The 72089-nt window shown below is 35.6% G+C and overlaps 4 protein-coding genes across 5 annotated transcripts; 1 reads left to right on the forward strand and 3 right to left on the reverse strand.

Moving 5' to 3' along the window:
* Nucleotides 1-11938: 11938 nt before the first annotated feature.
* Nucleotides 11939-21989, reverse strand: LOC104896739 (uncharacterized). Its single transcript, XM_010683529.2, has 3 exons — nt 21909-21989; nt 21308-21804; nt 11939-12383 (listed from the first exon to the last, which is right to left on the reverse strand). Exons 1-3 carry the CDS (start codon nt 21987-21989, stop codon nt 11939-11941), a joined length of 1023 nt encoding a protein of 340 aa, XP_010681831.2.
* A 9822-nt stretch (nt 21990-31811) lies between these two features.
* Nucleotides 31812-51210, forward strand: LOC125498607 (uncharacterized). The gene is made up of 2 exons (XM_048646841.1): nt 31812-32067; nt 49973-51210. Exons 1-2 carry the CDS (start codon nt 31812-31814, stop codon nt 50035-50037), a joined length of 321 nt encoding a protein of 106 aa, XP_048502798.1. The 3' UTR covers nt 50038-51210.
* LOC104903051 (uncharacterized) lies at nt 33419-37600 on the reverse strand. Of its 2 annotated transcripts, none has more exons than XM_048646613.2 (3): nt 36537-37600; nt 34327-34683; nt 33419-34186 (listed from the first exon to the last, which is right to left on the reverse strand). In XM_048646613.2, the coding sequence occupies exons 1-3, from the start codon at nt 36906-36908 to the stop codon at nt 33620-33622; spliced, it is 1296 nt and encodes a 431-aa protein (XP_048502570.1). In that variant the 5' UTR covers nt 36909-37600; the 3' UTR covers nt 33419-33619. The 2 variants fall into 2 exon arrangements, 1 of the variants encoding a protein (XP_048502570.1); XR_008969850.1 differs by lacking the exons at nt 33419-34186; nt 34327-34683 and adding exons at nt 35464-35669; nt 35771-36294 and having other exon boundaries at nt 36537-36674.
* A 3223-nt stretch (nt 51211-54433) lies between the features above and the next one.
* On the reverse strand, nt 54434-55047 carry LOC125498606 (uncharacterized). The gene is made up of 2 exons (XM_048646840.1): nt 54786-55047; nt 54434-54702 (listed from the first exon to the last, which is right to left on the reverse strand). Exons 1-2 carry the CDS (start codon nt 55045-55047, stop codon nt 54434-54436), a joined length of 531 nt encoding a protein of 176 aa, XP_048502797.1.
* Between the last annotated feature and the right edge of the window lie 17042 nt (nt 55048-72089).

The following is a 72089-nucleotide window of genomic DNA, read 5'->3' on the forward strand; positions in this document are numbered from 1 at the left end:
TCTTTCAGTTGGTGTGTAAATTCTTTCATCTTGTGTTGTTTTTCTTTCATTTGGTCTTCTGTGTTCTTTCAGTTGGTGTGTAAATTCTTTCATCTTGTGTTGTTTTTCTTTCATTTGGTCTTCTGTGTTCTTTCAGTTGGTGTGTAAATTCTTTCAGCTTGTGTTTTTTTTTTCTTTCATTTGGTCTTCTGAACAAAAATTGAAACCAACTGAAAGTCGTCCGACCAAAGATTATCGTCGGACGGAATGACACAATACCTTCTTTTCTAATTATCAATAAGAAAAAATTACAAAAGGTTGATATTATGAAAATTCTCTCTTGAGACGAATCTAACAAGATCCCACATGACTATATTTTTTCTTATGTAAAAATCACAAAAGATGTCAAAGTTACACATGTGAATAGTGTCAAAAGTCAAAACGAGTCATCTAAAAACAAATGGAGGAAGTATGTAGCAGCAATATGCAAGTTCAATCACTTGTAGGTGTTGTAACGCCACTATGTGTGCTGAAGTCTACTAATAAAATAGAATATTGAACTTAATTATAATGGCTATCATTGATTCATTTCATTACAACAAAATGCTTCATTTACGACCAAAAATTATGACCACACGCGTTTCTGGTCGTAAATAATAAGCAATAACGACCAGATTTGCTAATTGGTCGTAAATAGAATAAGTTATCTACGGCGAGGCGGAATGATGGTCGTAAAAGTGAATATCTCGTCGCAAAAAATGAACAATTACAACCAGACCTATTTCTCGTCGTAAATAATGAGCATTTACGACCAAATCTGCTAAACTGGTCGTAAATATAACACATTATCTGCGACGAGTTGCAAATTTGGTCGTAAAATGCTAAATTTTAAAATTTTAACAAAAATAACAGCGGGATTTAATGGCGCGTTGTATCGAAAATTTCACCGACATTATTTCTTATTAATCTACGCGTTTCTGATTTTCTCATTTTCTTACCTCCAAAACTCTCTCTCCTCTTCTTACTCTCAGTCTTCTACTCTCACGTTTTTCATTTTTTTTCTCTAAAATTTTCTCATCTTCTTATCTTTACTCTCATAGTAGGTCAAGAATTAACATACCACTTCAAATATTTTGCTCGAATTCAATCATAAATACAAGATTTTGGTTTTGGGGGTAGGTTTCCAGATCTGTTTTTTTTTTTTTTGTTTTGGCGTTTTGGTTTTCTGCATTTGTGTTTTTGGGTTTGGGTGGGTTATCTGTTTGAAATTTTGGGTTTTTTGGATCTGGATTACGGTTTGGGTGGGTTTTCGATTTGGGTTTTTCGGATCTAGGTTTGGGTTTGGGCGGGTTTTGGTTTTTCGAATCTGGTTTGGGTTTGGGTGGGTTTTGGGTTTTTCAAATTTGGGTTTGGGGTTGGGTGGGTTTTTCAGATCTTGGTTCTTGGTGGTTGTGGGTTGGTTTTTTTGGATCTCGAGTTAGGTTCGAAGAGGGGGTTGGGGGAGTTGAGGGGGTGGGTGTGAAGGGCGGGGATCAGTGGGGGTGGGTTCGAAGAGGGGGTTGGGGGGGGGGGGTTCAGTTGGTGGGTTTGAAATGGGGGGGTTTCAGTGGGGGTGGTTGGGGGTGGGTTCGAAGAGGGTTTGGGGGGGTTCAGTTGGTGGGTTTGAAATGGGGGGGGGGGGTTTCAGTGGGGGTGGTTGGGGGTGGGTTCGAAGAGGGGGTTTTGAGGGGAGGAGGGGCTGGGTTCGAAGAGGGGGGTTTGAGGTTTAGCCAAAATTTTTTTAATTAATTTTCATTTTGTTTGATTTTTTTTGCAACTGATTTGATGATGATGAATGCTGATTCATGATGCGGTGTAGTGGTGGCGGCGGTGCAGTTGTGGCGGCAGTGCAGTGGTGGAGGCGGTGCTATGTTGCAATGGTAGTTTTGCTACAGTTTAGGAACAAAATTAGTGATAGATTGTAATGTAAATTGTATTAACTTGTACTTGCTTTCATTATAAATAAAAAAATTCTTTTGGTTGGTTAAATTCTCATAGTGTTTAACTAAATTTTAATTCTTTTTGTTTAAATTAAATTGAAATAAAAAGCAAATAAATTATAATATTCAATTGATTGGATGCTTTGGAAGAAAATTAGCAACTATAAATAGTTGCCAATTTCTTTTTTCTTTAATATTTTCATGAAGCATTTACGACCAGATTTCTGGTTGTAAATGATAACTAATTGCAACTAGAAACAAATCTGGTCGCAAAAAAGGAATTGCGACGAGAGACTAAGTATGGTCGTAAAGTTATTTACGACCAAGCCTTTTACGACCACCAACGACCACACGCGTTTCTGGTCGTAAAAGACTTTTTGCGACCAGTTTTGAGCTTTTTACAACCAGAAATCTGGTTGTAATGGGCACATTTTCTTGTAGTGTTTCGAACTAATTAAAATTTTTGAAGAGTGTTGGAGTTTAGTTTGGGCTGCTTCGGTGCAACAACACATTCGAGCGTTTGTTTGGATATCATGTCATGACCAGATTCTTGGAAATCCAGCTCGCTTCAAACGTGGGTTGGTGGAGGATCCTAAATGCTATGTGTGTGGGGGGATTGAAGAATCAACTCATCAGATTTTGAGAGATTGTCCCAAGGCACGTATGATATGGCGAAAGTTAGGGGGGTCCTGCAGACACACGCGACTTTTAACATCAAAGCTTGAAGCAATGGTTTTGTAGTAATCTCCAGCATAAATATGAAGAAGCTAAGCGTTTCCGGTTTGGGCTACTCTCTTTTGCATCTCTCTTTGGTGGATTTGGCGTTGGCGTAATTGCATTATGTTTGGTAGGAGCCATGAAGTGTCAAGTGACGTTTGGGGTTTTATATATGTTGGATACAACGAAATCCGTCGAAGCATTGAGAGGGAGAGTGCTTTGCTGGGCGTTGCGTCGGTGAGAAGAAATGAAACAATTAACGTGGCCTGGAAGCATCCCCCGATGGACTGGTACGCTTTAAACTCGGATGGTGCGGCTAAAAGAGCACCAGGGGAAGCTGGTGGAGGTGTGATAATTCGGGATCACCATGGAGTCTTAGTGTCTGCTATTTCGGCTAACTTTGGCCGATGTAGCGCTTTCAAGCTGAGGTTTTGGCATTGACTAATAAAGACCTTGAACTTGCAAGGGAATTGCAAATCAACAAGCTGGTAGTTTGTTGTAGACTTGGAGTAACACTAGAAGTATACAAGTTTCGAAATGCGGATACAAATTCGAACATAAAATAGCACTGTCTTGCACATAAAATGACACTGTGCCTTGACGGTTTGTCCGGGGATAATTTAGCTATCTTTAATTTTCTAAGGATACAGTCACACCACCTTAGTTAATTAAAGTTCCCTAAGATCACAAATTAGTCTAGCTAGGACTAATTAAGCAAAGGATAAATCACTCTAAGTTTCCAAATCCAAGAAACAAGAATAATTCGAAATTGAGATAAACTCGGTAGATTAGGCATAAAAACTTGATTGTCTTTCATTGATAATTCCGTAAATATTTATACAAGAATTCATGTCCTAATTTTTTGATTTTCTAAAATAAAATAAAAGAAATAAAAATGCATTAAATCCACTAAGTGTTGATCATGGACGATAATGGTTGCTAACTTCTTTTCGGACAAGGAAGTGGCATCAAGGATGGCGCACATCTTCAGCAAGTCGCCCTTGATTTGTGGAACCAAATCCCACGTTCTTTGGTGGCTGATCATGGGTTTGAATATCCACCACATAACTTCTATTTCCACGTACCACTTTCTCCAACAACTTCAGCTTTGCAACGACCATAATCTCCACATGACTCGCACATGATCTGCAGCAATTAAATCCTTCTAACACTAAGACTTTTATGCATTCGCTGGCACTTGCAATGGCACAATGAATGGCACAGTCCTAAGGACATACACTAAAACTCTTTTAGTAGGAACCTAAGTTTATCACAACTCAATGACACTTAGTAGTACAAGTTTAGGGCATTAAAATTACAACTCAAAACAAACCTAACACAAGATTTAAAGAAACTAAATGAATCAAAGGGAAATACATTCGATTTTAAGTAGAAACTACACTAACAATAGTATCTAACTCCTTCGAATAATTCATGGACATGGACTTGTACTCGAACATAGCTTCACTTACCAATGCAATGAGTTCATGAGCTTTGTTGATTAGCAATAATGGAGCTGTGTTGCCATCATCCTCCCTTTGTTGAGAAGAGTTTACCCTCAAACTTGGAATAGCACCAAAATCCTCATGAAAAGGACTAAGATCCGCAACATTAAACGTAGCTGAAACTCCATAATCTCTTGGAAGCTCGATCTTATATGCATTAGGATTGATTTGTTCAAGTACCTTGAATGGTCCATCTGACCTTGGACTCAACTTATAACGCCTCTTGGAAGGGAAACGTTCCTTCCTCAAATGGATCCATACTAGATCACCCGATGCAAATTGAACATCTCTTTTCTTTTTGTCGAGGTGTATCTTGAGTTTTTCATTAGCTTTCATGATCCTAGCTCGAACAAGTTCATGTATTTTCTTGATCTCTCGTGCTCTTTCATCAGCTTCCATACTAAACTTGTTGTGAATTGGAAGGGGTGCAAGATCAAGAGGGGTACAAGGATTGAGACCATAGACAATCTCGAAAGGACTTAGACCAGTTACCTTATGAGGGACACGCTTGTAGGTGAACTCAGCACGGGGAAGCATCTCTTCCCATTGTCTTGGACCCTTAGTGACTAGAGCTCTAAGCAAGGTGCCTAAAGTCCTATTCACAACTTCATTTTAGCCGTCGATTTGTGGATGGCTAGAAGTGCTAAATTTCAGCTTTATTCCCATTTTCTTCCACAGAGTGAGCCAAAAATGACTCAAGAACTTAGAATCTCGATCACTTACCATGGACCTTGGAACACCATGCAACTTGACTACCTCTTTGAAATACAATAATGCACTTTGGATGACATCATGAGTGGTGTTGCTTGCAATGAAGTGAGCCATTTTCGAAAATCGATCAACAACAACCATTATGGCATCCTTATGGTGTTATGAGCGTGGTAATCCAGTGATGAAATCTAGACTCACATCCTCCCATGGGGCATGGGGTGTAGGCAAAGGCATGTGAAGGCCTTGAGGTTAGAGTGGCCTTTAGCCCTTTGGCACACATTGCAGCGCTTAATCAAATACTCCACATCTCTCTTCAATTTCGGCCAATAAAAGTAGTCACTTACCATGCTTGTAGTTTTCTCTATCCCAAAATGACCAACTAATCCTCCTTCATGAAATTCTTTGATTAGGGACTCTCGCACACTGTGCCTAGGAACACATAGTTGATTTCTTTTGAAAAGGAAACCATCGAAGAGATGATATTCCCATTGAGCATGAGTATGGCACTATTCGAACAATTCACCAAAATTCGGATCATCTTTGTAGTTTTCCTTCAATATTTTAAGTCCAATGAATTGACTCCTCAATGAGTTCAGCAATACATACTTCCCTGATAAGGCATCTGCCCCTTTATTCATTTTGCCAGATTTGTGCTTGATAACAAAGTGAAAAGCTTGTAGGAATTCAACCCACTTAGCATGCCTCGATTGCAACTTTTGTTGGCTTTGCAAATACTTCAAAGCCTCATGGTCAAAATGTAGGATAAACTCCTTAGCAATGAGATAATGGCGCCAATGATCCAATGAACAAACCAAAGCATGAAATTCTTTGTCATAGGTTGAATACTTATGCTTAGCTTCATTGAGCTTCTCACTGAAATAGGCCTAGAGACGTCCATTTTGAGAAAGGACCGCACCTATTACTACACCAGATGCATCACACTCTACCTCAAATACTTCTTCAAAGCTAGGTAGGGCTAGGATGGGGGCTGTGGTTAGTCTCCTTTTCACTTCTTCGAAGGCTAATTGGGCTTGAAGGTTCCATTAAAAGTGTTTAAGCTTGGTGAGTTCAGTTAGGGGTGCCATGAGAGTGCTAAAATCTCTCACAAAACGCCTATAGAATGAAGCTAGGCCATGAAAACTTCGGATCTGTTGGATGGATGTAGGGGTAGGCCAATCTCTTATAGCTTGCACTTTCTTATCATCAACCTTGATTCCTTCATTAGAAATTAGGAATCCGAGAAAAATCACTTGATTAGAGAAGAAGTGACATTTTTCAAGGTTGCCATAGAGCATTTCCTTCTCCAATACTTCGAACACTTGCTCCAAATGTGAAGCATGTTCCTCCTCATTCTTGCTATAAACAAGAATGTCATCAAAATAAACCACAACAAATCTTCCAAGGAAGGGTCGAAGTGTTTGGTTCATAAGCCTCATGAATGTGCTAGGTGCATTCGACAAACCAAATGGCATGACAAGCCATTCATACAATCCTTCCTTTGTCTTGAAGGCAGTCTTCCACTCATCCCCTTTATGGATTCTAATTTGGTGATAGCCACTTCTGAGGTCAATCTTAGAGAAGACTTTAGAACCATGAAGATCATCAAGAAGATCATTCAATCTAGGGATGGGAAATCGTTATTTTATGGTGATTTTGTTTATGGCTCTACTATCAACACACATACACCATTCACCATTTTTTTGGGCACCAAAATTGTAGGCACAACAAGGACTTAGAGACTCTCTAATCAATCCTTTAGACTTCAACTCCTCAACTTGCCTCCTTATCTCTTCAGTTTCTCTTGGATTGGTACGATAGGCAGGTTTGTTTGGTAGACTAGCTCCAGGTATGAGGTCTATCTTGTGTTGTATATCACGCTTAGGGGGTAAGCCAGGTGGTATTTCTTGTGGAAATGCGTGGCTATACTTCTCAAGTAGAGGGGTGAGTAAAGGATGTTGGGTGTCTTGTGGAGGTGGGGAATCATCAAGGCCACTAAGAATTAGTTCCTTGATAGGTGTATACTCATGGTATTCTGACTTCATCAATGTGGTTAAGGCTATATTCTTTTTGGATTGAAGGTTTTGGCTTTCTTTCGACTTAGGTACAAGGGGGGCAAGGATAATCTTTTTGTGGTTCTTCTGAAAGTGTAGGTATTTTTTATCCATCATGGATTACTCCTATCAAACATCCAAGGTCTCCCAAGCAACACATGGCACGCATCCATGAGAATTACATCACACCAAATCTCCTCTTCATATGCTTTCCCAATGCTAAAGTTAAGTAATACACGATTAGAGACATGTATTCCTTTACCTTGATTTAACCATTGAATGACATAAGGGTTAGGGTGTGGGGTTGTGTTTAGATTAAGCTTGGTTATGAGGGTTTGAGAGGCGACATTAGTACAACTTCCACCATCAATTATCAAAGTACATACCTTTCCTCCAATAGTACAACGTGTGTGAAAGATGGATTCCCTTTGCAGTTGTTCCTCTTGGACAACCATATCACTAAGAGTTATTCGAACAATCAAGCACTCCCCTTCATCAGGGCCGAGTACTTTTTCCTCCTCCTCTCCTTCTTCATATTCTTCCATCTCATGTTCTTCTCCTAAAGCTTCATACTCCATTAGGGTCACTACTTTCGTATTAGGACACTCAGATGCAAAGTGGCCCAATCCTTGGCACCTAAAACATCTCCTAGGAGCCTTGGTTTGTATGGGGCTGCTCTCGGGCTTTTTGAAGGGTGGCTTAGAAATGTTGGTTGGGTTAGGCTTAGGGGTGGATGTGTTTGGCTTAGTATAGGGTGTAGTGTTAGCAAAGGGCCGAGATGAATCCCATTTGCCTTTGGTCTTTTGTTGTTTATCCACCTTGTGAGCCAAGATGACCAGTTCTTCGAGAGTTGAGTAATGGTAAAGTTCCACTAGCAATCTTAGAATCCAATCCTCCTAAGAACCTAACAAGAGTTTGAGGCTCATCCTCTTGTAATTCACATTTCATCAAGAAAGATTCAAACTCCCTTGCATACTCTTCAACACTCCTTGAGCCTTGTTGAATGTTATGAAGCTTAGCAAAGTTTTCTTGCACATAGTAGGTTGGCAAGAACTTCTGCTTAAGTAACTTATTCATCTTCTCCCAAGTACGCACCTTTTCTTTTCCAGCTCTCTCCCTTTTGGCACATACACTAGTCTACCAAGTAGAGGCATACTTCCTTAACTTTAGAGCTACTAATTTCACTCGTTTGTCCTCGGGTATTTGCTTGTAATCAAACACTCTCTCGACTGTTCTCATCCATTCTATGAATTCATCAGCATCCAACTTACCATCATAGTCAGGGATATCAACCCTAATATAATTGTTATGGCGTTGGGTTTGCTGTGGAGGCCTTCAAAAAGCCATGAAGGTCTCGTCACTCTCTTGATCAGACTGATCGTCTCCTTCTCTATCTCCTCTTTGTGCTTGCAACCTTAGTGTTAATTGTCTCACTTGCTCTTGTAAGAGTTGCATTCTAGCCTCATTTTCCTTCCTTTCATCCTCCAGCAACTTTATGGTTGCTCTCCAATCGCTTGGTGGATTAGAAGGCTCACCAAAATCCCTATTTAAGCGGTTTTGGTTTGTGGTTTTGGGGTGGGTTCTGTATTGTATTTTGGGGTGTGTGTTTGGGGGTTTGAGGATTGGTTAAAGGTATCTTCTTCAATCTCCAGCTCTGATACCAAGATGTTGTAGACTTGGAGTAACACTCGAAGTATACAAGTTTCGAAATGCGGATACAAATTCGAACAGAAAATAGCACTGTCTTGCACAGAGAATGGCACTGTGCCTTGACGGTTTGTCCAGGGATGATTTAGCTATCTTTAATTTTCTAAGGATATAGTCACACCACCTTAATTAATTAAAGTTATCTAAGATCACAAATTAGTCTAGCTAGGACTAATTAAGCAAAGGATAAATCACTCTAAGTTTCCAAATCCAAGAAACAAGTATAGTTCGAAATTGAGATAAACTCGGTAGATTAGGCATAAAAACTTGATTGTCTTTCATTGATAATTCCGTAAATATTTATACAAGAATTAATGTCCTAATTTTCTGATTTTCTAAAATAAAATAAAGGAAATAAAAATGCATTAAATCCACCAAGTGTTGATCATGGACGAACATGGTTGTTAACTTCTTTTCGGACAAGGAAGTGGCATCAAGGATGGCGCACATCTTCAGCAAGTCGCCCTTGATTTGTGGAACCAACTCCCACATTCTTTGGTGGCTGATCATGGGTTTGAATATCCACCACATAATTTCTATTTCCACGCACCACTTTCTCCAACAACTTCAGCTTTGCAACGGCCATAATCTCCACATGATTCGCACATGATTTGCAGCAATTAAATCCTTCTGCTATATAATTTTCTAATTATGCATTCGCTGGCAATTGTAATGGCACAGTGAATGACACAGTCCTAAGGATACTAAAACTCTTTCGCTATTGGAAAAAACTGCTTTTGCTACTTATCAAATGCTCCGATTGACTAATCAACCCGAGCATTTGTGAATTTTTGAAATTAAAATTTTCACAAATGCTCGGGTTGATCAGTCAACTCGAGCATTTGGACCCTCTCTCAATTCATGAAACCTCACATTGAACGTGCTAAAATAATTTTCGTCTAACAACTTTCTTTCTCTCCATTGTTTTCCCTCCCTCCCAAGTCCCCAGACTCTCTCAATTGGACCCTCTCTTAATTGAAACCTCCATCGTCCCTCCCTATCCGACATCATAGTTCAGCTTGATAATCTAGAATGTGTGCAAATGCTTCAAAACCAAGACAGTGGACGTAATGAATGTTTGCATATGTTCAAGAGTTGTATTGAGATGATCAAGCAAGAGGATTAGGAAGTGAATGTCATTCATGTTTACGAAAAAAAAATAGAGTTGCAGGTTGGCTTGCCAATCATGGAGTAACTCAACTCCTCCCTATCATTATTTATTCTTTTTCTCCAGTAGGTCTTCACAGTATAGTTTATGAGGATTTAAGAGGGATTTTTGTCCCTCGTGTAATTCCTCCTTACGTGTGTTTGTTTGGTAGTTTTTTGTTTTTGCAGTTTGTTTTTCCCTTTCTCTTGGTTTTGTACCTCTTTTGGATAAAAAAAAAATTTCCGAACACCTTAGTACATTTAATGGTTACCAACATCAGCCCGCTAAAACCACCCAACTAACCCGAATTTTAAGATAATCATGGTATTTATCCTAATCATGTGGATTAGCATTTGTTTATGTAAAGCTTCTTTTTGATCGTTTCTTTATGTAAGGTTTAAGCCAAAGAATTTTATCCTAAAATATAACAAATGTTGAGTTAATCACTTTTAATTATATTTGTAGTGTCGAGATAAGGCTTCTAATTTTGTCTCTCACATTCCTTTATTGTAACTACTTTTTAGGTCCGGGCAATACCCTGACTAATTATAATATTCATTTATTAACATTTTACTTTATAAATATAACACCAAACATTACTTGGTCTTATAGTTAATAATTTAGTGTATAAGCTTGAGGTCATGAGATCAAATCTTATAAGATTCATTTTCTATTTATTTTTTTTATTGTATGCGTGTGTATATAAAATAAACACCTCAAGGGATAGCGCTACGTGGCGTAGTTGCTTGCTTAGGAACGCCTTTTAATATTTTAGTATAGATGTTTTATTATTTAAGTTATTCAAATAGAACAAGTAAATCAAATTGTGAACAACCATTTTCTTAGAAAAAATATTAAATATAATTACCAAATGCTTAGCCACTTTTAGTTTGTATGTCAAAGGCTTAAATTGTTCCCCTTTACCAAACTAGATAAAAGTGTTGGATAAAACAACATAATAGTTGGGGTAATCAATTGGTTGAGTTTCTTATCTATTTTTCTAACGCTACCTTTTGTTAATCTCTATTATATAAGAGAAGGGAAGGAAGATGGTATCTCCTTTATAAAAGTATGATATACTTTTAATAAATTTAAATTGTCATATATATATATATTAAATAATCTTTCCTTTTTCGTACTTGCCATATACTATTGAACAAGTTAACAATAATGAAATTGAATTTGAAATTTCAATTAAATATTAATTGAGAAGAATGATTTCCTCTTCTTACATGTAGTATGTGTGAAAAACATTGGTCAAAAATTAAATTGACAATATAACTTAAATGTATACAATCAGAAGAAAAAAATAAAACTTGAGTTTCATATTAGTAATTATACTGATAATATTTTAAAACCTAAATGTTGATTAATTTTTAATATTTAAATTTTCTTTAATATTAATAGAATTATTCAAATAGAATATTCTAATATTATAAAGAGAAATACTAAGCATGTACAAAAAATATGACTAAGATAATTAGCATTAGGAACATGATATTCAGACGCTCTAGAGGCACTTAAAAGCAATCAAATTTTATAAAAAATTATAATTATAAATAGATGAATGAAGATGGATGTTAACTCGTCTGGATTGAGAAGTATTTACTTTGTGAAGTAGTTGTGGAATTTTGTTGTTGGAATAAAAACATCATGATCGATGCTAAGTTGGACATTCATTGTGTCTTTCCTGAATTAAGGTATATTAAAATCAATATACTTGATTCATTTTTCATTAAGGCTCCGTTTGGTAGGGCGTAAAACATTTTCAATGTAAAAATGATTTTTATGGAAAACAATTTACAATGTAAAACACAATTCCAAAATTAGTTTTCTGTTGTTTGGTTCCATGTAAAAAAATGATGAAATAAAGGGAAAGTAAAAGGGAAAGTAAGAAGGTAGTGAGAGAAATGTACCAGAGAGATCAGGAAAACAGTTTCTGCTTCATTTTGAAGGGAAAATGATTTTCCATCATTGTGAGAGTAATTTTACCCCAAGGGAAAATGGTTTTACACTTTTTTGCCAACCAAACAATGTAAAACTGAAAACAGAGGAAAACAGTTTTCCAGAAAAACGTTTTATACCCTACTAAACGAAGCCTAAGGGGAAAAACTAAAGTGTATATATATTTCATATTTCATATTAATAGCAACTTTGTAAGATATTACAAATCTTTGAACACTTGTCATCACTTAGTTCCTTAGGAAAATCAACAATGAATTTGAGTCGTAGGTCACCTCGTTGTCCATTCTCCTTAGATTTAGGCATCCCTTGATCTTTGATGATCTTTTCATACCCAGGATATATTACATCATCAATTCTCAAAACCCTTTTCCCCCCTCCTAATAATGGTAGTGTGATGCTACAACCAACAAGAGCTTTAAGCAAAGGGACTTCAACTCCTAACTCTAAGTCATCGCCTACTCTTTTGAACAAAGGATGTTGTTTTTCATCTATTAAGAATACGATATCTGCCGGAAGATATCCTGGTTTTTCGTTGCCTTTCCCTTCAAATGTTATGCTTGTTCCTTTCTTCCATCCTGGCTTAACATCGATTTGTAAAGTTTCCTCTTCTTCAACAATTATCCTGACTTAACAACAAGACCATCAACAATATTGAAAATTTATTTGTGTTATGTATATAGAGAACTAGCAATAATTAATGATAATAATGATAATTAATAAGTAATAATAATGAATAATAATAATAGTATTTTGGATATTTTTAAATGATTGTTATGAATAAATAATATTAATAATCATAAATTAATAATAATAATAATTAACGATAATAATGATAATTAATTATAATTATTTTATATTATTTGTATTAATATATTAATAGTTGATGATGATTATATAATAACAATAATATATGAGAAGTAAATTAATATTACTATTTTAATAAATAGATTTAATAATATAATAATATTTAGTAATAAAAATGATGATTGGGTCAGACTGCGCAAAATTGCATCATAAACCATTTTGACGCGATTTGATTGGTTTATGGGCTAAAAAACGTGGGTATATTTGTATTTTTGACCTAAACCATGTTCCTTCTAATAATAATAGTAATAATAATGAGTCAAGCTATAATAAATAAAATAATATATAGAAATATTAATAATAATCATTATTATAATAATTACAATTATAATATTTATAATAATAATGATATAAAAATAAACAATAATAATAATAAGAGTAATTAGAAAAATAAATTTTACCTACATAATAATAATATTTAACAATATGATTATACAAGAATGGAGTTGAGCTGAAATGAACTGAACTGAAAATAAGTTGGGGAGAACATGCCCTAAGTTGAGTGATTGGAGAAACTTGAGGATAAAGTAACTTTGATCTTGTAATTAAGTTGATTAAATATTAGATTTTTCATGATTGTGAATACTTTAGGAATGATCAACCTAAAAATTGCATATTTATGGGTGTAGATTATGTATGGCATGAGAATGTGGGCTTGATTTACATCACTCACATTTTATTTCGTATTCATGCTCTTGATTTCTAGATTGTAGTGAGAACTAGCCAACTAGGTTTAGGATTTGGGATTACGTTTATGATTTATTGAGTTTCTATTGCTCTAGTGAGTGCATTCTCTTCTATCGAATTGCTTAGCTTATTAGGAGTGGATCTGAATATCCACTTTCCTTATTGCATATCCTAACTTGCTTTTGTTTGTTAATTGTCAATATGGTGGTATATAATTCAAATCCAAAATATGTTTCCGACATAGCTTACCCGCATGAGAACTAGATATTCAAAGCACCATTCCTTGAGGTTAGATCCTAACTTGCCACTGCACTAGTTTTGATAATTTTGGTCTATAAATATTGTTTGATAGAGGGGTTTGCTTGATTCCCAATGACCTTAGATTTTCCCTTTCTTCAAAAATCCAAATTAGTTAAGATATATTTAGTAAAACAGGATAGTAACAGTATTTTTTTAGATAAATTAAACTTTGTTTAATTATTAGGAAATATGGATGTAAATAAATCCAACTATATTGTATTATTGTTGGTGTGGGTTAAATAATCCATATTCAGCTATACAACAATACCATTTTTTGAGTAATTTTTGATAGATAATACGCGAGTTACCTAAGTTAGAATGCTAGAAAATATTCCCAACCCCCCTTTTTTGTAATGTCATCTACTTTTTTGTATTTACAAAATAATTAAATATTGTAATAAGAAATATTGATCTACTAAATTCATTTTCTTATATTTCAGAATTGATAAAAACCCTTCTTTCTCTACTATATACTTTCCCACAGTAAAAATCCCAACAACGCAACCACTATCTTCTTTCATTTTTTTCTTTGGAACATTGACAACTCGATTTCCTCCAATTTAACCATAAGGTCCATAACTACCCAATAACAACATTAACATGAATGGGCCGAAACAAGACCGACGACATTCGTAAGAGATAGTGAAGCAAGAAAAGGAAGTACGGGCTCTTCAAATTTTGTGGATAGTTTCCTTAGAATTTGTCTTAATTCAACTTCTAAAGTCTTTTGAGGGCTCTGGTAAAAGTCCAATTAACACTCCAAGATCCAATTGTTAAAAAGATTCCAAACTAGTTTGATTAAAAAAAAAATAATTTTTTCTACACGCGATGCTTACGACAATATATTTGGGCATAACTATTACTTATTATTGAAACAAATCATGTTAGCAGGAGATAAATATTGCTAATCAAGATTGATATTGATTGAGATTCATGCCAAATCATGTCTAGAGGAGCCAAGATAAATATAATTTATTCTCATGATTTTATGTAATATTGTAGTTTCACTTATAGCTAACTGAGTATGATTAATGTTAGTTGTTTGTTAATAGTCCAAAAAAAATTGTAGCCAAAACCGCAAAGCCACAAGTATGCAAGTAAGAAATGCACATAATTTAACCCATCTATTCATATGATTATCAATCCCACCTACCATATAATTATCCACCCATATACTCATATGGCTGATGTGTCTCACTCTTTTTTTCAATAACGACTCATCTACTTATCCTTACTATCTTTCATATCTCAATAAAAAAGATTGAGATTTCATATTCATATTTCACGACAAACACCACATTAATAAGCCAATTCTGGTGTCAAAATTAACCCCATTAACGCTATATTAATTTTTAGGGTAATTTTGGTCTCTGTTTTTGTGGATCTTTCTAGTTTTTCATTTCGTTCTGGTGGTAATGTTCAAAACGTTCGTGGAAATGGAGTTGAAATGGGATTTTATTTGGTTGACGAATTAAATGAGTGGCCTCAAATTTGAAGGTAATTCTTTACGTTTTATGTTCTTGATCTCGTCCCAAAAATGTAATTGTCAACTAAAAATCTGAAAGATCCGATTATATTTAATTTGAACTCTTATTTGTGAAGATGGTTTTTTTTTAAAGAAATTCGTGGTTGAAGTTCTTGAATCATCCACCTTTCCTTTTTCTTTCCTTTTATTTTTTTGGAAAAAATATTTTTAATAACTCAACCTTTTGGTTGATCTTCTCAAAATAAGTCAAACTTTTAATTATCTTAGAATAGGTTAACCTTGTATCTACTTCAGCTATAAATGAGCTAATGACGTTGAAATTATGATACGTGTCACATTTGATAGGATGACATTGTAATTTAACTCATTCAAAAGTCAAAGTAAATACAAGGTTAACTTATTCATAGTTAATCGAAAGGTTGACTTATTTTAAGAAAAACGCGCAAATGTTAACTTATTAGAAATAATTTTTTCTATTTTTTTCAAGACTTCTTCTACTCCTTTTTCTGGGTTTCTAATTATTTATACTTTTTCTACTCCTTTTTCAGGGTTTTAAATTATTCATAAGAAATCTCAGTAAAATCAATCATTTTTTATCAGTTTTTAATTTCAATATTTGTTTTGGCAAATTAGTGTAATTTCTTTTTTAGTTTGATTTTTGTGTCAATCTTATTGTATTCGAAATTCATTTATATTTTATAATGCCTTTTTTTGTTACAAACATGTACTATTTTTTAAATAATTATTTCGAGATTTATACCATACAATAGAGACTTAAATTATTCATGTAATTCCAATATAAGAGTTAGTTTTTTTTCAGCTAATTTGAAATAGCTTGCAAGATGAAAAAGAATTACGTACCTTTCTTTTAGAAGTTCACATATCGTCAATGGACAAATGTGAATCTTCCCGTCGAAATCATATGTTTTTTCTTAGTTTGTAATTTGTATTGGCGTTGTAGTGTATTTGTAATTCTTTTAGTATGTAATTGTAAATGGTTCTTGGAAACGGAGTATCTAATTGCTAATGGGTTATAGTTTGTAATTGAATTTTCTTGTTTTTGTAAAGTTTTCTCATTTCAGTTATTTGTAAAACGTGAATTATGCAATTATATTGATTTTAGTCGACTTGTGATTGATTGTTATAATTGTATTTCTAGCATTTTTTTGATGTCTCCTTTTGGTTGAAATTGGTCTTGTTATTTAGAAAGAGAGGGGGTAAATAATATATTCAAATGGGGACACCATAGCTCCTTCTTTCTTTATATTATAGAGATTTATGAAAGCAATATATTGAACTACTGCCTGTAGTAACCCTATTTAACCAACAATTAATTCACTTTGACCAAAATGTAACCCATTTCTTCCTATGTGGGCCAATATTCAAAAAGCATTACATTTTCAAGAAAAAAAATTACCATGTAATATCTTAACAAATTAAAGGATTCTCTTTTTTTTGGAATAATTGTCAATATTAAGTCAACCTTTATCCCTTTCGCTAAAAATAAGTCACCTTTATTTTGATTATTTACTGAATAAGTATACCTTTAGTACTTATCAATTTTAAACAAGTTAAATTCCAAATAATATGACTTTTTTTTCCTTTTTGATATATTTAAATCCCTTTTGTTTTCTCTCTCATTCCTTTGAAGAGTTATACATATCATATTTAAGTAGTTAAATAAGTTAACAATAGGCAAGGACTTGTTAAAAATAGATCGATATTAAAAGTTGACTTATTTATGAATAATCAAAACATTGACTTATTTTTAGCGGATGGTTTAAAAGGATGACTTTTCTTGACAAATTATCCCTTTTTTGCTTTTAAGTGATTTTATCTCTAGTGTATCATCATAATTAAAGTGGTATTGTCCTTATTGCCCAATGTACGTAATATAGTTATAATCTTAGGGTTCATGTGTTTCTGTTTGGATATGTGGCTTGATTTTAAAAATTTTCCACGTTTTTCCAATGACCTGCAAAACGTTAAGGACTCCAGATTATGATGCTCTTATATATGGACAAAATATATATTTGTAAAAAGTTGTGTTTGAGCTATACGAATGTATCTTATGTACCTATCATCATTGTATTAAATTTCGTGCTTACGAGTCTATATACTTATTAAGCTTGAGTCTTTCTTATTCCTGGAGGAGTCGTGAACAAATTTAGTCACATATGAAGAACTTGTTTGTGGTAAGACAATGTTAATTTGTCCAAGTCTCTTCATGAGGATTACGAATGAATTTGTCTTCTAAAACATAATGTTAATTGGATCGATCATTAGAAATGGTTCTAAATGAAATATTAGATCTATAGCAACATGTGTGTGGCAAATTGCTCAAAAGCTGAGGTTCTTTAGTTAAAGTGGGTGCATAGTGTCTCCATAAATAACTTGATGAGATTATCAACTCTTGAAGTCTGCTAACTAGGGGTGGCCGAAAAACTATTTTTAAAGCCAAAAACTAGTATTTTGGGCCCGGGCGTTGCTCCGGGTTGGTATTGTTTTACAAAGTTGATATGCATTTTTTCCATTTCCATTAAAATATATTAAGGAAAATTCAACATTTACAAAGTACAAATATAATAACGTGGACACTTATAACATGGGTAAAAGTTAGTTGAGATGGTAATTGTGTCATATGTAATTGCAAGAGGTCACAGGTTCAAATCTTATTCTAGTGGAATAATAGAGGTGCCATGTGGCGTGTATACATTGCGTGGAGGTGCCATGTGGCGTGTATACATTGTCACGCACGCCTTTTAATATATTTGTATAGATATTATGGGTGTGGAATATGTTCAACATTCCTAATCATGCCATTATACCATGGCTTTTTATCTCAACAAACTTGGAGTCATAGACAATCAATCAAAGTGAAGATTTTATGTTATTAGGTTTTTGTTATGTGGTTAAGAGATGGAAACTACTAAACATTTCTATGGATGTATGTTTGGTCAGAGATGTTGCAGAAGAATCATGCGTTGGTTGGAACTAAGATTTCTCAACCTAAAGCTCTTATATAGGTTTGGTGGCTCAATATTGGTCTTATTCATTGTAGCAACTTACATATTAACTCACTCGTATGAAATACACAATACCACTATATGTGCTCAAGCGTAGAAAAAAAGTATAATGTTTAAAATTAGAACATTGGTTCCTTATGTTAGAATATTGCCTTTCAAAGTGGTGGTATTGTGGATTCCTAAATTATCTAGTTTAGTTGCAATAGTTTAGTTTTATCAACTTAGTAGGTTTGTTATTAATTCAGTTAAAGTAAATTAGCAAGCTAAGACGCATTGTTAGTGAAATAGTGGGTTCACATAGCCTTGAAGTTAGGACTTAGTTATCTATATTCATGCTTAGTTTATATTTTAGTTCTTCTAATATAATACTTCTTCTGTAATTCATAGTGAAATGGATTGAATGAAGATTATAGTTTTGTTTTTTTTGTTCTATCTCCTCTTTAATCTCTATTATTATAATTTCAACATGGTATCGGAGCCGGATCAGAGCCGGATCAGATTGCAAAGAGAGAGAGTGAATAGGAAGTAAGCCATTGTAGGCCATACAGTTTTATGAGTTAAAAAAAAGAGTATGAAAGGCAAACCACCACGGAAGGAGTGGTTGATGATGATTATTCATGGTGACGAAAAGTGCTTCACAAGGTCGTGTGGAGAGAGGTGTTCCAGAAGTTGGCGAGAATGAGTATTAACAAATAATGTTTGGTAATGAGAAGTCCATCACATATGAAAGGAAGTACTTCATAAAGATTGGCAAAACAAATTAATTCAAGACTAATTTTGAAGCAAGGGGGTGTGTTAGAATATTGCACTTTAAAGTAGTGGTATTATGAATTCCTAAATTATCTAGTTCAGTTACAATTGTTTAGTTTTATCAACTTAGTGGGTTTGTTGTTTATTGAGTTGAAGTAAATTAGCAAGCTAAGTCACGTTGTTAGTGGAATAGTGGGTTCACATAGCCTTGAAGTTAAGAGTTAGTTATCTATATTCATGCTTAGTTTGTTCTATTTATTCTACTATAATTACTTGTTTTATAGTTCATAGTTCACCATCTTATATAGTTATATCATGGAGGGCGATAAAAAATTATATCAACTTGATCATCATATTAATCAAAGTACAAGATAACAAAGTGTAGACAAATAAATATGAATTTCCAAATAAATCTTTTATTAAACACATTTTCCTCCTAATTGGTCTGCACAGAAGATCAAGATCAATCGAAAGTCTAGTAAAAAAATATTTTAAGTCCAAAAAAGTTTAAAGACCACTTGAAACAAGACCATTTTCGAAATCCAATTCGTGAAAATTAATTGCATGCATTTCCAAATAAATCTTTTATTCAATTAATTCCATAATATTAGTTCCTATGGTTTCAATCCTTTATTCTTTAGTAATGATCAATAAAAGATAATTTAAAACATTAATTTAAAGATAAAAAAAAATTTCGCCTAAAGCAAGAGTCTGCGCTAGACAATCAGCTTTGTGCCAGGCACCCGTTACTTGCACTAAGCGCACCTCCCTACTTTCTATACGGTGGTTGGTCCAGGAATCCTAATATTTTTTTCCTATAATTACGATTGTTTTCACTCGAAAATTTCCAAACTTTTACAAGGATTTTTCCACTAATTATTCAAGACCCTAAAATACTAAAACTCTTAAATGTTCTCTCACGAACACATTCATACTTTCAGTAATTTTCATTATTCAGAAAAAAAAAAAAGAATCTTCATCCTTCTTTTTCCAAGGCTAACAATTACTCCCTACAACGTCCGTAATATAAGACTTAGGCGACAAAAGCATAAAACCTGAGGGTCTAATCCAAATTAGTTCCTTTTGTACTAGCAAATTACTTTCATGATGTAGGAATTAAATTGCAATCGCATGTACGTACTTGTATATATAATCTTCTTTTCCCATTTATAACTTTAGTATGACTTTGAATAATGCTTTTAAGCCTTTTTATTGCCTAATTAATTGCAATTAAATGATCACAAATATTTATTGTTATATAAGACCTAATAAATAGTTAGATCACGCCAAATAAAATAATTTGAATAACTAATCTAGAAACCTATGAATCTCGTGATTTTAAGTAAATGATCATCAATAATTAAATCCTATGTGTCAAAAGACCGACAATTAACATATTTGTCTTTTTACACGATTAATTGATCTATTTGTATTCATTTTTGCAATTACAATATCTCATTGAATGAAGTAAGGAAATTTAGCACCAACTCAAAATCTCCTTCTTTTTGGTTTATTAGGTTTTCTTGACAATTGATTGTCGAGTCTAATTTTAAACCAAAAACATTAAAAAATACATAGCTAGGTTGAATCATGATTTTTACACGCTTATGCCAAAAAAGTTTTTTCAAACATGTGTCTTAACCTTAATTTTCAACATGTTCGAATCCAATCAATTTAGATAAGAAAATATATTACATGGGCCCTTCTGTATAATGGATATCTTGATCTATGCTAGTGCACTTTATTTTATGTTCACCTAAGTTAACAAAATTCAAGCTACATTAAATATTAGTCACCATGCATATTGGATAGAAAATTTCTTTGGCAACTATTTAATTATCTAAGGCCTTAGATTACCATCCCTTCTATGGTTGTAACGAAATACAACTTGTATTTTAAGGGCATTTGAGAAAAGAAATTGTAGGTTAATTAGACTATAATTAAGCCTTAATATTTTGTTTCCTGAGTTCCTTTTATAGAGTTCTTGTCAAAACGAATTTCGATTTGGAAATTTTTGTTCAAGACAAAAACATAGGGTCATGGTCTTTTTGGATGTTTTTACTTGTAAGTTTGATCATAGATCTTAAGCCAACATGAGCGCTCTAGCTATTTAAACACTAATACCACACGTGGTCTTGGACCATATAATACACGTTTCATCTAAAACGAGTTTTCAAAAAAATGTTAACATTATGAGCACATATTCGTTCTACTATACAAATAGCTAAGCAAAAAAAAGAACGTACATACATTAGACTATTAGAGGTAGTGAATGTAATGCACATCTAGACACATGGTCGTGCATGAAAATGTGTATGATAAGTTTGGATCTTTATTTTCCTAAACAGATAGAAAATCATAAAAGATAAAAAGAATAATAGTATTTTCATTAAATATGAATAAAATTGAAAGGAATAAGATAAAGATACATACCCGACATCTGAAATAACATCTCTGGTTATCTTTATTTTCCTAATAGCACCAAAGCAAAGTTCTTCTAATGAGCACTCAAGCTTTTTCTCAACATGTTGTGGTTTTCTTCTTCTTGTTGATTGAGAAAATATAATTGGAGTTGTGCTCCTACGACTTGTACTTCTTGATAAGTTGTTACCAGCAATAGGGGTATCCTTGCTATTTGGACTCATCAATTTTCTTAATGAATCATTTGAAGTTTTTGTGGATACTGGGCTAGTTACTGTCGTTCTGGTTGTACTTCGTTTTAAGGAATCTATTATCCTCCCTGATCGACTATTATTCCTATGTAAGCGTGGTGTTGGGGTGTGACTTCTTCTAGTGCTTGTTCTTGAGAGCAGTGAAGGGGACCGTATGAAGAAATTATCATCCACGCTACGTTTATGAACAAAATTACCTTTTTTTCTTGGAGTTGTTGAACTGTTCCATTTTTCTTCTTGTTTTGAGCAATTTGAATCCTAATATTTTCAAACAAAACAACTATCAATGTGCATACAACTTATGGAAACTATATTTTTGAATTTTCAACAATAATCAAAGCATTAATTATTAATAGTATTACCTGGTAACTTTGATTATCATCTTGGAGATTAGACACAACATCATGCTTATTTATATAATTCTTATCAGGGTTCCATTTCATGACAAGGTTCTTGTAAGCCTTGCCAATATCTTTTATGGATGCCGTTTTTTGTTGAATGATGGTGAACAAATTTAGTAATGGTTACAAACAATATTATCTAATATATCGAGTTTAATAATGAGGATTGTTATTAGAATCTATAGAGGAGATAAATGGCCAAAATAGAGAAGAAATAATATCAACAAGAGAATTAAATTAAAAGGTAAAATAAAAACCAAGCATATAGGTATAGGCTTTAATTAGACATTAGTAGTAAAATGTCATACTTTATCAACCTTTCACTATACCGCTTTTTATGATTTGCTTATAGTCTTTTCAGGAGAGCATAATACGCCTCACTTCAAATTTTATGGTTTTCCTAATTTACATCCATGAACAATAGAGGATATATTATCTCTCTCTTGCCAATATCTTTTATTTTATCTTAATTTTATCCATGAGCCTAATGTAATCTCTTCACTATTGAATGATAACTAGTTATTAGGCTCGAGCTATGTCCTCGATAAGGAAAATTTTCATTTATTAATATTGTACTTTAAGATAGTAACATTAAATACAACTTGGTCCATTAATTAATTTTTTTTTATTGTACATGAATTACATGAGCTAAAACTTCCTTAGAAAAAGCATCACGTGCCAATATTCCTTGTTTAGCAATGCCTTTTAGTAGATTTATATGGATCTCAACTTTTTTTTCTATATTATAACTACTTAGTAGAAACTTATTGAAACGCCATGGTGTTTCTTTAATTTTAGAAAATAACTCGACAAATAAATGCTATTCTCCACTAGAGCTCGCATTTCATTGAGGTTTATTAATAAAAGTATTGCAATAAAGTTGTGTGAATTTTTTGTAAAGAATTTCGAAAGTTTCGTACTACTTGATAACAATGGCATATTTGTAGTATAATCTTACTTACATACACATATAGATTATACAATGGCATGTACATATGAAATTTTTTATTAACATGAATTTTTTTTATTGTACAGAGAATAAGATAATATAACTATGTTCTCTATAAGATATAAACAACTCCTAATCTTAATATTAAAGTTTTCTCAACAAATACCCTCACACATTTGTTTATTCACCAACTACCCTTGATCGATGTTTCAAAAAGTCACCATACACCTCTGAGTTTTGAAACAATGTAATGAAAGCCCTTAATGACTAACAAAAGTTATTTCTGCTAATTATTAAGGATAGTTTTGTTAATTATCTCTTAAACCTACAATTAACTTCTATCTAATTTACCTTAATTATTTTAAAACAAATAAGATTAATGCATTTCCTTCTCTTCCCTCCCATTTCCTTTCTTCCCTCCACCAGCACTATCTAATAATAATTATCATAATAATCAAATACTTATCGGTCAGCCAGTAACTACAACTTATAAAAAGGTCACTTATAAAAATTACTCCCTCCGTTTCCTAAAGATCTTCCCACTTACTGTTCCTACAGATACCAAGGAAAATCAAGTTGTGTGGGGCATGGTGTGAGTAAAGTAGGAGAGAGAAAGGGGTTAAGATAAATAAACAAACAAAAAGGAATTAAAGTAGGAGAGAGGAAGGGAGTAAAATTGAATTAATAATGTAATGGTGGACCATATGATAGTGACATGAGAGGGTAAATAGGGAAATTTGTTTTGCCAAATAAGGAATAAAGCAAAAGAGGGAAGATCTTTTGAAAACACCCTTAAACAGAAAGAGGGAAGATCTTTAGGAAACGGAGGGAGTATAATCCAGTTACTAAATATGCTTCACATTGAAACAAACAATGCGGATGAAAATATTTCAGGTTGGTTACTAGCAAGCAAGGGAAACCCTTGATGATATATGTGAGCTATATTGTCAACATGCTATCACTGTGGGATTTAGTGTAAGTAAAGGAAAACAAGGAGTGTAGAAATCACAAAATTTTTTTTTCTGTGCTTTGTAGCGACACTACAATGGTGTGAAATAACCTCTTCCTTCTTCGTCAATTCAGGCCATGGTTATGATGATGTTGCTTACTAGGAATATCTATATAGATAAACTTATTTTATGTAATGTAACATGCTTGGGGAATTTGCAGGATCCTTGCTTCAATTGGAATTTCTAGAACATTTCTCCTACAATGTGTAAACTCAAGTTCTTGAATAGATTCTTCAATGGAGAGGCTTAGGAGATTTGTATAGTTGAAATTTTTCGAATACATTGTAAATGTTTTTTCCACTTAAAGAGTAATTAGATTGTTAACGAGCAAGGGTTATTATATGTACTTAGTAGCAGTTATGTTCGATAAGAATATTACCTCAATTGGTTGAGCACTATGGACACACATTACACATATAGGTCATAGGCTATTGGTTTCATAACATTTAATTTTAAAATCTTATTGAATGTCAGCATTGTCATCATCATGACCAAGGAAAAATAATAATTCCTTCTTCTCACATTGATGTAACCTTTGAGACCAACCTCTGCCTCACCTTCATGTAGAGAACATTAGTCGTGGAACAATCAGTCGTTATACTCTCTAAGATAGTCAGTTCCACAATGCTATAGATATGAAGAATAAACATTTGATAATATATTAACAAAAGGAGGTGGCTATATATATAGCCTTTACAAGAGGTGCTAGCTAAGAGAGAATATTACATAATAAAAGGAAGATAACAAAGATAGCTTTACATGTATACAAAGATTACAAATAATGTTGTGAATCAGTAGAGATCATTTAGATAGGATAGTATCATCACTATCATGATCTTCGATACGCCCCCGCAAGATGGACGATCGTTGAGCGAGACCAATCGTGTTAAGAAGGAGATAGAACCGGGCCTTGGATAAGGCTTTTGTGAGAACGTCAGCGAGTTGATCTTCACCTGAGATATGTTGAACATATATAGTGCCAAGTTGGACCTGCTCGCGGACAAAAAATTATAAAGCAAGTGCAAGATGCTTCATGCGTGAGTGAAAAATAGGGTGAGCTGAGTAGTGTGTAGCACCTAAATTATCACAATAAATGGCAGGTTTGTGAGGGAGACTATGGTCAGCAAGTTCAGTAAGCAAAGAACGAAGAGAAAGCACTTCAGCGGTGGTGTCGGCATCGGCACGAAATTCAGCTTCTGTGGATGAACGTGCTAAAGCACGTTGCTTTCTAGAGCTCCATGATATTGGATTTTTGCCAAGGTAGACAACATAACCTGTGGTGGATACATAATCATCCTTGTCACCAGCCCAGTCAGCATCGGTGAAGGCATGAAGTTGCATTGGTGCATTGCGATGAAGTTGCATTGGTGCATTGCGATGAAGTTGAATACCTGCATGAAGTGTGCCATACAAATAGCGTAGAAGAGGCTTAAGAGCGAGCCAATGAATGTCGGTGGGTTTTTGCATGTATTGGGCTAATTTATTCACTGCATTGGCAACGTCGGGACGGGTTAGAGAAAGATATTGTAAACTTCCAACTAGAGCACGGTAATCAGTGTGATTAGGGATAGGATTCCCATGGGAATGAAGTAGATGTGGGTGAGTTGCCATAGGCGTAGAGACCAGTTTGCAATCATCCATGTGATACTTAGGTAAAAGGTCAGAGATGTATTTTGTTTGGTTTAAAAATAGGCCAGAGTATTAGGAAGTACTTCCACACCAAGAAAGTAGGAAAGAGCACTAAGATCTTTTAAGGAAAAACGAGTGGCTAAAGTAGATATGAAAGCATTGAGATGAGTAGGAGATGGCCTCGTGATTATGATGTCATCAACATAGACTAGAAGATAGAATGTATGAGTACCATGTTGATCGATAAATAGAGAAGGATCGGAAATAGAGTTACGAAAGCCATAGGAAAGAAGAAAGGTTTTAAGTTCAATATACCATGCTGTAGGAGCTTGTTTTAAACTGTAAATGGCTTTGGTGAGTTTGCATACATGAGTAGGGTGTTGGGGATCAATGTAGCCAGGGGGTTGAACCATAAATACGGTTTCAGTGAGATGACCTTGTAAGAAGGCGTTGTTGATATCAAGTTGCCGGAGAAACCATCCATGGCTAATGGCTAGAGAAAGAATAATGCGAACGGTGGTTGGTCGAATGACGGGACTTAAGGTTTCAGAGTAATCAACTTCGGGTCATTGGTGAAAGCCTTTAGCAACTATAGCTTTGTATTGTTTAAGAGTACCATCAGGATTATACTTGAGGCGAAAAACCCATTTACAACCTATAATGTTGTATGAAGGATTTGAAGGAACTAGTTGCCATATAGCATTGCGAATGAGGGCATTGTATTCATCTAACATGGCAGCACACCAGTGAGGATCTTTGAGAGCTTGTTTGACAGTGGTGGGAGGTAGTTGAGGATTAGAGAGGGTTATAAGTTGAGCATATTTCGGATTCGGTTTGCGGATGTTGTTGGTGAGTCGAGTGGTGATGGTGCGGGTGGGCGAAGGTGGAGGAGATGTAGGAGGAGATGGATGGGCATTTGTAGATGAAGAAGGAGAGGGGTGTGGGCTGGGCATGATATTTCTGCTTGGAGGGGATGAAGAAATGGGTGCAGGGGAGTGAGAAGAAGACATGGTGGGTGTAGAGAAAGGGAAGAGCCATGTACGAGAAGTGGGGTGTGGAGGAGGCTGCTGGATGGATGGAGTGACAGTGAGTTAGAAGGTGCACCATTGGTCAGTAGAGAGAGAGGTGGAGGGTGAAGGTGTGGCACAAAGAGAAGGAAAAGGAAATTGGTTCTCAACAAATTTTACATGATGTGAGGTGTAAGTTTTGAAGGTATGAGGATCCAAACAATAGTAGGCACTTTGATAGGGAGAGTAAGCCACAAATATGCATGGGATAGAATGTTGTTCCATTTTATGAGAAGTGTAAGGACAAAGCCATGGATGGCATAAACAGCCAAAGCTTCGAAGTTTGGTGTAGTTGGGGTCTTTGTGAAAGAGAGTTTGATAGGGGGATTTATTTTGTAACGTAGGAGTAGGAAGGCGGTTTGTAAGATATGTAGCAGTGGTAAAAGCATAAGGCCAAAGAGAGAGGGGTAGGTGAGCATGAGAGAGGAGAGTGAGGCCGGTTTCAACAATATGACGGTGACGACGTTTGGCATAGCCATTGGGTTCGGGAGTGTGAGGTGGAGAGGTGAGATGGGAAATGCCGTCATTTAGGAGATTAGGAGTGAGTTTGAGATATTCTCCACCATTATCGGAGTAAAGTTGAAGAATGGGTCTGTTAAAATATTTTTCAACAAGACTACGAAAACAATGAAAAGTAAAAGCAGTGTTGGATTTTCTTTGGAGAGGGTATAGCCATATATATTTTGTAAAGTGATCAACAAATATAACATAATACTTGTAATGATCATGAGAGAGAACGGGAGCGGTCCATACATCAGTGAAAACAAGTTCGAAAGGGGCATTAGACGTAAGAGTAGATTGGGAGAAAGGAATTTTATGACTTTTATTAATGTTGGACGAATTACACGAGGAAGTAGAGGGAATAGATAAATAAAATTGACTACTAATTATTTTAAGAATATTGATAGAGGGGTGACCGAGACGATAATGCCATGCTTGGGAGGAAGATGCAACAGTGGCGTGCAAAGATGGAGGTGGGCACCATTCATAGATACCGGCTATAAGTGTGCCTTGGAGGAGAGTTTGCTTCGTCAAGAGATCCTTAACAAAGAAAGAAGAGGATAAGAATTCTACATAGGCATTGTTATCTTTGTAAAATTGAGATATAGATAAAATATTACGAGAAATAGTGGGAACATGAAGAACATTATTAAAATGAAAAGAGTGAGTTGAGATAGAGAGAGAGAAAGAACCAATCTTTGCAATAGGAAGGGTAGAGCCATCGTCAATAATTAGATCATAGCACCCATCATAGGGAGTATGAAGAGAGAGGTTGGTGAGGTCATTAGTAATATGGTGGGTGGCGCCACTATCCATGAGCCAGGAAGATGAAGGGGTGTTGGAGGTGATGGCCGTATGAGCTTGGGGAGAGCGAGAAGGTTGCGGTTTGGTGGAGGGGTGAGCGGAAGGTGTTGGGGAAGGAAAAACAATATGAGGAAAAAGTTTTTTGAAGATTGAACATTGAGAGACAACGTGCCCAACCTGGCGGCACCATTGACATTTACCCTTAAAAGGGTTGGGTGCTCGAGGCGAGTTGGAGGTGGAATGGCGTGGGGGTGGGTCGATGTATTGTGGTGATTGAATGGTGGGCGGTGGGGAGTTAAGTGAGGAGTGGAACGGTGGTTGGAGGGATGGTATGCGGCGTGAACCGTGGTTGGAAAGGTGGTGGGAGGAATGATTTTGTTAAGTTCAGTTTCATGTTGGATAAGTTTTTCATGAAGGGCTTCAAAAGTTATTGGGTTGTCACGGGCACGAACGACATCAATAATAGGTTTGTAGGAATCGGGATCGAGTCCCTTAAGGATTTGAGCAATGATATCTTCATGGTCCATAGGTTTTCCCATAAGTGCAAGGTGAGAGGTACATGCTATAATAGATTGCATATACTCGGTGATAGTTTGAGTGGTTTTGGTGATGGAGGATAGTCGGTCTTTGATTTGGAGTAGATGACCACGAGAGGGGTTGGCATAGGTGGTAGCTAGGATAGTCCAAGCTTCATGGGAAGTTTGAGCATGAACAATAAGGGGAGCTAAGGTGGGAGTGAGGGTGCCAATAAGAGCACCAAGAATAAGTTTATCTTGGCGTTGCCATGAGATGAAGGTGGGGTTTGGCCTGGTGATGGAGTCAGTTGTGAGAGTTGTGGCTGGAGCTGGATGAGTACCATCAACATATTTGAGGAGATCGTAGCCAAAAAGAATAGAGTGAACTTGGGTTTTTCATGAAAGATAATTTTGGGAGGTAAGTTTAATACAGTTAGTGAAGTTAACGAGGACAAAGGGGTGGGATGGGTCATTATTATTGGGAATACTAGAGTCTGCCATGATAGTATGGGAGGTGGGGAGAAAAAATTGTATTTGATCAAGGCTGTGATACCATATGAAGAATAAACATTTGATAATATATTAACAAAAGGAGTTGGCTATACATATAACCTTTACAAGAGGTGCAGTTACTAAGCTAGAAAAAATATTACAGAATATGCTAGCTAAGAGAGAATATTACATAATAAAAGGAAGATAACAAAGATATCTTTACATGTACTCCCTTCGTTTCCTAAAGATCTTCCTTGTTACTATTCTTACAGATACCAAGGAGAATCCATTTGTGTGGGGTGTGGGGTGTGGGGTGGGTAAAGTAGGAGAGAGAAAGGGGTTAAGATAAATAAACATATAAAAAGGGGTTAAAGTAGGAGAGATAAAGGGAGTAAAATTGAATTAATAATGTAATGGTGGACCATATGATAGGGACATGAGAGGGTAAAAAGAGGAAAAATAATTCCAAATAAGGAATAAAGTAAAAGAGGGAAGATCTTTTGAAACGCACTTAAACGAAAAAAGGGAAGATCTTTAGGAAACGGAGGGAGTATACAAAGTTAACAAATAATGTTGTGAATCAGTAGAGATCATTTAGATATCATAGTATCATAACTATCATGATCTTCGATAATAGATATAATATAATGACCCCTAATTATATGTTATACATATAGCTAGTGACCTCTATATAAATATAATCACCCTTTTTTTTGTATACATATAACGACCCCCTATTTTTATGCAATGGCCTTTCTTTATACATATAGTGACCTCTATTTAAATATAATCATCCTTTTTCATATTATAGTCACCCCTATTTAAATACAACCACCCAGTTTAATACATATAGTGACACCTTGAATATTGCTCGTCTTGTCTCACATGAAAATGGAGCAATCAAATTGAGCTGGTCTTTTTGATCTTTTATTTGTCGTTATGTTATCGTACTTAATATATAATAATGATAATTTTTGTAATATAGTCACCTTTTTGTACCATATAGCTGGGACATATAGTTACCCTCTATTATACATATCCTTACATAGTGACATTCCTTATTGTGGTGTTTTCACAATAAGTTGCCATGATTATTGGAGGTGCTTCTACTTTCTAACATAGTAATTTTTTTCATATAATCACATTTTTTAACATATAGTTAGTACTCATTATAATTATAATTATCCGTTTCCAACCATAGTCACCCATTTTGTACGTACAAATAGTTACACTTAATAGTCACACTTTTTCATTTGTTATCATAATTAACATTATCTTATAGCTTTTTGTAATACCACTTTCATATCTTGCTAAGTAATTGATTATCACTGAGAAGAGCAACATTTACAAACTAACTTAACCCATGGGATAGCAAATCAACTAGGTTGGACCTCTCGTATCCTTGGAAAAGCAGAAAACTAGTAGTTGTACAATAATGCTATCGAACAGCCCCAAGGCTAAGAATATGTATCACAATACCTACCCACCAAATACACACTCTAACTATTACAAAGTATAAAATCAACCCCTATCAAACCTATATATTTTCTTTGGTGAAACCACAAAGATTCTCATTCTAACTACAGCTTAAACTTGCTAGACAATGTATTGGATGGTAGGAATTTTCTGATTCTACAAGCATCATTCTTAGCTTGCAATACAACATATACCAAGCCAGTCGTTGCACACAAATAGCCTTTTGGAAAACTTATATCTTTTATGGTTTATTATCCAGCACAACAAACTAGATAAATCATCCAAAGAAGTCTAAACCCAACCACCTCTTATCTAACCCAAGCACTACTTACTGTTGCTGACATTTGAAGAATAGGTGTTTTTGGTTTTCCTCCTCAAAAAACTTGCCGCTTTCAAAAATAATATCAAGGAGGGACCTATGTTTCATAGCCTATGTAGGATTCGAACCTAAATCATTGTGCAATTGCACATAGCTCTAGCAGTTGAGCTAATAGGCTTTACTTAAGATAAAGGAAATACTTCTTAGGAAAAAAAAAAAAAGGAAACACTATCAAAGAAAGGTAAAACTTCATATCATCATCAAACATAACTTCATGCTTTAAGGTGCACTCTAGCTATCTTAAAGAGAACTCACTGATGTAGTACAATCATAGAGAGATATGAAATCAAGCCATTCTACATATAATAGTCATTTTTATTTTGAAAATTTATCCTTAAAACATAGTAACCCTATTCTATATTAATAGTGATCAAATAAGAAGCTAAGGATCATACAGTTATGGTTTAGTTTCAACACAAAGACCTCTTGCTATATTATAGTGATCAAATAAGAAGAAACATTTTTATTTTTGAACTAGTATAGTTAGTTTCAGCATAGTAACCTTTTTCTGTAATATAATGATCAAACAAAAAGGAATAATTTTATTTTCAAAATTTAATCCTTAGTTGCAACATAGTAATCTTTGTCTATATTGTAGTTATCAGATAAGAAGCTAAGGAACATTTTTATCTTCAGAACTTTATCCGAAGTTGCAACACAGCAACCTTTTGCTATATTATAGTTATCAAACAAGAAGAAACATATGTTTTTATCTTTGCCATTACTTGTATCCCCAATATAATCTACACAATACATGAGTAAATTAAAGATTAGTGTTCCACAACAAATAGTCATTATAGATGGAATAGTAACTCTTATAATTATCAACAATCAAAAGTAAATAGTGGTAAAAGACTCTAATGAGAGAGAAACTTTCTCCTCTCTTTATCATCCAATGAAACAGTAACTTTCATCACCATTTTTGATCCTCAGCTCTGCTGAAGCTATTTAAAAAGGATCGAAGAAGGGAAATGGAGGTAAGAAGCAAGGTAAGACTGGTCCGAATGAAAAGGTGATTCGAAAACCGCAATCAAGCGATGTTATGAATCTAATCAGTATTAATGATTTACAAGATGATTCGGTGTTGAGTTGTTCCTCGAAGGATGAACAATCGAATGCTTCAGTTGATTTTGAAGCATCTAAGCAAGATAGGAATGCATTTATTGAAGCTAGGAACAAGAGGGAGAAATGGATTGCTTCGGTGCATACTCCGGCAAGCTCCGTTAGACCCATGGTTCAACCTTCACCTTTTTCGATGCAGCAACTTGTGAGTAATGCGGGGAATTCTTCAATTTCAGGTAATTGGAGGCATTCTTTGTTTCATAATATTGTAGAAGAAGGATTGAACTTAGATAAACATGTTGAAGAGAGAAATATTCTTTGATATACAATAACCTGAATTAGATTATTGGAAGAGTGTTGTGGTATGTTATATTTTAGGTGTTAAACCTCCATTCAGGATAGTTAATTGCTTTATTAGGCGGATTCGAGAAAATATAGAGTAGATAAAGTTGATATGATGAAATCTGATTTGTTCATGGTTAGATTTCATTATTTGGATAGCAAAATGGGGTCAATGTGCTTTGAATAAGATTGTAGGGGCTATTAGGAAACCTATAAGAACTGACAGGGTAACTGCTCAAAAAGATATTCTTGAGTATGCAAGGCTGTTGGTTAAGGTGTCCCTTGATCAAGAGTTTCCAAATTAGGTTGTATTCTGTAATGAGAAAGGGAAACTGCAATCTTAACATATCTTGTATGAATAGAAACCTGTGATGTGTAGTGATTGTGGAGGTATTGGACACAATATATTTCAATGTAGACATAAGAGATTTGAAGTAGCAAAAGCGAAAATTTCTCCACAGAAGAAATGGGTGCCAAAAACTCAGAAATCTCAGCCAATTCAGCCTACACAGGTTCTTGATAGACTTATGCAGATGGAGGTTTCTAATCCTGTTTCTGGGTTAGCAACTATTGAAGAGGATGGCGAGGAGGTGGGGCTTACTCATGAATTTGATATAGATGTTGATGGTACGTCTTAAAGAAGTAGAGAATGTTGTGACAGAACCCACTATGGAACGAGTTCAAGAGGTGGTGGTTACTCAGGAGCAAGGGGAGGATCTTATCTTGTTGCCTCATGGATAGATAGGGTTTTCGGAATGTAAGGGGATTAAACAGCATAAACAAGCATGGTGATGTAAGAACTCATCTTAATCATCATAATTGTGGGCTATTTGGTGTCCTTGAGACTAGGGTTAAACCATGTAATGTTGCTAAGCTTTATCCTAGAGTTTGCCTTAATTGGAGTATTTTAGCTAATTACACTTACGGGGCGTTTGGTATGAGGGATGGGGAGTTTGGGGATTAGAGGATGGGATTGGGAATGGGAGTTAGAAGGTGGGAATTCATTAAATATATCCCAATCCCTTGTTTGGTATGTTAGTGGGATTATGTTGGGAATATTATTATCCCATGTTTGGTATGAGGTACTTAAGTAGGGAATATATTGCTAAATTACAAATTTACCCATTTTATTATATGAGCTCAATTTAACTCATTAGCTATTTTACTTTCTTATATAACCTGCTATTGTTTGAGCTCAAAACGCTATCACATGAGTAAATTCCATCAAAGTGCATCATCCTAAAAAAATGTAAATCTGCCAGCATCCATACCAAATTTCTTTTTCAACAAAAACCATAACACACTCATTACACCCGTGTTCTAATTTGCTCAATTACACCAATGTTCAACAAAATAACAACATAGGTAGAGTTTTATACCACTGCCAATAATAATAAACTACAGTTTTTTAGACAAAAGACAAAAGGTACGAAGATTGTTTAACATCTAATTTGCTCCATCAATTTCTTGTTGAGCAAAAATAACCTTGAAGTCATCTGGCATAGCAAGAAAAAGGTCCATTTTGGCGATATCTTGACCAATTAAACGAGTGGCTTTCACAACTTGGTCCGAACTTAGGCCAGGAAGTTTGCAAAGAACTTCGAATAGACTCTTTCTCTTATCACAAGTTTCTTCATGGACATTAATTTCATGTGTAAATGCCTTCGTAATATCCTTCATAGCCAAAACGCTCTCTTTTTCCGCTTCCAACAAACTCGTAATTGACTTGGAAATTTGCAAAAACTCAATTTCAAGTGGATCAAGTTCACCTGCCTTCCTCTTCAGAGATTGCTTTGAAGTACCGGGTGTAGTATTAGTTCCTCGAGTTTGTGAAGCAGATTCATCCACATTACCTTCAGCTACATTCAAAGTCGATATGTCTTCCTCAGTTTCAGATTGATCGCCAGGACCCTTAACTTTGCTTCCCTTTGCTAAATCATTAGCATAAATCTCAACCAACTTATCATAGTGGACCATTGGTTTTCTATACAACGGGGCAGCTCCATCACGACTCTAATAATAACAACATAAAAAAAAATACTTTATAAGAAGCAACTAAAATTAGTAGTAGCATATAACTAATAATAAAATCCAATGATCATATAAATAATGATTACCAAAAGAAACTAAAACAAACATTCAAAAATCATTACCTTTGCCCATTCCATGAATATATCCTTATCTCCCGTAACCATTTTTTGTTCATCATCCCAACCAAAACCACTTCCATTTTGTTGTATATCTAGCACATAGTTAAGTTGTTTCTTCAAGATCTTCACTTTTGATTTGAGATGAGGATCGGCTTTAAGCTCACAATTAGGCAATTTTTTAGCCATCTCCTTCTCAATAAATGCAAGGTAGCCTGTTTTGTGACCGGTGTCCACCTTCCAACTAGAGTCATTCATATCATATAGTAGATCGATAAATATTTTTTCTTCCTCTGCAGACCAAACTTTCCTCTCTCTTTTCTTGGCTGATATCAAAGTCTTCTGTTTCTTGCTCCTCTTCTTCTATACAAAACATAGTTAGTATAATATACCATATTCTATAACAAAAATGAAAATAAATTCAAATACATAGTAGCATGCATGCTAAAAAGATTTAATAAATAAAAAAGCCATACATTGTTGTTCAAAACTGAAAATGCAAAACAACTTAAAAAGAGTTCTAACCACATATAGAAGTTACATTAACAACAAACATATATAAAAAAACAAACTAAACATCAATCTTGATTTCTCCTCCGTCTCCAAGAGTCCCACATTTGTTGAGCTAGTTCGTCTCTCCATATAGTCCATTGTGTTGATGTTTCAGTAGAATCTATGACATCGACATCGACATCCGGTTCGATGGATCGCATATATTCTTCCAATTCAGCTTCAAAAGGCTCTTAACTCATTTGTTGTCTATTGAGGTTATGAATATAACAACATGCAATGATAATGTCTGTATGTGTTTCAACTGAGTAATTTGATGGATGTTTTAATATACTCCATCGTATTTTCAATAAACCAAAAGTTCTTTCAATAACATTCCTTGCGGATGCATGCTTCATGTTAAACAATTCCTCCTTCTTTGTTGGTGGATTAGTCCATTCTTGCAAATGATAACGTTGCCCTCTGTATGGAGCTAGGAATCCCTCACAGTTTTTGTAACCAGCATCAACAAGATAATAACAACCTATTATACAAGCAAAAGTTTTTGGGTCATACAAATATCCACACAACTTAAATAATCTACGAACAATCCAACGCGATTAACTTGTCTTACCACGAAAAACCTTAAGCCCATTTGGTCTTGATAGTGCATCTCGAGTAATTCTACCATCTGCAGCTGAGCCTTCCCAACCGGCTAATACATAAATAAATTGCATGTCCGGTGCGCATACACCCAAAATATTTGTTGAAATGTCGTTCTTTCTAGATCGGTATCGTGATTTATCAGTGGTGCGCACATTTACTTTAATGTAAGTCCCGTCTAAAGCACCAATGCAATTCTATAATACAAGCAATAGTTATGTTAAAGACTCATATAATAGTCATACTTCTAAAGTGCGCCTATTGTAATTAGTCATTAAAGTGTGGCAAAGTCCTTTACCTTGAAACATTTCCATCTCTCTTCTGTACAATCCTCGGGGATAGGTTGAGGTTTCTTTAGTAAGACTCTCCAAAGCTTTAAAACTGCTCTCAAAACATTATGAAAGTGTCTACTAATTGTCTCTTGTGATCGCTGAAAGTCAAACTTGATTTCTCAGTTCTTCTCGTCATATGCAATGATATGTAGGAATATTGCAACCATTTCCTCCATACTCATATTCTCAGTGTCCCTCAATACACCATATTCTCGTACTAACGAGCACAAAATTCTAAAACAATGTCTATCCATCCTCAGTTGTTCAATGCATAAAGTATCATTTCTATCTATCATATTACTCAAATGTTTTGATCGAATAATTGGATCATACCAACAAGGCTCTCTATGTAGTCTACGTCTACGCCTCCTAATCAACATCATCAATATCATCATAAGAAAATACAACAACAACAATATTTTTAGCCTACGCCCTCTCAGTGAATGCCATAACACAAGAATTTCTCGATTTGCCGGTGGACGAGCCATTACTGCCAATTATATTTCATATTAGCAAACAATAATGCATAGACTAACGCAACACATAAATAGGCAATCCACTAACATCCATTAAAATTATCTAAAATAACATAAATGGACAACATAAACACATCACATCACACTTAAAACATACGTCACAAAAAAGGTTTTAGGTAGCATATAAGTTACACATATGATAGCAAACTAATTATTATCTTGGGTTTTTCTTCATTATTGAAGAATAAAATTATACCTCGTCCATATTGACATCTTCGGATGCTTCACCAACTTTTGTCTTCCCACTTATACCATGTTGATCAACATGCTGAATATATATGTCAATAAACATATTTGGCTTCCGAAACTTCAACAATCGCTCAACAGATTGATCATTATGAATTTCATCTATACCGGTCTCAAGACAATAGCTGGGTATAGTGTAGTAAAGTTTATCACCTTCACTGAAACCTATTTCTTTAACCATTCCAACCAACTCAAAGTATGACAACCGATCAACATCACAATTTCGGTAAAAAGACACTTGACCTCCAACATAAGTTAAAACACCATCCTTCGAAAAATTACCCCCATGATGAATTTTGATATTGATAACATCTCCATCCATTCTATATAAAAGAAAATATAATTTACAACTAACTTATACATAGGCAAAATTAATCAAAATCACATAAATTTGAGCAGAATTGTAACAAAAAAAAATGGATACTGAATGAGATAAATTGTTCACATGGATACAATAGCTAAAAGATGAATCAAAAAGTAAAAATAATAAAAAAAACAAGCAAACTAATAAATAAAAAAATGACAAAACAACAAAAAACAAAAAAAAATACAAACTAAAGAAAAGCTGCGTGAAACATGAAAGTTATACATAAAAACAATCACAAATCAAAAGGAAATCAATCACAAAACAACAAAAACAAAAAAAAAGAAAAAAAAAATCATGAAAGCTGCGTGATGATTAAAAATGGAGGAGGCATACCTGCTTCCTGCTTCGTCGGCTAATGAAGAGCTGATGAAGAGATGATGAAAACAAAAATGAACTAGGGCAAAAGAAGAGATAAAAACAGTATTGGCGAAATGTTTTTTAATGAAGGGTAAATTTGACTTTTGACATAATCAGAAATAATCCCCCCTCCCTAATACCTCCCCCCCCCCCCATGTCTTATTTTGGTGGGATAAGAGGGAATTTAATCCCATTTCCCTTTACATGGGAATTTAGATATCCCCTCAAACAAACATGGGATATCTACCCATGGGGATATAAAATCCCATTCCCACCCCCTAATCCCCCTAAACAAACCCCCCGTTACGTACCATAAGGGAGGGAAGATATGGGTGATTTGGCTTCCTCTTAAATTTGATGTTGATGTCATTGAATGCAAGGCTCAATATAATCATAGTAGAGTAGTACATTAGGGTACCGAGAGTTCTTTCTTCTTTACCTTATTGTATTGTTTCAATGATATGGCAGTTAGACAGATTATGTGGTACTCCCGCTATTTTTTTATCGTTCTCACTTAGAATCTTGACACTATTCATATTTAGAGAGAATCTTATTATTTTCAATATATAAGAAAAAATATAGTCATGTGGGGTCTTGTTTGGTTCGTCTCAATTCGTACATTATTAATATTCAATCATTATAATTTTTACTAATATATAATGAAAGATATTTAAGTTCAAAGATGTGCATTGGGAGTTTTGCACAGAAATGTGAGAAAGATTAAAAAAATAGAGAGGAGTTAGATTTAAAGAAAATAAAGGTGACTTAGGAAGTTTGGCTGATTTGTGGGCATTTTAACAATGTTGTGAATCTCAATGAAAGGTTGGGTTTTGCAGTTACTTTGCAAGAAGTTGAGGGGATTAGAAGGTGTTTAAGGGAGTGTGAGATTCAGGAATTGGAGATTGTTGGACCATTCTTCACTTCGTCTAACAAACAAGAGGGGGTTGATAAAGTATAATCTAAAATTGATAGGGATCTGTCAATGATATATGGGAGAGGAACTTTGTTCAGTCTCTGGCTACATTTCTCCCTGAAATTGTGTCAAATCACTCCCCATGTATTGTTCAGTTAGAAACTCCACAACAAAGCAAACCCAAAGCTTTTAGATTCTTTAATATGTGAACTAGTTCTGAGCAGTTTAATGATATAGTGGTTAGAGGTTAGCAAAAATAGTTCGAAGGATGTGCAATGTACCAAGTGGTAAAGAAATTGAACGGGCTGAAATATGATTTGAAAGAACTGAATAGAAGGAAATTCTCTAATATAGAGAATGAAGCAGCTTTTGGGTGGAGAGTCAGGATCTTGTTGAGAAGCCTTTTCTGGATTTTCATGTAGGTATGCTTGGCACTGCCCAAGATAAAAGGAGGAAGGTTAGTAAAAGTGTGTTGAATGAAGGAAGGAGATTGAATCACATTCAGCAAGACATGTTCACTCAACCTTTTTGTATGGATGATGTGAAGCAGGCTATATTTGACATTGATGATATAAAGGCTCCTGGTCCTGATGGGTATTCTTGTAACACCCCCAAAATCCATACACGTCTAAAGCTACGTCGCATCGACTTTGGGAGTGTTACCGCCGCGATGGAACGCAAGGCATAATTAGAAATACGGTAACTCAAATTCATTGTCTCAAAACCAAATTGCAGCGGAATAGAAAATGTAAATACAACTCGGAATCATAGTTGACCCCTCTTATTCAAACTTAAACCATGTAACAATGTTCTATAAAATTCAGTAATAATCAAACCAAAAGTTAACTTCAAACTACAGTCTAGCCCCTTATGCTTGATGTCATGCAGCACCAGCTCACCTAGTCTGCTCCCCATTGAAGTATCAATAGTTCATCACAGGACAACAAACACATAATAACACACAGAGTCAGCTATGCTGAGTACGTAATGAACCATTGAAACTATATGAACATAAATGATGCATACATTACAACTGTTATATGAACCTATGTTAACTCACATCCTTTAATCTTTCATTATTTGGCATCGAACGGGCACCGTCATCTTACTAGAATCATACGGGCTACTGAATCCTTAATAGACAACTTGGTCTATTAGATGAAATGCAAATACGGTTTTGTTCCGTCTCACACCCATCACCTTAGTATGCATACCCCCAAGATCGAACGGAACCTTCCGCCTACTTGAGTTATCAGAATATAAGGACACTACTGTCGTCACAGTAGCCTGCGTAGGAGTGTAGGACAAGTCCCACACTCCCCCATTGTTCTATACTTGTAGGGAATCCAACTACAAGTATCGCCATAATCTTCTTTTATTACCAATCATTCTTTTACAACTTTAAGGAGTCATTTACATACTCTCTTAATTACCAAACTCAATCTTATCCCTAGTAACACTCTTGTTACTCTATAGATCAGATTAATAATGCTAATGTTACACTACGATAGAACTTCGCATTTCAATGCAACATATTTCAATGCATCATATTGATTTCACGTTATAACGTCTAACCAAACAATCACAATCAATGTTCCCTATCATGGTACTAGGTTCCAATAACATGAACTGCAACCTAAACATGATACTAAGCTTTGAAAGTAAACTGGTACGCGTACGTACCTTGTAGCGGAGAATTTTCGCTGACTTAATAGAACGAGCCGCTTATGAAATTGGGACCTAAATCGTTAAAACAAAGCTTTAGTGTTACGTCCTTGATAACACCAACAACTACTACGTACTAAGACCATAACGATCTAACGATTCGAATTACGCAATAGTTAAAACCTTATTCCAAACTTTCGTTATAATTCTAATCTAGTGAATTTAACGTCTTTTAGAAGTCAGAATTAGTGAGTAACTAAGTTATTTAGTAACATTAGTCCACTATTTTACCAATCCAAAATGTCATAAGTCCAACCTGTCTTATGTCCAAAAGTCAAGTCATATGTCCAAAGTAAGTCATATGTCCAAGAGTAAGTCATATGTCCAAAAGGTAGGTTCCATGTCCAAAAGTAAGTTCCATGTCCAAAAGGTAAGTTCCATGTCCAAAGGTAAGTCATAAGTCCTCAAGTCAGATTTCATGAAACAGGTTACTCATGAAACAATAATAACTGTAACTAATAATAAGACACACTTTTCCTACTTCCAACTTATTCCAATTACAAACCTAACCAGAATTTATACTTAAAACAGAACAATAACTTAACTAGTTAACAATCTAATAATTTACAAACACTCTAATTATTAATTATAATTTACAACCCTTACAAATTATGAAAACTGTAAATATAAACATAATTAGTAAACTGACATACTAAGTTAAGTACAAAATTATACCACTGACTTTCGCCGGCACAAGAATTCCGGCGACCAACTCCGGTGGCCTCTGCTGTCACGACACGCGCGCTACTGTTTCGCACGACACACCCGTGCGGTCTCTGTCGCCCAAACTCACACACGCGACCCCGGTTCCTCGCACACAACCCTCGAACACCGCGACCCCCCGTCGCAGCACTCGAACTACACACACGCCGCACGTACCCGCGGACGAAAGCCTCGACACACCCGCGCAAACCTTCGACACGCCCGCACCGAAACCTCGCCTGAAATCGCACAAACCTCGAGCCAAACCACGCGCAGCACCAACCCTCGCGCGCGACACCACTCGCAGCACCAACCCTTGCGCGCGCGACACCACTCGCAGCCTTCGTCGGAATTTTTCGCACGAAGCCAACGAAGAAAAGCAGTGAGAGAAACCCGAGAGAGAAAGAGAAAATCTAGAGGGAGAGAGAGATCCGAAGAGAGAGAGAGAGAGAAAATTCTAGAGAGAGAGAGGGCAAAGGAAGTCGGCTGAGAGAGAGGGAGAAAAGGTTTAGGGTTTTCTGAAATTCCCTCTCCTTTTCTTTTTATACTCCTTTCCAAAAGGTAGTAACCCTAGGTCAAGTGACGATTTGTATTCCTTTAAAACTCCGAAAATTCCTAACAAATTCATACTAACAATAATTTATTCCTATTATTTGTAAATAAATTAAAATACCTTTTTATTAATTCTTTTATGTTTTCTTAATTAGTACGAAATTAGTATTAAAAATACGGAGTATTACAGGCTTCCCCCCTTAAAAGAAGTTTCGTCCCGAAACTTTGAGGTAGCCCGTCTTAACGACGATCTTTTGCACTTCTAAGTCCCAAATTTCACAAGCGTTTTCTAACGTTCACACAATAGATAAGCAGTTTTCATACATAACTAGCATATAACTAACATAGTTAACACAATTAACATACTTTAGGGTGAAAGCGCGAAATTCTATCGCATTCTTCCCCCCTTAAAAGAAAAGTTACGTCCCCGTAACTCACGTACCTCTTGGAAAAGCTCAGGGTACTTCAGACGCATTGCATCTTCGGCTTCCCATGTGGCTTCCTCGGTAGTTTGATTTCTCCACAACACCTTGACAATTCTGACGTCCTTATTCCTCGTACTTCGCACTTTGCGGTCTAGGATCTGGACAGGTTTCTCCTCATAGGACAAAGTTTCGTCTATCTCTACGTTTTCAGGTTCAAGGACATGTGACGCATCGGTACGTATCTCCGGAGTTGGGATACGTGAAACACGTTATGGACCCTTTCTAGGTCGTTGGGTAAATCCAGGCGATAAGCAACTTTCCCTACCCTCGCCAGTATCTCATAGGGTCCTATGAACTTAGGGCTTAGCTTCCCCTTTTTCCCGAATCGCATCACTCCTTTCATTGGGACACCTTAAGCAACACTTTTTCCCCAACTTCGAAATTTTCGTCCCTTCGCTTCTGGTCCGCATAGGATTTTTGCCTGTCCTGTGCAGTCTTAATCTTTTCTTGAATGACTCGCACTTGATCCATCGTCTCTTGAATCATATCAGGTCCTAACACTACAGTCTCACTGATGTCGTTCCAACACAAAGGGCTACGACACTTTCTCCCGTACAACGCTTCAAATGGTGCCATCTTAATACTAGCATGGTAGCTGTTGTTGTATGAGAATTCTATGAGGTCCAAATGGTCTTCCCATGACCCTTGGTATTCTAAAGCACATGCTCGCAACATGTCCTCTAAGGTCTGAATAGTTCGTTCTGTTTGACCATCGGTAGCTGGGTGAAAGGCTGTACTCATTAATAGCTCACTACCAAATGCTTCCTGGACCTTTTTCCAGAAATTCGACAGGAATCGAGAGTCTCGATCGATACTATACTTGTGGGTACTCCATGCAATCGAATGACATTTTTCACATAAGCCTTGGCTAAGGCTTCCATACTCCACGTATCTTTCATAGGTATGAACCTTGCTGTCTTGGTTAGTCTATCCACTATCACCCAAATGGTATTATTGCCTCCCCGACTCCTAGGTAAGGCGACAACGAAGTCCATGGATATCGAGTCCCATTTCCATGTCGGAATGTCTAAGGGTTGAATCTTTCCCTGAGGTCTCTTGTGTTCACTTTTGACTTTCTGGCATGTTAAGCATTTGGAAACAAACTCAGCTACTGCTCTTTTATACCAGGCCACCAAAACATCTTCTTGAGGTCCTTATACAACTTATCTCCCCCTGTGGACAGAATACGTCGTGTTATGACCCTCGCTCATTATCTTTTGTTTCAGCTCTTCACATTTTGTGGCACGCACCACCTACCCTTATATCGTATGCTCCCATCCTCATGGATCGCAAACCCCTCTGCTTTGCCCTCCTTAAGCTTTGCCTTGACTCGCTCAAGTTTCACATCCCCAGGTTGACTCGCCCTTATCTCTTCTAGGAAGTTAGGTTCGATGGTTAGGGCACTCAGCAATCTTTCTACCTCCCCTTCATGAACAACTTCTATCTGAAGTCTAGAGAATTCCTCACAAAGTTTGTCGGCAACGACTAATGTATTCAGGCTATGGCTAGACTTGCGACTTAACGCATCAGCAACAACGTTGGCTTTACCCTCATGGTATTGGATGTCTAAGTCATAGTCCTTGATGAGCTCTAACCATCGGGCTGCCTCATGTTGAGGTCTTTCTGGGTGAAGATATATTTAAGGCTTTTGTGATCGGTGAAGATACGGCAGGTTACTCCATAGAGGTAGTGTCTCCAGATTTTGAGTGCAAATACTATGGCGGCCAGTTCTAGGTCATGTGTTGGGTAATTGACTTCATATGGCTTCAACTGTCGGGACGCATAAGCTATAACTTTCCCGTTTTGCATCAGAACACAACCCAACCCATTTTTGGATGCATCCTATACACATCATATCCTTCGTTCCCATTAGGCAAGGTTAGGACAGGGGCTGAGGTTAATCTCTCTTTGAGTGTTTGGAAGGCCTTCTCACTGTCCTCATTCCAGGTAAACCTACAATCCTTCTTCATCAGGTTTGTCATAGGTTTTGCTATTTTGGAGAAGTCTTTCACAAATCTCCTATAGTAACCGGCTAAACCCAAGAAACTTCGTATATCCGTGACATTCTTTGGAGTAGGCCATTCACTCACGGCTTTGATTTTCGCAGGATCGACTGATACACCCTCCTTAGAGATAAAATGACCCAAAAATGACACTCTTTCCAACCAAAATTCACATTTCGAAAACTTTGCATATAAGTTGGTTGTCCCTAAGTGTCTGCAAAATGACCCTCAAATGATCCTCATGTTCCTCCTTGTTCTTAGAATAGATCAGGATATCGTCTATGAATACTACGACGAATTTGTCTAGGTAGGGTCGGAAAATTTATTCATAAGGTCCATGAAAACTGCAGGTGCATTGGTTAACCCAAAAGGCATAACCGTAAACTCTAGTGGCCATATCTGGTTCGAAAGGCAGTCTTAGGTATATCATGATCAACAATCCTCAACTGATGGTAACCAGACCTTAAGTCGATTTGGAGAACATCCCGCACCCTGAAGTTGGTCGAACAAATCATCAATCCTAGGTAATGGATACTTTTTTCACAGTGACATTGTTCAACTCCCGGTAGTCTATACATAACCTCAAGCTACCATCCTTCTTTTTCACAAATAAGACGGGTGCTCCCCATGGCGACATGCTAGGTCTAATATACCCTTTGTCTAGTAGCTCCTCTAACTGGTTCTTTAACTCATTCATTTCTGCCGGAGCCATCCGATACGGGGCTTTCGAAATGGGTCCAGTCCCAGGTACTAGGTCAACGGTGAACTCTACATCTCTCCTTGGAGGCATACCAGGTATTTCCTCAGGAAAGACATCCTGGAATTCTCGGACTATGGGCACATCTTCAGGCCTTAACGGATCATCCTCCACTCTTCTCACTGAACACATAAATAGGGGCCAACCCTTGTCTACGTAGTTCTTAAGTTGTAACGCATTGATAACTTTAATTCCTGGTTCTCGAGGTATCCTCCTATATGACACTCTTTTCCCCGAAGGGTCCTTTAGTTCCACTTTTTGCGCATCGCAATCTATCTTAGCCCTGTACTTCCCAAGCCAATCCATCCCCAGAATGATATCTAGGTTTGATAAGTTAAACTCTATCAGATCAGAGGGAAAACATCCCTCACCTATCTTTAATGGCACTTTTAGGAATCTTTTAGAACAATTAACAGTCTCCCCAGATGGAATGACTATAGGCATAGAAATCGACTCAGACTCGACCAATGTTAAATTTCTAATAGTTGCATGGGCAATAAATGACAAGGATGCTCCAGAATCAAATAAAACTTTAACAGGATGGAGTTGATAGAAAATGTACCCGTGACAACGTCTCTACGAGCCTCTTCTTCACTAGCCGTCATCATGTACAGCTTCCCTTTGCCCTTATCTTGGAACTAGTTGCATTGTTAACATTAGAGACTTGGTTGCTGGTGTTGGTAGCGGGCTTGGAATAGTTAGAATTCCCATTGTAATTACCTCCCCCGTTACCATTCCCGTTACCATTTCCGTTTCGGGGCTTGTCCCCATAGTTCCCCTTCCTTTGGCCATTAGGGTTTAGCTTGTTTTTCGAATAGCATTCATAGGCTCTATGCCCCATCTTCCCACATTCCCGGCATTCAACCTGTTACCCTCACAATCCTTACCAGGATGGTTGTTCGGGCACTTTCTACACCGATATACACGCTCAGGTCTGCGGTTATTGGTGTTGTTGTTGCGGTTGTTGTTGTTGTTGTTGTTGGGATTAGGGTTATTATTGGGTCCCTTACCAAAATTTCTCTGAGGGTTTGGATTGTTCTGGTTCCCATTGTGCTTTTTCTCAAACTTTTGACCCTCAGGGTTCGGGTTATCCTTACGTTTCTCGCCAAGCTTACCCCCTTCCTCCCTTTTCCTGATAGCATAAAGGTGGGCAGCTTTGCCAAACACATGGTCCAGAGAGGTGAATGTATCTCCCCCCAGTCTACCCTGCAGGTCAAGGTAAGTCCCAATTCAAAACGTGAGGCTTTAGCCTCCTCAGTAGGGGCAATCTCTGGGGCAAACCTCATCAGTTCAATAAATTTTCGGTAATATTCCTCTACCGACATGGTCCCTTGCTCCAGCATCATAAACTCTTGGGCTTTTTGTTTCTTAAGATACGGAGGGTAGTACTTGTCTCTTAGGGCCTTTTTAAAAGTTTCCCACCCGAAACCCGGTTGGCTGAGAAGGTTGTCCTTAGCCTGGGTCCACCAGAAATGGGCATCCCCCTGCAGATAGTAACTAGCTAAGGCACTGTTTTCTCGTCAGGACAGTTAGGGTGAAGAAAAGCTTATCAAATTCCCCAACCCAGTTTTCCAACTCTTCAGGTCCCCCTTTTCCATTTAGTATAGGTGGGTTCCTACGGGCCACTTTTTCAGATAGGTCCCCATCCCGGCTGTGACCTTGGGCTAAGTTGGCTGTAATCTGTACTAGGTCACGTATCGATTGCTCTGATACCAGTTTTGTAACACCCCCAAAATCCATACACGTCTAAAGCTACGTCGCATCGACTTTGGGAGTGTTACCGCCGCGATGGAACGCAAGGCATAATTAGAAATACGGTAACTCAAATTCATTGTCTCAAAACCAAATTGCAGCGGAATAGAAAATGTAAATACAACTCGGGAATCATAGTTGACCCCTCTTATTCAAACTCAAACCATGTAACAATGTTCTATAAAATTCAGTAATAATCAAACCAAAAGTTAACTTCAAACTACAGTCTAGCCCCCTTATGCTTGATGTCATGCAGCAGCACCAGCTCACCTAGTCTGCTCCCCATTGAAGTATCAATAGTTCATCACAGGACAACAAACACATAATAACACACAGAGTCAGCTATGCTGAGTACGTAATGAACCATTGAAACTATATGAACATAAATGATGCATACATTACAACTGTTATATGAACCTATGTTAACTCACATCCTTTAATCTTTCATTATTTGGCATCGAACGGGCACCGTCATCTTACTAGAATCATACGGGCTAGTGAATCCTTAATAGACAACTTGGTCTATTAGATGAAATGCAAATACGGTTTTGTTCCGTCTCACACCATCACCTTAGTATGCATACCCCCAAGATCGAACGGAACCTTCCGCCTACTTGAGTTATCAGAATATAAGGACACTACTGTCGTCACAGTAGGCCTGCGTAGGAGTGTAGGACAAGTCCCACACTCCCCCCATTGTTCTATACTTGTAGGGAATCCAACTACAAGTATCGCCATAATCTTCTTTTATTACCAATCATTCTTTTACAACTTTAAGGAGTCATTTACATACTCTCTTAATTACCAAACTCAATCTTATCCCTAGTAACACTCTTGTTACTCTATAGATCAGATTAATAATGCTGATGTTACACTACGATAGAACTTCGCATTTCAATGCAACATATTTCAATGCAACATATTTCAATGCATCATATTGATTTCACGTTATAACGTCTAACCAAACAATCACAATCAATGTTCCCTATCATGGTACTAGGTTCCAATAACATGAACTGCAACCTAAACATGATACTAAGCTTTGAAAGTAAACTGGTACGCGTACGTACCTTGTAGCGGAGATTTTCGCTGACTTAATAGAACGAGCCGCTTATGAAATTGGGACCTAAATCGTTAAAACAAAGCTTTAGTGTTACGTCCTTGATAACACCAACAACTACTACGTACTAAGACCATAACGATCTAACGATTCGAATTACGCAATAGTTAAAACCTTATTCCAGAACTTTCGTTATAATTCTAATCTAGTGAATTTAACGTCTTTTAGAAGTCAGAATTAGTGAGTAACTAAGTTATTTAGTAACATTAGTCCACTATTTTACCAATCCAAAATGTCATAAGTCCAACCTGTCTTATGTCCAAAAGTCAAGTCATATGTCCAAAGTAAGTCATATGTCCAAGAGTAAGTCATATGTCCAAAAGGTAGGTTCCATGTCCAAAAGTAAGTTCCATGTCCAAAAGGTAAGTTCCATGTCCAAAGGTAAGTCATAAGTCCTCAAGTCAGATTTCATGAAACAGGTTACTCATGAAACAATAATAACTGTAACTAATAATAAGACACACTTTTCCTACTTCCAACTTATTCCAATTACAAACCTAACCAGAATTTATACTTAAAACAGAACAATAACTTAACTAGTTAACAATCTAATAATTTACTAAACACTCTAATTATTAATTATAATTTACAACCCTTACGAAATTATGAAAACTGTAAATATAAACATAATTAGTAAACTGACATACTAAGTTAAGTACAAAATTATACCACTGACTTTCGCCGGCACAAGAATTCCGGCGACCAACTCCGGTGGCCTCTGCTGTCACGCACACGCGCGCTACTGTTTCGCACGACACACCCGTGCGGTCTCTGTCGCCCAAACTCACACACGCGACCCCGGTTCCTCGCACACAACCCTCGAACACCGCGACCCCCCGTCGCAGCACTCGAACTACACACACGCCGCACGTACCCGCGGACGAAAGCCTCGACACACCCGCGCAAACCTTCGACACGCCCGCACCGAAACCTCGCCTGAAATCGCACAAACCTCGAGCCAAACCACGCGCAGCACCAACCCTCGCGCGCGACACCACTCGCAGCACCAACCCTTGCGCGCGCGACACCACTCGCAGCCTTCGTCGGAATTTTTCGCACGAAGCCAACGAAGAAAAGCAGTGAGAGAAACCCGAGAGAGAGAAGAGAAAATCTGAGAGGGAGAGAGAGATCCGAAAGAGAGAGAGAGAGAGAAAATTCTGAGAGAGAGAGAGGGGCAAAGGAAGTCGGCTGAGGAGAGGGAGGAGAAAGGTTTAGGGTTTTCTGAAATTCCCTCTCCTTTTCTTTTTATACTCCTTTCCAAAAGGTAGTAACCCTAGGTCAAGTGACGATTTGGTTATTCCTTTAAAACTCCGAAAATTCCTAACAAATTCATACTAACAATAATTTATTCCTATTAGTTTGTAAATAAATTAAAATACCTTTTTATTAATTCTTTTATGTTTTCTTAATTAGTACGAAATTAGTATTAAAAATACGGAGTATTACAATTCTAGTTGCTTCTACAAGAAGTCATGGAGTACTATTGGTAAAGATGTTACTCAAGCTGTCTTAGATTTTTTGTATTTCAGGAAAGATTCTAAGGCAGATCAATAGTGCTACTCTACGCCTGATTCCAAAATGTGATGAACCTTAAGATGTAACTCCATGGCCCTCTTTAGCAAATAGAGTTTAGAATTTAGTTGTTAGAGTTTAGAGTTTGCTGTTAGAGTTTAACTTTTTTCAGCAGGTTTGACTGCTGATTTGACAAATTTTTTTAATAAATGTCTTTGGTAACAATTAAGTGATTGCTAAAAGGTTATTGTCATTTGTTTGTTTGAAATGACATTTATAAACTTTTTAAAACATATCTTTAGTATTATTATTAGAGGGAAAAAAGTCATTGAACATTCTTTTACCTAATCCTCTAAAGAATTATAGACACATTGTTAGACATTTTAATACATATGCTAAGCATTTTGAGAGTTTTTATTTCCAAAACTTTTTTGAAGCTCTCTTTTACCAAACACCCCTTTAGAGTTTTTGACTAGTCAACACTCTAAAAGTGGTCCGAAACTCTATTTTTCTCCAAAACTCTAATTGCCAAACACCTCCAATATAGACCCATTGCATGTTGCAATGTTTCATATAAGATCATATCTAAGATGGTATGTAAAAGATTAATGAAGATTTTGCCAGAGCTTATTGATCCTATTAATAGTGCTTTTGTTAAGCAGAAAGTTATTTTTCACAATATCTTTATATGCCAAGATATGCTCAGGCATTATAAAAGAAAATATGAACTTGCCAAATGCACCATGAAAGTTGACCTAAGGAAAGCATATGACACCTTAGGTTGGGAATTCATTCAGGAAATGTTGGCTGAAAAGTTTGTCAAGTGGATTATGCTTTGTGTGACTACTCCTAGTTACACTTTGAGCATTAATGGCACTTAGTGTGGTTTTTTTAAGGGTAAGAGAAGGGTGAGACATGGTGACCCGATCTCGCCTCTCTTATTTGTTATTGCTATGGACTACTGCTCAAGGTTGATGAAGAAGATGTACTGAAAGCGTGATTTTTCTTTTCACTATAGATGCACAGATTTGAATTTCACTCATCTTATTTTTGCAGATGGTTTGATATTGTTCTGCAAAGGTGAGGTAAAGTCTGCTATCATGATGAAAAGACTTGTGAAAACTTTTTATGGGACTTTCAGGTCTTTTTGCTAGCCAGAAGAAGACATATGTTTACTTTGGTAATGTTAATGATGTTGCAACATAGAATTTTGCAAGTGACATGATTTCAGAAAAGGCAATTTCCTTTTAGGTACTTGGGACTTCCTATAACTTCTAAGAGGTTGTCTAAAGCTGATTGTGATATGCTTGCTGACAAAATTCTAAAAAGAATTATTTGCCTTATTTCAAGGCACTTATCATATGCTACTAGATTGACTTAAATCAATGTTATTTTGATGAGCCTTCATACTTATTGGGCTTAAGTGTTCCTCTTGCATAAAGGGGTTCTTGACAGTATCACTAAGATATGCAGGGTTTATTTGTGGGAAGGTAAAGTTTATGCCTCTAAGCGTCCTCCTATATCCTGGCATGAGGTTTGATACTCAAGGAATAGGGGTAGTTTGGGCATTAGAGAGTGTTACAGTTGGAATGTTGCCACAATAGGAAAATATGTCTGGCAAGTAACTTCAAAAGTTTATATGTTGAGGATTATATGGGTGTATTTGGTGTATATTAAAGACATTGATTTTTGGGACTATAAAGCTCCTATGAATACAAGCTGGTGCTGGAAGAATATTTGCAAGGTTAAAGAAAAGATGAGAGCTGCTTATAATGGCAATCAATGGCTTAATTCTAGAGAGAGTTATAATATTAAAGCTGGATACAAGTGGCTGCATCAAGATGGTGAGAAGATTAGATGGTATCATTGGGTATGGAATTCCTTTATTGTCCCAAAACACTCGTTTATATCCTAGTTGACTGCTCAGGGGAAGTTGAGAACAAGATCGAAGTTTGCTACTGTTGGCATCTGTGTTGATACTAGAACCGCTCTATGCTTTCATGGTACTAATGACTGTCACCAGTTATTTTTTAGCTGCATTTTTAGTAAGAAAGTGTGTGGAGGTATTATGGAGTGGTTAGATATCAAAGTTGTTGTAGATGAAAGTGTTTATTCACAACTTGGAGGAAATGAGGAAGAAAGTTTAGAAGCAAAAAGAGACAGAAAGTGTGCTATGCCTCATTAGCTGTTGTTGTGTACCATGTTTGGCTTGCTAGGAATACTGCTATCTAGGAAGCAAAAGTTCCTTGCACTGATACTCTCATTAAGAAGATTAAGCAGATTATTTGTAATAGAATTCAACATCTTATAACTGGAAAATGGTCTAGGGCTCATAAAGATTGGCCAGAGTTGTAGTGTGTTAGATAGTTGTTCTGTTTTCGTTTTTGGCTCTTGTTCTACTTCTGAAAGGTTGTTTTTACTGCTTTGCGGTTTAGATTGTAATGTTGGATGATGGTGCTGTCCTATTTTTTGTAATATTGCTTCTTACATTTTACCAAAAAAAAGTAAATAGTGACTAAAATAATACTATAATAACTTATGATTTGTAGATAACTATAATCATAAAAATAAAACAATTAAAATTACATAGTGACTAAAATAATAGTACAGTAAATCTTATCATTGTATAGGAAATTATTTTCATAAAAAACAATTTAAATTACATAGTGACCAAATTAATAACATAATAACTCTTATTTGTACATGTAATGAATGACATCTCGAAAGTACCTCTTATGATAATATAGTGACCAAAATGATAACATTCTTTTTGAAAGAGAAATTTTATTAATCGAATGCCAAACTACATCTATAATAGATATTAAAGAAAAACAAGATACAATGAAACAAGGTTAAATCAAATTAATTTTCAAAGAAACTACAATGAACAAGAACGAGCAATACAGTGCAACCCCCTTGTATTTGCTTAATCAAGCAGCTATTGATGAGGAAGTCTATCAATCTGACATAGTTCCGGAAGAGCATTCTTGATCGAGCCATGTTTACCGCATCCGAGATTCCAATACCTTCATGTTGAGTCTCAAAATTCAACCAATGAAAATAATTTTTCATACCTAAAAACAAAAAAAAAACCATACTCACAACTCCCATAGTGGAGAAGAAGATCTCCACAACAGAGATTAAAAAAAACTCATAAATAGATACTAATTAATTCAACAAAACAAGAAAAAGAACTAAAAACTGAAAATAAAAGGGGAAAAGGGACTTACCATGGATGAAAACATACACGGTAGCCCTTAACTAATGAAAAATGGGTAGGGAAGGCTAGTGTTTTTTGAAAGAAAAAGAGAGACAGAGACCAAAATGATAGTACATCATTAACTCCAAAAAAAAAAATCAGATGTCATTTAATCAAATCTCTGACGACATTATCTTGGTTCATTATTCATCAATTATAATTAATTAGCCTCGTTTTAGGTTTTTGATTTTCTTGTTTGGTATTCCTTTTTTTTGGCAATTCAAAATTGTTATTGATAACCAAAAAAATGTATTGAAGATACAACCTAACTCAAATAGGGCTCAAGCCTAGTAATGTTAACTACCCCCACCTTCTAGGAAGGGTTTGGGAAGAAAACCACTAAGACTAAAAATCCTTCTCAACCCCTCTGAACAGGCTCAGAGACTCTAGATAACAATCACAGTTTACATAAATGCTATCTTAAGATCAGTATCTCATGGAGAAAGTGATTAGAACGACAGGCTACACTAAAGACTATGTTCCTAAACAATTGATAAGTTGGATTAATTTTATCATCAAAAATCTTCCTGTTTCTTTGAATCCAAATGTGGTATACACATTCCACAAACATCATGTTATAAAGCTGGCCAGTAGCTCTGTTTTCCGGCTGAAATGTGCAGCTCTCTCCACCTATATATGTAGTTTGATGTCTAGGTATGTTAACACCAATTTGCTGCAAACAAAGGTTCCAAACCTTTGTACTATAATTGGAGGCAAAGAAAAGATATTCTTAGGTTTCTCTCTTGCTAGTGCACATCACACAATCCTGGTTATCACCAAGCCCCCAATGAGCCAACCTATCCTTTGTAGTAAGTCTTCCATGAAGCATAAGCCAAGTAATGAACAAAGCTTTTGGACTAGGTTTGCTTTTGCAAACAATTCTTCTCTAAGACACAACTGGAGCATCACCTTTCAAGTGTGAGTAGATATGTTTAATTGAGAATTTACTGTTATGGATATGCTGTTGTAGGCTGCTAACATTAGTGATATAGTAAGCTCTCTGTCTGTTAATATCTTCTTTATTGCCCATGAGAGTCTTTGAGGTATAGACCACTGCCACACATCAATATGCTTGATATAGTAAGCATGGATCCATCTGATCCGCAATCTATCTTGCTTATTAGCTAAAGCCCAAAAATGTTTAGTTATTGCAGCCTTGTTCTACATAATGAGATCCTTAAAATTAAGACCTCCACTAGCTTTCCAGCAAAGTGTATCCCAGGCAATAGGATTTTTCCTACACATGGTAGCAAGCCCAGTCCATAGATAATACCTATAGATAGCTTGAATCTCCCTTAAGAGTTTCTTAGGGAGGATGAATATTTGACACACCAGTAGAGTTGTATGCTCTGAAGTACAATGCTAACTAGTTGAGCTCTACCTGCATAGGAGAGCTTCTTGGCAGTCCAGCTTTTAACTTGATAGTGACTTTAGCTAGCAAGGGCTTGCACTCATTGTAGAATAATTTCCTAGAAGCCAATGGAACTCCCAAGTATTTGAAGGGAAGTGTACCAGTAGGCATTTGCAAGCACTGTTGTAAAGTGCATATGTAATCAAGATGGACCCCAGCAAAATAGACATTGCTCTTGTCTAAATTTGCTTCCATCCATGAAGCTTTTGAGAACTTTTGAAAGGCACCATAAATGAGATGAATAGAACTTTCATTAGCTCTAGCAAACATTAAAAGATCATCTCCAAACATAAGGTGAGTAACACCCACTTTGTCACATCTAGGGTGAAAATTGAAGTCAGGTATTGCTTTCAACTGCCCCAAGCATATAGAGAGATACTCCATACAAATGGCAAAGAGGAAGGGAGAGAGGGGGTCTCCCTGTCTAAGGCCCTTCTGAGCTTTGAAAGCAGGAGTAGGAGTTCCATTAATAAGCACTGAATAAGTAACTGTAGTAACACAAAGCATAATCCAATTCACAAACTTGGGGGGAAAACCAAGTTCAGCTAGCATAACTTGAAGAAAAGGCCACTCAATTGAGTTATAAGCTTTCCTTAAGTCTATTTTAATCATGTATCTAGGACTAATATGCTTAGTGGAATAGCCCTTAATTAATTCAGTAGCTAGTAGGATGTTGTCCAAGATAGTTCTATTAGGGATAAACCCAACTTGAGCTAAATTCACTACAGTGCCAACCACTGTCTGCAATCTCATAGTTAAGATTTTAGCAATTAGCTTATATAGCACAGAGCAACAAACAATTGGCATAAAATCTTTAATAGAGTTAGGATGAGCAATTTTTGGTTTTAAAGTTACCAAAGTGCAGTTAACAAGAGAAGGTAAAACACCTTCTTCAAAACACTTCTGAATAGCCTCATACACCTTCCACTTGATCATATATGCCAGCTTCTCTTGAAGAACAAGCTGTTAAAACCATCAATCCCTAGAGCTTTAATTTGATCAATGTTATGAAGAGCCAAATCAATCTCATCATGAGTAACTGGTTGTATCAGATAGCGAACATCAGCATGCTGAACTTGAGCCCCTGCTCTTACAAGAGCAATGTCAACCCCTGGGAGTTCCTGAGTAGCAGTCCCCAGTAAACCAGTTTCAAAATGCATAACTTCTACTTGAATGTCAATGGCAGTAGTGAGTTTAACCCCTTAATCATTATAAAGGACAACCATATTATTCCTAGCATATATATCTTTCATAGCTTCAAAGAAAAATGGCTATTGCTGTCACCCAGATTGAGCCATTGAATTCTTGATTTTTGCCTGTAAGCACTTTCTTCAATGACCAATAGCTTCTTCAATTGAATTACATATTCAGCTTCGTGCACAAAAAGATCTTCAGTTCTGTTAGTAGCAATGTTGGTCTGAATGACATCCAATTGCTCTATAATTTGAGCAATTCTAGTCTCCAGGTTAGCATAGCACTGCTTATGAACTCCTTTAAGCTTCCCTTTGATGTTTTTTAAGTTGTCCCAGATCTGCTGCATAGCCATTCTTCTATTACCATCAATCCAACAGTCAATAATAATTTGTTCAAAATTATCATGATTTGTCATATAATTGAAGAATTTAAATGGCCTTCCTCTCTCAGTGATAGAGGGAGATCATTTCAAGAGAAGAGGACTATGATCTGAAATACCAGGATTAAGATAGTCCATTATAACCCCTGCACATGTAATTAACCAGTGAGAATTAACTAAACATTTGTCAATTCTACTCATCACCCTTGCATCACCCTCACTTTTATTAGTCTAAGAGTAGAAATGCCCATTGCTCCTTAGCTCAGACAAATCACTAGTGTCCAAGCAATTTATGAAGTCTTGAGTCTCATAGGTAGATATGAGTTTACCTTGAAACCTATCCTCCTCATTGAGCACTGCCTTAAAATCACCAAGAACACACTACTCACTTGTGATTGTTTGATTAAGTCTAATCAAATTCACCCATAAAGACTTTCTAGTTTCCATTGAATGAAACCCATAAACAAAAGTAATGAGCAGAAAACTATCATTAGACTTGTTTGTTAGCTCACCATGTATGAATTGATCAGCCTTCTCAATAGTTTGCCAAGCCACACAATCAGAATTCCAACACACCCAAATTCTTCCCCTATTAGAATAGTCATAGTTGTCATCCTAAATCCAACTCCCTCTAAACTTCCTTCTAATTCTATCTTTATTATTAAGTTTCACTTTTGTTTCTAATAAACCACATAAGTTCACTTTATTATGACTTAAGAACTTCTTAGCGTCTACTATGGTTGAGGGGTTATTCAACCCTCTCACATTCCAAACACTGACAATCATGTTGGAGTGATGTGGAATGAACTAGATCCTCCTTCATCCATAGTATGCACTACAGTTCCTGGGACACTAAAAGCTGGTGCTGCTCTTTGCCTTTCTTAGTGGTCACCACTGACCATTCAATATTCCCCACTCTCACTTGTTGAGAGCTATTGACATTCTCTGCTTGCTGCACATTTACCACTTCAGCAACTACCTGTTGTGGAGGTTATTCTGTAGTAATTTCAGCAACAAACTCTTTTGCTTGAATATCAAGAGTAGCAGGCTGTTTAGCCACCCATTTTTGAGTAACCTTGCTTGGTTCATTCGTAGTCGGTTGCTTAGGATTTTTCTTAGCACAATCATGGCCCTCATTCTGACATTTTTGACAAAAAGGGGGAATCCAATCATAATGAACTGCCTGTGTAATTATATTGCCAGAATAGTCTTCAATATGAATACTCTTCGGAAGCTCATTGGTAACATCAACATCAATAAGGAGTCTAGCAAATGATACTCTCATTTGCTTAGTTGTACATTCATCTGCAAACAGAGGGACTCCAATCATACTGCCTATGTTGTTCAGTGTCTCTGGCCCCCAACGTTCAATGGAAGATTAGGAAATCTGACCCACAATGCCACTACTCTCATTATTTCTTCATGGAAGTTAAATTTAGTTGTCCAAGCTTTCACTATCATAGGCCTATTATTATATAAATATGGACCAATAGACATAATCTCATTCCTGTCTTCTATGGACTCAAATTTTATCAAAAAATATCCATCTTCATGAAGGAACACCTTAGGCTTACCAACATGATTCCATTCCATGTTAATAAACCTTATAATAGCACCCATGGATGGTGTTTGGCCAACAACATACAGAACTGTAGCTTTTGCCCATACATCTGACAATTTTTCTACTTCAGCCTTATCAATTTTAGCAACAAAGTGCCCATTATGAATGCTAGGGGCAATAAACTTTAGAGACATACCTTCAGCCGTGAGTTTTCTCCTTGCAGCAATTGAAGACCATGTTTTCACTGGATGAACATCATCATGTTGTTCCTGTTTATCCTCATCCTGGATAACCTCAACTTCATTAACCGGAGAAGAGACAACTGGTGTCATTGCTGCACTCACCTTCACAACCATCTCCTTCTGTCGTTAAGCTACTCATTGTTGCTCAAAAACTTGCTTCATTACATCTATAATCGTTCCTTGTAATGGAGTTTGTGAAATTTCAGTGACATCTTTTTCTACCATCAAAGATCCTTGCTTTCCCTTTAAAAGTTGAGATTGGCGCGTTATAGGAGGATTCGGCATCTGAACTTCCTTCTTTCGACCCATGATAAGCTAGAAATCAGTAGCTTAAACCATACGCAATCCCTGGTTTACCATGGAGGAGAAAACCCTAGTCACTCGAAAACGGCTCCCACAACTAATGAGCTGACTTTTGTTTGAACTTATCAGTATTTTTCCTTTTATTCTCCCCTAATTCAGAGTTTTTATTCCATGTTAAAAAATTTCATAAAATCGTTATAGAATTTCACAATTTCCCGAAAAAGGTCAAATTAACACATAATAACAAGTTCTAACTCAGGAAACAAATATACTTGAAATTTTAAATTCTAAAATCTAAAACAAACAACTAAAACTGCAAGTCCAAAAACCTAAAACAAACCGTAGAATTTCAAGTGCAAAATATGAAAATAACATAAAATTGACAATATATGTCGATATTAAGAAAATAATCAAAAATTACCTTAATTATGAACACCTCTTCATCCTGTAGACAACACCGCCTCTAATGACTCTTATGTTCACCACTGCAAAAGAAGAACATATACTAATTGAGACGACTATCTTTGAACTTAAATATCAGTTATTATATATTAGTAAAAATTATAGTGATTGAATTTTAATAAATTACTAATTGAGACGAATCAAAAAAAAAAACCACATGGCTATATTTTATCTTATAAATTGAAATTTTTTGAGAAAATTCTCTTTTATTGTAAATAGTGTCAAAATTTCAAGTGATAAAGATAAAAAAAACAAATAGAATATGTTCCTAAACCAATTCTCTTCACATATATTAATAGAACTCCACGCTACTACACTACATATTCATCTATCCACGCCTAGTACTCAAGAACTCATACTAATACCCACCTATTTTACTACACAACTCAACCAAGATCACCACATCATCATCTTCTTTTTTTTATCTACATCATCTCACTAGTGGTGTCAAAATAGGCTCTCAAACAGCATCTGGATATACCCACAGCGAACCAGGTCAGACCCGAACAAGTCAGGATTCTAACAGTCAGTGTCTCAGGTCGTGATTTATCAGGTTTTGTTCACCTGGGTCGAACACATTTAAATCATGTGATACCCGGGTGCCGGACAGGTTTGAACATTCCATTTACAATTCGATCTATTATCGGGTATGATCGTCAGTAGACATTTTTAACAGGGTTTGCGTAGGTCATATTAAGGTTTCATGTACGCTTGAGTTGAGTCAAGTGTACTCGGGTTGAATTAGTAATGACCTTAGTTTGATCATTGTGAAACATCGGGTCCATTCGCTATTGAACATCAATTCAACTTTTTGTAACTCCAGGCCGGGCCATCTTGATTGTGTTACGGATTTTGTAAACAAATCATATTAATAAAAGTTTTAAGATCGACATATATATACATATATGTGTGTGCGCGATAAATATATGGGTGATAACAAAAAACCAATAAAAACACTATATTGATTACTGTGATGTTTAGTGTATTCTCTTAGTCAACTCTTATTTCGACTAATCAACTGCGTAAAACCACTCTAATGAGTAAAGGAGTAGACCGACTCTTCATATATTTTAATATTATATATTATAACCAACGACAATAATAACGAGTGGAAGATCAATTCCAAACTGTATATAAATGATTTATTATTATAAGCATTATGATCGATATATAAGTTTGTAAATAGCTATGATGGTAATTAGAATAATAATACTAATAATCTTAAAGCGACAATGATAATAGTAAAAATACAAATAATAACAGTATTAGTAACAAGAAAAAGGCTAATAATAAATAGTAGTACAAATACGAAGAGGAGTACTAACAACGACAATAACAATAACAATAGCAATAAAATACTAATAGTAATAGTAGCAACAGCGCTAATAATAGCAATAAGAATAACAAGCATAAACAATATATATGTATTATGTTGTGACTATATTATATACGATAAAGTATAAATAAACTATTTATCAATATGTTCAATCATTTTAATATAAGATTGGTATCAAAATAATTGTAAAACTAATCTAATACTGTATTGATTACAAATTAGTATAGGACTCTTAAAATGTTATAATACTATAACAAATGATAATCATACATTCCTTGCCTATTTTAAAACAATTCGATGAGGTAGCTAATGCTATTGAAAATCCGGATGATGATAATAATGTTGAATTGGTAAAACCTAAAATCCAAATTTATTTCGATGATATTTAGGAGGAAGTGGAGTATTGGAATTCTGCTCTTATATGTTATGTATTAGGTGCGAACCCACCTAGTATGGAAGTGGGTTATGGAAGGTTTTGTGAGAAGGATTTGTAGGAATTTAAGTGTTGATAAGGTTGCAATGGTGGCTAAGGGAGTATTCATTGTGCATCTTAGATCAATGGAGAATCTAGATAAGGTTGTTAATGGCGGATATCTTTTTTTTTATGGGAAGCTTATTATGATCAAAGCGTGGACTCCAGACATGGATTTCAAAAGGGATGAAGTTTGGCGGGTACCTATTTAGATTCAAGTGAATTTGGATTTTAAATACCTGGTCAGGGATGCTTGACTAAGATTGTAAGTAGGGTGGGGATGTTTTTGAAGGTTGACATGGCCACCTTGAAGCCGGGAGAAAATGCAATTTGCAAGGGTCTTGATTGAAGTTGAGATCTCACAAGATCTCCTAGATGAGATTGTTTTTGATAATGAAAAAGGTGTAGATACTTGTGTCAAGGTGCACTATGACTGGAAACCTTCATTTTGCAAGGTATGTAAGTCATTTGGAGATGATGAACAAAACTGTAGGAAGTAGAGAGCACAAATTTGGGTGCCTCGAAATGTTGAGGTGAATAAGCAGGTGAATAAAAAACCAGATGATCAGGTGGATTAATCCAGGATTCTGGTGGATAGGGATGGATTTCAATTAGTAAGTAGAGCTGTTAGGAATCCCACTAGCCTAGTAGCTCACACTGTGGTTAGAAACTCTTTTGAGGCTTTGAAGCAGGTTAATGAAGAGGTGGAGCCTAGTGTAGGGGAAATGAATAGTAATCAAGTGTCTGGAGAGAAGCATCTCTCCTCCTCTAATGCATAAATTGTGTTTTTGGAATGTACGGGATCTTAACACTCCTAGGAAGCAGAGGGTGGTGAGGGAGTTTATCAACTAACACTCTGTAGCGCGGGTAGGTCTTTTGGAAACTAAGGTGAAGACTACAGGAATGGGCAGTCTTTATTAGATGATATTTCAGAATTGGTGTTTTACCTCAAAACTCTGCTTTTCATTTGGGTGGTAGAGTTATTATGGCCTGGAATCTAGGTATGTTTACATTTGATATAAAAGGTGGTGACAATCAATGGATTCACTGTCATGTGACTCCTAGAACTAGTACAAGCAGTTTTGATTGTGATTTTGTGTATGCTTTTAATGACAGAAATAGAATAGAGGAGTTGTGGAAGGGTTTGAGGGAGATTGCTGGAAATATTGAGGGCCCTTGGATAGTGGGGGGGGGGGTGACTTCAATTGTGTGTTACATAGTGATGAAAGGATTGGAGCTCAGGTGAGTAGTTGGGACATTTAACCTATTATGCTTTGCTTGTCTGACTGTGGATTATATGATAGGCATTGCTCTGGTAATCGATTCACCTGGAATAACAAACAGGAAGGTAATGCTAGGGTGTTTGCAAAATTGGATAGAGTTTTAGTAAATGCTCAATGGGAAGAGATGTATCCAAATGTAGGGGTCGCTTTCCTAAATGCAGAGGGTGAATTTGACCACTCCCATGCTCTTCTTTCAGTTAATGAGAGTAATGGGCAGATTAAAAACCCTTTTAAATACTTTACAATGTGGAATAGTTCTCCTAAATTTGATGATTTAGTGAGAAATTGTTGGCAGGAGATGGTGGCAGGTAATAAGATGTATGTTGTCACTCATAAACTTAAAAGAGTGAAGAAAGAGCTAAAAGAGCTTAATAAGACTAGTTTCTTAGAGATTCATGCTGATGTAATTAAGGCAATTGTTGTTATGGAGGAGATTCAGAAAAGAATGCATGAAGATCCTATAACATTGAATTAGCTGATAAGGAGATTCTGGTGGTCAATGATTATAAAAGGAAGAACAATGTCTGCATGTCCTTCTTGAAATAGAAGGCTAAAGTTTCTTGCCTAAAAGATTATGACGATAACTCTATAATTTTTCACTAAAGTATTAGGCAAAGAAGAGTTAAAAACTCTGTTTATGCCATATATAACATGTCTGGTGAATGAATGGATTCAAATGAAGATGTGAAAGGGGCCTATCTGGAATATTATCACTCCTTACTTGGAGAAACTAATGCTCAAGTTACTCCGATCAACTGGGTGGTGGTCACAGCACGCAGGTAACATTTTAATTCAGGCTCATAAAGACTTGCTATTAAGGCCTTTTACTTCTGACGAGGTTAAGAGTGTAATGTTTTCCATGGATGGTAATAGAGCCTTAGGTTATGATGGGTTTGGGAGCTTCTATTTAAAGAAACTTGGCATATTGTGGGAGGGGAAATAATGATGCTGTTTTAGATTTTTTTTTCAACAGGGAAAAATGTTGAAAGCCTTAAACGCTACCCTTATCACTCTTATCCCTTAAACAACTTGTCCTAAGAATGTTAGTGAATTTAGACTAATCTTTTGTTGCAATACTTTATATAAATGCATTATAAAGATGATTTATAATAAGCTGAGATTGGTGCTTCCTCATGTGATTCAAGATACTCAGGGAGCCTTTGTGCATAGTAGGAATATTGTGCATATTATCATGATAATGCAAGACTTAGTAACACACTATAATAAGAAAGCTTCTAGTCCTAGTTGCATTATCAAATTGGATATGCAAAAGGCCTATGATACTTGTTAATTGGAGCTTCTTAAAGGAAATGTTATTAGCTCTTGACTATCCTGAAAGATTTGTGAAGTTGGTGATGGAATGTGTGTGTACACCCAAGTTCTCCCTGATGATTAATGGTGAAACGCATGGTTTTTTTCTCCTCTAAGAGAGGGTTAAGACAAGGGGACCCCTCTCTCACCTTTGTTATTTGTCATATGTATGGAATACCTTGCTAGAATTCTGGTGAAGCTGGGCTCTCTTGATTAGTTTAATTATCACCCAAGATGCAAGCACGTGAAGCTCACGCATCTCAGTTTTGCTTATGATCTAATCTTGTGCTCAAAGGGTGATTTTGCTTCAGTTTACTTGATGCTGAGAGCTTTTAGATTGTTCTCATAATCTTCTGGGCTGAAGATCAATGTGCAAAAGTCCCGCTTTTATTGTTGTGGGATGAATGAGAATGAGATTTTGAGGATTCAAAATGTCTTTGGTATCAGTAGAGAGTTTTTACCCTTTAGATATTTGGGAGTTCCCATATACGCTAAACGTATTTCTGCGACCCAATGTGTGAGCCTTGTTGAAAAAATGACAGTTAAAATCCAGGTGTGGAGTACTAGAAACATTTCATACTCTGGGAGGGTTTAATTGGTGAATTCTGTTCTTATGACCATCCATGGCTATTGGGCACAAGTGTTCATTCTACCTCATAGTGTTATTAAGAGCATTGAAAGTGTGTGTAGAGCATTCCTTTGGTCTGGCAACTATTTCTCTTCTAAAAGTCGTTATGTGGCCTGGAATGAGCTATGTAATAGCAAGGGTACTGGTGGGCTAGGCTTCAGAGATATTAAAAATTGGAATAAAGCAAGTCTGGGAAAGCATGTGTGGGCAGTGGCCACAAAGAAGGATAATGTGTGGGTGAGATGGGTTCATTCTGTATATGCTGACTGGTGGGATTATAATCCAACTTGTGGTTGCAGTTCGTATTGGAAACGTATCTGTGAGGTGAAAAATCAAATGAAGCAACATTACAGTAAACAGGAAATTTAACAGATTCAAAAGTACTCTATCCAAGATGTGTTAGATAAATTGGTTGTGGTGAGACTAGATTGTTCATTGGGATCACTATATCTGGAATAGACTTAGTGTTAATAAGTACAAATTCATCAACTGGTTGGCTATGAGAAGGAAGCTACATGATCATGTAGAGAGGGTGAGAATATATGATGCTTCTGCTGCTACTGATTGCTGGATTTGTGGTGAGACTACTGAAACCCAGGAACACCTTATGTTCTCTTGCTGCTACAGCAGGAAGCTTCTAAAAGAAGTTAAAAGATGGATGGATATTGACTCCCCCTTGGAATACCTGCACAAGCTAGGGAGATGGGTTTCTAATTGCAGGAAATCTAAGTTCCAAAAAGCTTCGTATAGTGCTGCCATTGCAGGTGTAGTGTATGGAGTGTGAAGAGCTAGGAATGAAAGCAAATGGAATCAGGTAGTGCCTAGTATTCAGAGCATGGACAGATGGATCAAGGATAATTAATGAAGAAGGATTTTTCTAGTTTTGCCAAAAAGGTGTCTAGGAATGATTTAAACTGGTTTTATTTAATTTCTTTGAGTTTGGTTGTGTTGCTAGTTATATAGTTTTCTGCTTGCCTTGCTAGGGAGGAGGGGTCCAACCTAGTTGGTTTGTTCCTCCCTAGTTTGGGTTTTTGGTTGTAAAATGTTGGGTGTTATATATGATTTCTTATTACTTAGCAAAAAAATACGACGACGGTTCATATAAGGCCTAAGTGATTATAACGAGGGTTCATATGTTGCACAATACTAATAATAATAAATTATATCCCTAAATCATTATCCCTTATAAAAGTTGACCATAACTTATTAAAAAGTTACATCAATAAGTTAATTGTTAACAAGTCACAACCATAAGTATAATAGTCAACAAGTACTTATTAGTTACTAAATAGTAACTTGTTAACAACCATATAAATAGTTTAATACTAGTATAAGATTAACAACCATAATACTCCCTTGTCTTTATAAGTTATAAAATTATGCAAGTTAATTATTTTTATGTTATACTATAGTTTAATACTAGTATAGTTTTTATGGTACAATATTCTCTTAACTTTATATATATATATGTGACTATAAAGAAACTATTTTATCAGTGGGCTTAAATATATTAGTACGATAATAATATTGTAACCAGTCTAGCTAATACGTGATTTATTATTAACGAGTATGAGGAGTATCGACTCTTAATATACTCTAATAGTATAACTACCGACAATATAATGAAAATTATATAATAACTACGAATATACGATCAATTACTTGATTTATATAAAATATAAATGACTCGATTATGGTACGCATTATGATTTGAAATAATAATAATAAAATAACATGATAACAATAATAACAACAACAACAACAACAACAACAACAACAATAATAATAATAATAATAATAATAATAATATTATTATTATTATTATTATTATTATTATTATTATTATTATTATTATTATTATTATTATTATTATTATTATTATTAATGATAATAATAATAATAATAATATATCGTTAATTGGTTATTCGATAAAATTTTTGCCATAATCCATAAATGTTATCATTTCGCAAATCTCATTGGCCGAAAAACAAACACATGGATCCTAAATTTTAGCCTTTGATTTGTAAAAGTGAAAAAACCTTTTTGATCCAATGGCCTAAAATGATCCAATTTCCCCTTTATTTTCAGAAACCCTAATCTCTCCTCTCTTCCTATCATAGCTGTTAGATCTAATCCAATGGCGCCTCTATCTCATCTGATTTCCCTTCACTCTCTTCTCTCTCTCATCAGCAACGCCTCTCAAGTCTCATCTCATCACTTCTTAGTCTTCAATTCTTCATTACTTTATTCTCTCTCATCAATGTCGCCTCTCGCTTCTTCATTCCTTCACTCTCTCGCCGAAAAACACAAAGATCTCGCCGGAAAGCATTTTATGTTCTTGAGTTTTCGCTGGTTTCGCCTCTTTCTCGCCAAAAATGTAAAGATCTCGCGGCAAACGTAAAGATCTCGCCAGAAAACGTAAAGATCTCGCCAAAAAGCGTAAAGATCTTGCCGGATAGCATAAATATCTCACCGGAAAACACAAAATTCTCACTGGTGTTTTGTCTCTCTCCTCGATCGACTGCTTTTTTGAGGTTTGCTTAATTTCCGTTTTTTTTATCTTTTCTATTTTGTGTAATGTCTGATTTTTTTTTTCTTTTTTTTTTGTCTTTTTTTATTTTAAGTAAGATGTCTGATTTTTTAATTTCCTTTTCTTGATCTTTTTTGTTTTATGTAAGATGAACTTCTTTTGGTTTTTTTGTGATTTTGAGTTTCGATTCATGTGAAATTGATAAATTTGAAATATTTTTTTTATGTAAGATGCTGATTTTTTTGTTTGAGTTTCGAATGTGATGATGAACTTTTGTTAGTTTTCTCTTGATTTTGAGTTTCGGTTCATGTGAAATTGTTTAATGTTTTTTTTTTGTTTTATGTAATATGCTGATTTTTTTGTTTGAGTTTCAAATGTGATGATGAACTTTTGTTGGTTTTTTTTTTTTTTTTAGTTTCGGTTCATGTGAAATTGTTTAATGTCTTTTTTTTTATTTTGTTTTATGTAATATGCTGCTTTTTTTGTTTGAGTTTCGAATGTGATGATGAACTTTTGTTGGTTTTTTTTATTTCAAGTTTAGATTCATGTGAAGTTGTTTAATATATTTGTTTATTTATTTTATTTTACGTAATATGTTTTTTTTTTTTGCTTTAGTTTTGAATGTGATGATGATATTTTATTGTTTTTATTTTATTTCGAGTTTCAATTCATGTGAAGTTGTTTAATATCTTTTTTTTATGTAATATGCTGATTTTTTTGTTTGAGTTTGGAATGTGATGATGAACTTTTGTTGGTTTTCTTTATTTATTTCGAGTCTAGATTTCTGTGAAGTTGTTTAGTATCTTTTTTTTTAATGTAATATTCTGATTTTTTGTTTGAATTTCGAATATGATGTTGAACTTTTGTTGGTTTTTTATTTATTTCGAGTTTAGATGCATGTGAAGTTGTTTAATATCTTTTTTTTTATTTTGTTTTATGTAAGATGCTGATTTTTTTTGTTTTGAGTTTTAAATATGATGATGAATATGGACTGTTTTTTTAATTACGAGTTTTGAATATAACGATGAGCATGTGTTGTCTTTTTAATTGCGAGTTTTGATTCATGTGAATATGTTATGTTTAATATGTTTTTCTAAAATCGAGGCTGAAAATTTTCGATTCTATTATGTGCAGAATGAATGTAATTTTATTTTTTTTTACTAAATCTTAAACCATTATTAAATTTTAGTTATAAATGGAGGACGTTGATATTGTTGTTTCTTACTATGCTTTAATTGTTTAATCAAATTCTGCTGCTACTACTACTGGTGATGATGTTGTTTATGCTCCTTTGTCTGATCCTTCACTATCTGGTAAACGAACTTCTGCTGTTTTGAAGCATTTTGTTTTATACAAAGCGGAGGGTAAGATATATTCTACTTGCATTCACTGTAAAAATTGTCATTTGTCTGCTGAAATTGCTAGAGGTACCACTAATCAAAGTAGGCATTTGTCTAAATGTGATTCTTATTTATTAAGTGTTAAAGGTAAGGATGCCAGAAAGAATTTTTGTCAAAAAAAGCTTTTGTCGTATTTTTATTAGGAAAAAATGTCAAGAATAAGTCAACCTTTGCGTTGATCGCTTTTAACAAGTCAACCTTCATTTATTCCACTAGCAAGTAAAGCTTGTACATGAATTAGCTTTTAACAAGTTTTTTTACTTATGACCTGAACAACCCCTACAATTTTGTTTAGTTTTAACAGGTGTGTATTCTATAACTCATTAAATTGTTCTCTAGAACATATTTGCACTGCTTGAATTTTATAAAAGTTCCGTGAGAAACTTAAAACTGAACAAAATTGTAGGGGTTGTTCAGGTCATAAGTAAAAAAAACTCGTTAAAAGCTAATTCATGTACAAGCTTTACTTGCTACTGGAATAAATGAAAGTTGACTTGTCAAAAGCGGTTAACGCAAAGGTTGACTTATTCTTGACAATTTTTCCTTTTTATTAAAGGTAAGTGATTCTTATCCTTTACTTATTGTTGAACATGTTAGGACTAGGGCTTTGTTGTCTTATTTGGAACCTAGACTGAAACACATAATTAGGAATACAATGCTTAAGATTTGTGTTAATGAGTTTGAGACTATGAAGAAATGTGTGCGTAACTTGTTGATGAATTTGGATTGTAGAATATGTTTTACTATTTGTTTGACTTCCATGAATGATAGCTATATGGTAATTTGTTGATAAGTCTTGGACACTACGCTCTCTATAATACTTGTCTTTCGGTCTTGTCCTCAACCCCATACCGGTTTAGAATTGAGTAGTATTTTCTCGATTTGCTTCAGGAATGTTGGGCCTTAAAGATAAGGTTTTTACATTGACTTGTGATAATGCTAGTTCTAATAATGTTATGGTCACTAGTAGAATAAATGTTATTTGCTGCGGTTAAAAAGTGCCCTATTGCTGTGATTTTGGGCGCGCAGCAATTAAGGGGGCAGCAATAGGTATTAATAATATTGCTGCGGTTTTAAACCGCAGCAATATTGTAGTAGTATGTTGACACGTAATGCCACTGACACGTAATATTGCTGCGGTTCTTGGCCAGAAACCGCAGCAATATGTCTATAGCCGGCAAAATTGACTCGTACCGTTGACCCGACCCGAAATACCCGACCCGCAACCCGTTTTTCACCCGAAACTAACGACCCGAATATGACCCGAAACCCGAAATAACCTAACCCGACCCAAACCCGACCCGAATTAAAATAGACCTGAATATGACTAGAACCCGAATCTACCCGACCCGAAAATGACCCGATAATGATGAACCCGACCCGAAAAGTTGTCATATTAGTTACTTTTTAAACAAATTTAAGGAAAATATTGTATTGAAATATTATATATAATTTTTAGCCACTGTCCATGAATTATTTAATCTACTCTCATTAGTTTTCTATGTGTTTTATTTATTTGGGAGATTGAAAACCCGGCCCGTTTAAACCCGACCCGTTTTAACCCGACCCGTTCTAACCCGACTCGATATGACCCGAAATCTCATGGACCCGATATTAACTCGTACCCGAACAAACCCGACAAGTACCCGATCCGAACAAAAAGTTGACCCGATTTTGACCCGACCCGTTTTAACCCGACCCGTACCCGACCCGTTTGACCCGTTTGCCACCTCTATATGTCGTAGTACAAAAAAAAAAAATTTAAAATTTGTCAATTAATTTTGAAATATTATAACCAAACAACTAACCCATTCACAATCCATTAAATTCACATACAAACTAAATATAAAATTCATTAATTGATAAAAATGAATAATCTAATTACATTAATATTACAAAAGAATAAAATTTAAAAAAGAAAAGGCGAAATTAAAAAAACAATTACAACTAAATAACCAATAAAAACAAATAATATACGAAAAAAATAAAAAACTGAAAAATAAAAAAAAATCTAAAAACTACAACCAGAACTTAGAAACAAAAAAAAAAGGAAATAAAAACGAAAAAAAAAACAGAAAATTCTGAAAACAAAATAAACGAAAAAGAAGGAAAAAAAATAGAAATTGCTTCGTTGGATTCGGCGAGGATGAGCGAACAGACGTCGCGTTGAAGGAGACGATGGAAGACGAACAGACGACAGCGTTGAAGGACGAACAGACCACATCGAGCAAATCACGAGAGGATACCATGTGCAGGCGAGGATGAGCAAACAGACGAGGAAGAGAACAGACGAGGATGAGCGAACAGACGAGGAAGAAAACAGGCGAGGATGAGCGACTTTGGCGAAGGACGAGCGAGTAACCACCGGTTGATAGAGGTGTGAGACAAAGTTGAGGGTGAGAACATGAGAGAGGAGAGAGGAGAGTGGTGAGAGGCGTGATAATTGAGTGAGGCGTGTGAACTGAATGAGGCATGAGAGGTGCCTAATGTGTTGATGGTTAATTAGAGAGATGGGCCTTAACCCTAGCCTCTTTAGTTTTTGATGAAAATCGCATCAATATATTAAAATAATAATTTTTATATTATTTTAATATATTGCTGCGATTTTTGATAAAAACCGCAGCAATATGGTTGGTCAAACAGTTAAAAATTTTCAAAAAATTTACGCTGAAATTATATTGCTGCGGTTTTAGGCCGAAACCGCAGCAATATCCTTATTTCATATTTTCCCTTTTCTTTTACGTGATATATTGCTGCGTATGGGTAAAACCGCAGCAATACTACCGCAGCAAATAGCAATTATTCTACTAGTGGGTTTCTGCAATTGTTAATGATTTGAACAAAGTCAATCCTTTGGTTTGTGGTGGTAAGTTTTTTCATATTAGATGTCTGATACATATTATAAAGTTAGTTGTACAAAGTGGCCTATGATTGATGAGAGTGTTAAAAAGTTGCATGTAATTGTTACTTACATTGGTTTATATTTGGCTATACTTCAACGATTTGATGATTGTGTTAAATATGTTAATAATGGATTTTGTGTTAAGTTGATTTCTGATGTTTGTACTCATTGGAACCCCACTTATCTAATGCTTCATCGTTGTTTGGAAGGAAGTAAGGCAAGCTATTGATAGGTTTGTTAGATTTGAGTTGGGGGCTTAATATTGATATTGAATTTGCTGAATGGGAAATCATACAAAATGTATGTGATTTTTTGAACCTTTTTATGATTTAACTGTGCTATTTTCAGGTTCTGCAACCGTCAACTTGTATTTTTCTAATATTGGCTTAATTGAGAATTTGATTGTTAATGCTCATAATCATGCAACTGATTGCATTAATTAAGGGTATGGTTGAACCTATGTATGAAAAGTTAAACAAGTATTGTGAGGATTATTCTCCTATTCTTTGTGTTGATGTCATGCTTGATCCACGCTTTATAAAACAGTCTATTAGTGATTTATATGGTAGTTTATACGCTGATTCCGAGTGTGAAAAACGTGTTAAATATGTTGTTGATCGATCATTTTACCGAATTGTATACATATTATTCTCAAATTTATCCATCTTCTTCTAGTGGTTCTTTGAGTTCTGGGCAAAGTAATGTGAATACTTGTCTATTTGGTCTAAGATCTACCCTTCAATTCATCCTTATGAGAAAATAAACCTTGCTAAAGAGTATGGCCATGTTCTAGCCTCAGTGTTGGTGCTTCTAGTGTTTAAGGTGTAACTTCTGAAATTAATGCATACTTTGATGCCCCCTTGTTTCTTTTGTTAGTGATGCTGATTTTGATATTCTTTCATATTGGTGTTACATATGGTTCAATTTCCTGTTTTTGCTCGTATGGCTAGAAACATTTTAGCTATCCCTATAACTTTTGTTGCATCTGAATCCTCCTTTAGCGTGGGAGGTAGAATTTTGACTAATAAAGTATCGTTCGTGTTTGTTTCTTGAAAATGTTGAAGCTTTAGTTACTTGTAAAAATTGGCTTTCCAGTTATTCCACAATTGTGGATGAAGGAACTCTTGATGTTGGAGTTCTAGGAGAACCTAGTGATATTGACTTTGACTCTATCCGGTGATTCATATCCTCTTTTTTTTGTTGATGCCCATGTTATGTTGCTTTGGTTGTGGTGGTTGTTGTGGTGCTTGTAGGATGGTGTTATGCTTTTGGGATGATGCTACTTTGTTGGTTTGATATATTGGTATTATCTTTCACAGAATTTGACCCATATTGTAAACTCTCAACTCCAAAATTATTTATGTATTTGTTACCCCTAGCTTTGTGAGGCGGCGCTTTTTATAGGCATGTAATTAAGAATATGATACACATTTGAGAGACAAAGACATTTTATATGAGCTTAGGAATTGCCATCTGCCCACAGTTGCTTTGTGGCTCGTTTACATTTTTACATTTTGTGATGTTGATGGAGTCAAGCGCTCGATGATGAGTCTTCTTGTAATAGTTTCTTAAAACTTGTTATAAGATCAGAGAGCCCAAATTTTTTTTTAATTGCCGTGGTCATGTGCTGTTGTTGCTTGTTGGATGCTGCTGCGTTTATTGGATGTATTTTGTTACTTGTTCGATGCTGCTGCTTGTGGCCTGCTACTGCGTTTGTTGGTTGTTGCTGCTTGTGGCCTGCAACTGCATTTGTTGGATGTTGCTGCTGTTTCTGGCTTGATGCTTTTGGTTGTTGCTATTTCTGGCTTGCTGCTTATAAATTCAGCAATTTGATTTTTGTAAATTTGTATGACATTGACATAATTGTTGTATTTTGAATTAATGTATGATATTATATTAACTCGATCCAATTACGTAACGTTGTTCTTCAATCAAACAAGCAAAGATCTTAATTATATGTTGTGTAAAAATTAAACTATAGTATTTTATGGAAATATTTGCATTATACAAAGCAACATGAAAATTAATAAGACGACATTAGTAAGTACGAAGAAACTAATAGCTAAAAAGGGATCAAATAATCTCATCCACGTACAATTACAACACTATGACATGTACTAAAATTACATCAAAAATTTAGATAAGCAAAAAATTATTAATATACTACGTATATACATACATCATACATGTTGTGACTTGTGAGCTAGCCACTATGATATATACATCAATAGATGTCAAATTAAAACAAGAGAGCAATGTACACAAATAATTCAAAAGTAAATAAAAACCAAAATATACACCAATACATGATATTGAAAGTGTAACCCTCAAATTGAATGTAATTTAATTATTTATTTAACTAATTATTAAATGTAAGCAAATTTATAATTTAACATATTTAAATGATCTCGTAGATATAAAAAAAATAGAATTTAAGTAATATCTGGTTGAGTACGGTCGGGTTTGGGTTTGAAAGCACGTATGTCTGGTCACGTCAGGATATAATCTTGTCGGGTGCCGGTCAGGTCTGGTTAATCCCAGGTCAAGTTTTGGTAAGGTCTGGGGACTGATCCTCACAGGTCAAA

This window comes from Beta vulgaris, chromosome 6, assembly GCF_026745355.1.
Source record: "Beta vulgaris subsp. vulgaris cultivar EL10 chromosome 6, EL10.2, whole genome shotgun sequence".
Taxonomy (NCBI): domain Eukaryota; kingdom Viridiplantae; phylum Streptophyta; class Magnoliopsida; order Caryophyllales; family Amaranthaceae; genus Beta; species Beta vulgaris.

Bases quoted from the DNA above. Each gene is read 5' to 3' on its own strand.
- LOC104896739 (XM_010683529.2), bottom strand. From the start codon at position 21,989: ATGAAATGGAACCCTGATAAGAATTATATAAATAAGCATGATGTTGTG. The intron at 21,805-21,908 runs GTAATACTATTA...TGAAAATATTAG, and splicing joins ATGATAATCAAAGTTACCAG to GATTCAAATTGCTCAAAACA. The intron at 12,384-21,307 runs GTATGTATCTTT...TTGTTAAGTCAG, and splicing joins GATGTTATTTCAGATGTCGG to GATAATTGTTGAAGAAGAGG.
- LOC104903051 (XM_048646613.2), bottom strand. From the start codon at position 36,908: ATGGATGGAGATGTTATCAATATCAAAATTCATCATGGGGGTAATTTT. The intron at 34,684-36,536 runs GTATAATTTTAT...TGTTTTGTATAG, and splicing joins AAGATGTCAATATGGACGAG to AAGAAGAGGAGCAAGAAACA. The intron at 34,187-34,326 runs GTAATGATTTTT...TGTTATTATTAG, and splicing joins TATTCATGGAATGGGCAAAG to AGTCGTGATGGAGCTGCCCC.
- LOC125498606 (XM_048646840.1), bottom strand. From the start codon at position 55,047: ATGGCTATGCAGCAGATCTGGGACAACTTAAAAAACATCAAAGGGAAG. The intron at 54,703-54,785 runs GTGACAGCAATA...ATAATGATTAAG, and splicing joins AATTCAATGGCTCAATCTGG to GGGTTAAACTCACTACTGCC.
- LOC125498607 (XM_048646841.1), top strand. From the start codon at position 31,812: ATGAATCTAATCAGTATTAATGATTTACAAGATGATTCGGTGTTGAGT. The intron at 32,068-49,972 runs GTAATTGGAGGC...TGGGACTTTCAG, and splicing joins GGGGAATTCTTCAATTTCAG to GTCTTTTTGCTAGCCAGAAG.